The sequence below is a fragment of the Papio anubis genome, chromosome 12 (genome assembly GCF_008728515.1).
Source record: "Papio anubis isolate 15944 chromosome 12, Panubis1.0, whole genome shotgun sequence".
Taxonomy (NCBI): domain Eukaryota; kingdom Metazoa; phylum Chordata; class Mammalia; order Primates; family Cercopithecidae; genus Papio; species Papio anubis.
In genome coordinates this window covers 106,906,846-106,978,934 of record NC_044987.1, presented here as the reverse complement: position 1 = coordinate 106,978,934, position 72,089 = coordinate 106,906,846, and the positions used below count along the sequence as shown (strand labels likewise).

Here is a 72,089-nt window from a genome sequence, read left to right as displayed (position 1 = left end):
GTAGCAGGTTTAGAACAGATTGTAAATGTTTCTTATGAGACTTACGGTCTATGTTGATGTTAACACTGGAGGAGTATAGTGAGGCTCATCTGGCCCTCACTTCCAGTCATGGTCTGATTCAGTCTTTGAGGCTAATTTTAGAGTGCCCTGGCATAGGAGGGAGTCCATTCAGACGGTTGTGGGGTGATGAAGGCAATTTGGATTTTATTTTTTGGATTACAATGTCAATAGCAATCAATTCAACAATAAAAATAAAAAGTCTGCAGTATTTACAAATAAATACTTAGGAATTAACCAAAGAAGTGAAAGAGCTGTACCATACAAACTATAAAACATGAATGAAAGAAATTGAGGAGGACGCAGGATAAAAGGAAAACTTCAACCAAATTACATTTAAAAGAATTTTGTTAAGCAAAGAATGATTAGCGAATCGGGCAGTCACCGGAGTCAGAGTAGGCTCAGCGATTCCAGTGCAGCTGCATGGTTAAAGATTTACAGACAGAAAAAGAAAATGACATACAGAAAACGAAAGTGAGGTATAGAAATAGCTGAACTGGTTACAGCTTGGTGTTTGCCGTATTTGAACATGGTTCAAACAGTTGGCTCCATTTGCTTGGCCAAAACTTGGTGATTGGCACAAGTGTAGGCTTCAGTCTGTTTACATCTTCACTTGTTCTAGTTTGTGGTATACAAAGAAACCTTTTGGCCAAAGTTAAAATATGTAAAATGAGGCAGCTTTAGGCTCAACTTGATTTAATAATTTCTCTCTTTGGTCATCTCTCAATTTTTAAAAGTGGACAAAAAATTTAGTAATTGATGTCAGTTTCACCATTACAAAGGTACTTATTTGGGCTTGAAAACCACTGGGAAATAGCAGAACAGTAGGTTTTGTAAGATGGGAACAGGGACTTCGGGTTATTTATTCATTTTTTTTGAAAGGGTTAGAGTAGAGGGTACCTCCTTATGCTAGAACATCCTTTATACAGGAGAGAAGACAAAACCTGGTGTGTTCTAGGATCTATGTGTATCCTTAAAGTCTTCATTTAATTATGTCACATTTGGCATGAGTGACTCCATTTTGGTTTAGTCTGGTTTGTTGGGGCCTAGTGCATGAGCTCAGTCCAAAACAATGACCTCCCATAATTTTGTCTAAAAATTTTTCACTTTTATTCAGGTTATCAGGTGATCGTGTGACAAACACTTAGGGCCTAAGCACCACTCTCAGTTACCATCATTTTGGGTTTCCAGTCTCATCATGTCATTCATAAGTTACAGTGCTCGTATGGTCACACCTTTCTTTCAGGTCTTGTCATTCCAATTGAAGACACACCATTTGACATTCTAGGGATGGCTCCATGCAAACATTTAAAACTTTTGAGATAATTCAGTGCACCAGGGAAACTACTATTATCAGAAGGATAATACCAAGAGTTTGGAGTATGCTCTTTACCCAGGGTCCCCCTAAACCAAGCCACCTAAAATCAAAAAGATAAAAGAATGAGCTAAAAAGTCTACTCACTTTACTAAGCAGTCTCTTTGTTAATCCCCTCTATAAGACCTGATGTGATATATTTCTCCATAGGCCACAGGTGCCAGCAGCTACACAGATACTTCTCTGTTTAGCCAGTAAGTAATACAGAGCAATTCTATTATTTAGCGTAACTTTTACAAGAGAATTTGAAGTCTGTTGTATAATCATCACCTATACAATAGAATCTGCTGTGGAGCCTATCATGAGGGATACTTTTCTAATCATTACCTCTTTTACTTAAAGCCATGGAAAAAGAGGACCTAACAAATGCCATTCTAGTAAAGAGCTTACTTTTAATGTTTTCTTTAACCTATGAGGTAGGTTAAAAGCAGTGAACCAATGTTCTGTTTCTGACTGATTATGAGGCAGCTTGTGTACCATTGAAATTTCTCATCTACCTTGGACCTTCATTTTTCATCTATCAAGGTATGAGGTTATCCATGTGTAAGGCTGGCTGCAAAATCCTTTACAAATAAAAGAATACCCCATGAATGTACACAACAGACCCCCATTTCACTTCTATTGCTCATAGAGACTTAAGCAAGGAAAAAAAAATTCAAAGATAAGAGTCTCATGATAGTAGAGAAATCTTGATCTGTGATCTTTGGAAAAAGCTGTTCACATCAAGGATGCTATCTTCTTCTGTGGAGAATCATCCCTGGTTACCTTTACCTTAAGGGTTCCAAAGGGGAATGTACAATTTCAATAGCGTAGAGAGAGCCTTCTGAGTTGTGAGATTTTGAACCGAAGGTTCAAGGTATTGAAGTTTTGCTACAGTGTGGATGACAAGGGCAGTCTTTCTCTGATGTTCTCAAAAGATCCAGTCTTTGGGTTCTAGATTATAAAGGGATTGATTGTCCTCAGTCAGCAAACTATAAAAAAGCTTTCTTTACCTGGTAAACATATACTGTAGCATAATAATCTGCTGTTATAACATCAGTCCTCTTGCGTGAGAAAACTCTTATACAACCAAAACCCATGCATTGAAAATGACAATTGCATGAAGTCCCTCTATAAATGTTTGAATGGTCCATCAGGTAGTGAAATGTACCTGAAGCTTTGACTGTTTTCTAGGAATATGAAATATTCTTATATTTGACAAACCAAATATGGATCATAAACTATTTCAGCAATTTAGAAGTCACCACACCAATATGTATTTAATTGGATCATTTTATCTTTTGCATGATGAGTCACAGAATGCAGAACTCTTAACAACAAAAGCTTTAGGGACTCAGGAAGGACAAAGCGTCTGTCCTGGTTCTCCACGAATCCATGCTTAACATTGAACTTATGTCCTCCTGAATATCAGTTGTTTCTCTAATTTATGTGCAGATCACTGACAACTGATGGGTTATCATAGGTAACTTGACTCAGACCATGGAGTTCATTCAAATTGTGTATCTAAACAATTTTAGTAATGGCTGATGTAGCATAAAAATCTGGCAAAGTGTTTTCTTGCTATTCAATTATTCTTTGTTCTACTCAGATTAGTAATTTTATGAACCAGTCAGTCCTTTCATTAAAGTTGAGGAAATTCTCACCCAGTCCAAATGATATGATTCTAAAGTTGTCAGAAAGCTGTGTTTACTCGAGAGTGAGTGCTTTTCAGGGTCCTTTCTATCCTTTCATGAACCTCCTAAAAGATACCATATTCTAGGATTTTGTGTGCTTGTGAGGTTTTCAGAAACTGTATCAGAATTAAGTAATTAATTGTGGAAATGACTTTAAATAGTCATAGCAACAGACAACTGACAAATTTGGTTACCTCTGTGTTCCACAGTAGCTTAACATAATAACCATAATTATGACTGATAGCATATACTAAGACATATTCAAATTTTAGAAATTTCATCCATCAATACACGTAAAATTCCATTGGTTTGATGTGGAAGGGTGGGACAACTTGAAGCAGGAGGTGGGGAGGGGTGGGACTTCCAGGTCATTGGTAGATTTAAATAGGTTCTGATTGGCAATTGGTTGAAAGAATTGTTTTCTGTAGAAATAAATGTCTGGATTAAGATAAGGGGTTGTGCAGACCAAGGTTTTATCATGGAGATGAAGCCTCCAAGTAGCAAGCTTAGGATAGATTGTAAATGTTTCTCATGAGACTTATGGTCTGTGTTGATGTTAACACCAGAGGATTATAATGAGACACATCAAACCCTACTTCCAGTCATGGCCTAATCTGGTCTTTCATGTTAAATTTTAGAGTGCTCTGCCCTAGGAGGGAGTCCATTCAGATAGTTGTGGGGAAGGGCAGGGAGCGGGGGCTTTGAATTTTATCTTTGGTTTACAATGCCAATAGCAATCAATCCAAAAAAGAAATTTAAAAATCTACAATATCCATAAATAAAGTAAAATACTTAGGAAATAACCAAAGACGTGAAAGATCTGTACCATAAAAACTACAAAATGTTGATGAAAGAAATTGAGTAGGACACATAAAATGGAAAGATATTCCATGTTCATGAACTGGAAAAATCAATATCATTAAAATGTCTGGGCTACCAAAAGCAATCTACAGATTCAATGCAATTACTATCAAAATACAAATGACATTCTTCACAAAAATAAAGAAGAATCTTAAAATTTATATGAAAGCACAAAAGACCCAGAATAGCCAAAGTTTACCATAAGCAAAGAGAAAAAAAAATGGAGGAATAACATTTTCTGACTTCAGATTATACTGTGGAACTACAATAACAAAAATACCATGTTACTGTATAAAAACAGACAAATCAGTGGAACTGAATACAAATCCATACATCTATAATAAACTCATTTTCAACAAAGGTGCCAAGAAAATACACTGGGGAAAGGAAAGCCTCTTCAATAAATGGTGCTGGGAAAACTTACTTTAGCACGCATTATAGAGTTATGTAGGAATATATAAAGCCATAGAATCCAGAGGGCATCATTTTTAACATAGCCAGTGAAAATCAAGTTATACAAAAACTAAAAACAGCAATGTTTGCACATCAATGAATATTTAATGCAGGTTAGTTTAAATGTAGTCATAGTCATAGGCTATGAATACATGCCACATTTTATACATGTGGCATGATACAATATATTGATATTTCTAAAATGGTGCATTGATAGACTGATGCTTTATTTGAAAATATTCTAGGCCGGGCGCAGTGGCTCAAGCCTGTAATCCCAGCACTTTGGGAGGCCGAGGCGGGCGGATCACGAGGTCAGGAGATCGAGACCATCCTGGCTAACATGGTGAAACCCCGTCTCTACTAAAAATACAAAAAACTAGCCGGGCGTGGTGGCGGGCGCCTGTAGTCCCAGCTACTCGGAGGCTGAGGCAGGAGAATGGCCTGAACCTGGGAGGCGGAGCTTGCAGGGAGCCGAGATCGCGCCACTGCACTCCAGCCTGGGTGACACAGCGCGAGACTCCGTCTCCAAAAAAAAAAAAAAAAAAAAAAAAAAAAAAAAAAATATTCTAGAAGTTACAAGCACTGTTAAAGAAACAAATTTTGTTTACTTTCTGACCATAGAGATGTGGACTGACACCCAATATTATTTACAACTTTACTCAATTTTAAAACTGTAACTTATGTATGAACCAGTTTCTCTCAAGCAGTCTTTTGATTGCCTCCTTTACATCTTTGTTCCTCAAACTGTAGATGATGGAATTTAGCATGGGAATCACAATGGTGTAAAATATTGACACTATCATGTCATGGTCTGAAGCGTAGCTGGAACTTGGTCTCACATACATGAAGAGGATTGTCCCATGATAAATTGTCACTCCAGTTAGGTGAGCTCCACATGTAGAGAAGACTTTTCTCCTCCTTCAGCAGAATGCATCTTCAGAATGGCCAGAAGAATGAAACCATAGGAGATCAGGACAATCAGGATAGTGACTATCTCAATAGAGCCCACAAAGTAGAAGAGTAGAAATTGGTTTACGTTAGTGTCAGAACAAGAAATAGCAAGGAGAGGAGGAGGCATATTACAAAAGACATGCCTAATTTCATTGGCTCTACAGAAGGACAGGCTAAATGTAGCCACTGTATGGATAGTAGCATGTAAAATGCCAGCAACGTAGGAAGCAGTGATGAGTGGCACGTAGACTCTGGGTGACATGCTCATTGAATACAGGAGAGGGTTGTAGATGGCTACATAGCGATCATAAGCCATTGCAGCCAAGAGAAAACATTCTGTGGTTCCAAAAGTACAAGCAAGAAACATCTGTGTTGCATATCCAAGAAATGAAATAGATTTATTTTTTGCCAGGAAATTGACCAACATTTTTGGAGTGATAACTGTGGAATAACAGGCATCTGAGAACGATAAAACACCAAGAAAATAGTACATTGGGTTGTGAAGCCAGAAATCACCAATGACCAGTACAACTAGCCCTAAATTGCCTATTAGAGTGATGTAGCAAATAGTATTGTGATAGTATAATTGTGGTAATTTTGGGTATTAACAGATCACATAATTTCTGAAACGTCTTTACTTAAAAAAATAGTTCAAAGTCATAAAGAGTAGACAGAAGAAAATCACAATCAAGATACTAAATTTAGAATATTTAAATTTAATCCTGATAGAATACTGGAGTACGTATTAATAATTTGAAAAACATATTGAATATAACAAAAAATAAAGGATCTGGTTCAAGACCCTTGTCACGTATTTTTCAATGATTTATAATATTAATTTGTGACCTAATTTTTACTAGTATTTAAAATGTATATATGACAAAAATTCAATTATGTTGTAATATTAAATATAGCAAATTGATATATTAAAGGAAGTTGCTTCATATATTTATTTTTGGAACAATTATTTAGCCTGCCTGTCTGCACATCATTGTGCTGTGTGGTCATTCAAATATATTGATATTTTAAAGAGGAAAAACCTTCGTAGAGAAGGCCTAACATCATACATGGCTCCAATCTGTGGAACTGGAATAAAGCAGATTGCGCTCCATCATTTGGGTGAGCTTCATCCAGTCGATTGATTGGCACAAAATGACCACCCTCTCACAAAGAAAAGGGTATTCTTCAAAAGACTGTCTCAGACATTATCAACCACATTGACTCTTTCTGGTTCTATGGAAGGCTGCTTATGGACTCAGACTGAAACAGTAGCCTTTCTGGGTCTCCTGCCTGCCAACTCAACCTACAAATGTTGGACTTGCTAACCTTTAAAACTAGTAGCTCTGTGAATTTCTGCAATTGGCTGTCTAATATGTTTAATTTTAAAGACACGAATGAGGCTGGATGTGGTGACTCATGCCCATAATCCCATCACTTTGGGAGGCCAGGGTGGGAGGATCACTTGAGTCCAGGAGTTCAAGACTAACCTATGCAATATATTGAGAACCCATCTCTACAGAAAGAAAAAAAAGATAGCGTGGCGGCAAATGCCTATGTTCCCACCTACTTAAGAGGGCTGAGATGGGAGGATCACTTGAGCCTGGAAGGTTTAGGCTGCAGTGAGCAATGACCTTGCCGTCAGCATCCTATAGGTGAGGGACAAAATGTAAACTATGTAGAGGTGTGCTATACTCTAAAAGAAGTATTTGGGTTTCATAATACATACAGGCTGAAATTCAGAGAATATGTTTGGAAATGGATATTAAGGATGTAAGATAATGATGAAAGGAATATAATACTGGATCAGACCAAATTTTTTGATACAAGTCCAGTAAGCAGAGATACTGCATTTAATGTTGCAGCTCAAAGAGTGAGAAAAGACTCTAACACATTTGTTGTTTGGCTAAAATATGGACCAAAAGGTGGCCCACAGTGAGTTAAATGTGCAGTCCCTGCTTTTATTTCTCTGTAGAAACATGGATTTAAAGGGTTAAAGATATTGAAAAGTTGAAATGAATTTGCCTGTTAAGATCTACTAACCCAAACTGGGAAAGTCCAAAAGATACATTCCTCACCAAAATAACCTTTGGTTCTTTGAGTAATCTCCATACTGATTTCCGTATACGTTGAACTAATTTACATTCTCACCAATGGTGTATAAGCAATCCCTTTCACCACATCCACGCCAACACCTATTGTTTTTTGACTTTTTAATAATGGCCGTTCTGGCTGGGGTAAGGTGATCTCTCATGGGGGGGTTTCAATTTGCATTTATCAGAAAATTAGCGATGTTAAGCAGTTCTTCATATGTTTGTTGGCCATTTGTATATCTTCTTTTGAGAAATGTCTATTCATGTCATTTGCCTACTTTTTGGATATTAGTCCTTTGTTGGATGCATAGTTTGCAAATATTTTCTCCCAATCTGTGGGTTGTCTGTTTACTCTGTTGATTATTTCTTTTGCTGTGCAGAATTGTTTTAGTTTAATTAGGTCCCATTTATTTATTTTTGTTTTTGTTGCATTTGATTTGGGGATCCCAATTATAAATTCTTTGCCTAGGTCAATGCCAGAAAGAGATTTTTCTAGGTGTTCTTCTAAAAGTTTTATGGTTTCAGGTCTTAGATTTAAATCTTTCATCCATCTTAAGTTAATTTTTGTATATGGTGAGAGATAGAAATCCAGTTTCATTCTTTTACATGTGGAATGAAAAGAATTTTCCCAGCACCATTTATTAAATAGGGTGTCTTGTGCCCAGTTTATGTTTTTGTATGCTTTCTCAAAGATCAGTTGGTTTTAGGTACTTGTCTTTATTTCTGGGATTTCTGTGTTCCATCTGTCTATGTATCTACTTTTGTACCAGTACATGCTTTTTTTGTTAACTGTAGCTTTGGTTGTAAGTGTTTGTCTTTATTTCTAGGTTCTCTGTGTTCCATCTGTCTATATCTATTCTTATACTAGTACATGCTTTTTTTGTTACTATAGCCTTGGTTGTAAGTATTTGCCTTTATTGCTGGGTTCTCTGTGTTCCAACTGCCTATGTATCCATTCTTATACTAGTACATGCTTTTACTGTTATTATAGCCTTGGTTGTAAGTATTTGCCTTTATTTCTGGGTTCTCTGTGTTCCATCTGTCTATGTGTCCATTCTTATACCAGTACACGCTTTTTTTGTTATTTTAGCCTTGTAGTATAATAAGTTCAGTGATGTGATGCCTTCAGATTAGTTCTTTCTGCTCAGGATTGCTTTGGCTAGCTGGGTTGTTTTTAGGTTCCATATGAATTTTGGGATTGTTTTTCCTAATTCTGTGAAAAATAAAGTTGACATTTTGACAGAAATTGCATTGAATCTGTATATTGCTTTGGGCAGTATTGATGGCAAGGGCAGTCCATTTGGAGAAGCCACTGCGAAGACAACGGCTGCAGCCAGGGAAGGCAGCCAGGACTTTGTGCTCCACAGAGCCAGAGTGGGCCAGGAACAGGCAGGAGCCCTACCCACTACCAAGTTGGCAGGACGGGAGCTGTGTAATCCCAGGCACAGCTGCAGCCACTAAGCTGTGGCTCCAGACCTGGGCATCCCTGTGCTTGAATGCCTAGGAGACCCCCTGCCCCCACAGGCTTTAAAGTGCCTGCTTTTGCTCCCTGCCTTGCCCCACTCCTTGCTCCCACTCCAGGGCATAGCAAAGTTGTGGTCGAGCCTGGGCACTATTGCAACCCATCTAGGTTTGTGCACACTCAGGGCAGCACTAGCACACCAGCCCCCTGCTGCCTTGGCATCCTCTGGACTTTGGGCACCAGTGAGCATGGGAGGGAGGCTGTGGGTTGTGCTGAGGGTGGCTTGCCATGGGCTTGCAGGCACCCCTTGGCACAAACAGCCTGGGTGCCTTAGATGGCGAGAGACAGACAAATTCCTGGGCGGAAAGAGGCAGGTCTCCATCCACCTTCAAGCCAGGGATGGCCTGAAGCCTAGGGGCCTGGGCTGCCAGTTCTGGGTGGAGCCTATGACCTGGAGTGAGAACTTACGTTGCTTTTACTGGGCCCTTCCATGGCCGCCCATGGGCCAATCAGCATGCACTTTCTTCTTTCTGAGCCCATGAAAACCCCAGACTCAGCCAGACTTGGACAGAAATCCAACTACCAGCTTCAGGAAGAAGCTACCAACTTCAGGTCTCCTTGATTCATTAGGATGACTTGCCTATGTAAAGGAGCTACCCACTATGGCTCTTCTCTCCACTGAGACCTGGACACTTGTCAGGATTATCTGCCTGCGGAAAGAAGCTACCCACTGCAGGTCTCCTTAGAGGTGTTCTGTTGCTCAATTAAGCTCTTCTCTGCCTCCTTGTTCACTCCCCAGTTGTCAATGTGCCTCATTCTTCCTGGATGTGGGACAAGAACTTGGGACCACCAAATGATGAGACTGAAAGAGCTGTAACACAAACAGGGCTGAAACATGCTCCCCTGCTACATTGTAGGCAATAATTTGGAGAGAGGAGCTGCAGCCCTTTGGGCAGTCCAGACCTAGTGACTCCCCAAGCCAGGGCTATAACGTCCTCTTTGGGGTTCCATGGTTTCTGACGTCTCCAAGCTTCCAGACACTACCACACTCCCCCTGTTCAGATGCAGGTACCCACAGTGGAAGCTGCTCGTGGTACATCTGATCCAACCACAGCCTCGCACAGAGCCGGGACCTGTGCTTGCACCTGGAGCTGCCTGCCCAGCTGCAGCAGCCAGTGTGCCTGGCTGTGTGTAGTGGCTGGATCTCATTCTTGCTTGCTCATACGCCCCTTGCCACTCTGTGTCTGGCTCTCCCTTGGCAGGTGTGGGTCCTCGGACAGGAGCTCAGGCTGAGGGCAGACTGCCAGGCAGAGTTGATAAAATGAGTCCAGTGGGTGTGAGCAATACTCAGGCATAAGGCCACAGAGATTTCAGGCTGACAAAGCAACACCCCAAGTATCCTGCGACAGTATGGTCAGTTTCACAATATTGACCCTTCCCATACATGAGCAGATTTAAATAAAACTCTAGATTTTTTAGGATTGAATTGCTTTTGGAATGAGTTAAGATTTCAGGGTGCTATTCGGATGGAGCAAATGTATTTTTTATGTGAGAAGGACATGCATTTTAGAGTCCTGGGGCAAAATGTTATATTTTAAATGTGTCTCTTCCAAAATTCAGGTGTTGCCAATATGGTAGTATTAAGAAGTGAGACCTTTAAGAGGTGATTAGGCTGTAAGGGCTCCTTCTTTGTTAATGAAATTAAGGCTTATTAAAAGTCTTTGTTCAGTATTTGGCAAGCTTGCTCCCTTTCCTGTCCACCTTCTACCATGTGAGGATGCAGCAAGAAGGGTCTCACCAAACAGTAAATGCTACCACCTTAATTTTGGACTTCTCGGTCTCCAGAAATGTGGGAAATTTTTTTTTTCCTTTAAAAATCACCCAGTCTCAGGTATTCTGTTTGAGAAGCAAAAAATGGACTAAGTGAGTAGAATGCATTGGATTTCCATCACATTGTTTAAATATTGTCCACTTTACAGCATGGTGCTCGAAGTATGGAATATCAAGGGAAAAAAGTAAACATCATCTAAGGACTTTTCATTCTAGGGGAGAGGGTGAGAGCAGTTTTAATTTTGTTAAGAATGGAAATATCATGTTAGGTAGAAGTTTGATCTTATTTTTGTTTTCATTTGGAGATCAGGTATGCTTTAAGGGAATGCATATGACTGCCAGGTTGACAAGGGGTACACGTGTATTGATTAATTTTAATGTGTCAACTTAAATGGGCTATGATGTGCTTACATTTGGTCAGACATTAATGTGTTTGTTACTCTAAGGATGTTTTGGGAGAGATTAACATAGAAATTGGTGGCATTTGAGGAATGCCTATTGACCTCCATAATGTTGGGTTGGCCTTATTCAATTAGATAAAGGTTTGCATAGAGCAAAAAGATTCGCCTCTCCAGAGCAAGAGCTAATCCTCCAGCAGACTGTCTTCAGGTCTTGCCTACATCACCAGCTCTTCCTGGTTCTACAGCACTTTGCTCATGGGTTCCAACTAGATTATCAGTAATCCTGGATCTGCAGCCTGATGACCCAACCTGCAGATTTTGGAACTGCCAGCTTCCCAGAATCACATGAGCCAGTTCCTTGTAATGAATCCTTCACCCTCCTCCTCCCCCATACATCCTGTTGGTTCTGTTTCTCTGGAGAACCCTGACTAACACACGTCCTTCCTTGCGTCTTCTGAGTATTTTGTACCTGTGATTTTATGTTTTCTTATTTTTAGGAAATTCTTGACCATTTTGTCTTCAAATGTTTATTCTGATCCATTCTCCCTTGATTCTTGTTCTGAAACACTAACTGTATGTATATTAGACTGTTTGATGTTGCCCTACAGTTTTTTGATAACTTTTAGTTCTATATTTTTTCTTTAACTTTTCTCTCTGGTTAATTTATGTTGCTCTATCTTCAAGTTCACTAATACTTTTCTCAAGTTACTGAATCTACTGATAAGCTTGTGAAAGAAATTCTTTGTCTCAGATATTGTGACTGTGAGCATGAGATTTTATTTATATTTTCCATCTCTGATATTTCTCACATATTCATGCATGATGTTTACCCTCTCCACTAAAGCATTTATTCCAGTAATTTTCACTGCTCTTTAGTCAAAGACAACCAGGAACATTGATATTGGAAGAAGTTAATTTAATTTTATTTTATTATTATTATTTTTTTGTACATGCTTGGTGGGGGCCTGCAGAGAAGACCTGGGGAGTGAATGCAAACTCTTTTATTCTAGGACTTCATGCTTTTCCCAATAACTCTCACTTGGCCTTTAAAATTCCTTAATTTTAAGCTGATTTCCTCTTTTATTTTTAAAATTATACTTTAAGTTCTGGGATACATGCACCGAACATGCAGGTTGATTACGTAGGTATACATGTGCCATGGTGGTTTGCTGCACCCATCAACCCATCATCTACATTAGGTATTTCTCCTAATGCTATCCATCTTCTGGCACCCCATCCCCTGACAGGCCCTGGCATGTGATATTCCCCTCCCTGTATCCATGTGTTCTCATTGTTCAACTCCCAGTTATGAGTGAGAACATGCAGTGTTTGTTTTCTGTTCCTATGTTAGTTTGCTGAGAATGATGTTTTCCAGCTTCATCCATGTTCCTGAAAAGGACATGAACTCATCCTTTTTTATGGCTGCATAGTATTCCGTGGTATATATGTGCTACATTTTCTTTATCCAGTCTATCATTGATGGGCATTTGGGTTGATTCCAAGTCTTTGCTATTGTGAATAGTGCTGCAATAAACATTAGTGTGCATGTGTCTTTATACTAGAAAGGTTTATAATCATTTGGGTATATAGTCAGTAATTTCTTCCTGTCTGTATGGTGAACAAACATCTCACACTCTCTGCCCGCGGTGAAAGAAAGATGCTCAGGCATCTCATCTACGTTTGAAGTAACTTGGTCTTCCTTGGTATTCAGATTTCTTGGATGTTTTGAACCTTGGTTCTCTGACAGACTCATGAAAGGGTATAATTTTGTAGATTACTTGGCTTTTTAAGTTGTTAGAGTGAGAAGAATTTACTTGCTGCTTTCCAAATTCTGTGTGGAAGCAGAGGTCCCGTATATCATTTAAAATCCCACCCAATACTGTGGTTTCAAATGTTTCTTTTCTGGATAACTCTCCACTCACCACTGCAATATTCTTCTGGAGTTTTAGTTTTATGCATTAAAAACGTAATGGAACCTCCGAATCAGTTTACATATAACCGATCTTATCCACTGAACTTCTACAATATTCATCTTTCCAGTGTGTCCCCTTCCTTTCTATCTCCTTTCTTCTCCTTTTTCTGTCTTTTTTTTCTCTCACTTTTACTTTTTATCTTTGTCTTGTTTTATCATATAGGCTCAAAACTTGCAAATTCAAAAGGTCTCAGTAAATAAAATGAATTGTCAAATCCAGATGCAATTTCACTTCCAATAACTTTTATTTTTAATGAACTTTAAAATTTATAATTGACAAAAATAATTGTACATATTTATGTACGGAGTACAGTGATGTTCCAATGCATGTATACATTGTAAAATGATCATATCAAGGTAGTTAGAATGTCACTTTAAAAATTTATCATTTATTTGTAGAATAACATTTAAAATATTATTTGCCAGCTATCTTAAAATACATACTATACTGTTACTGCCACAGTCACCCCACTGTGTAATAAAACATCAGACCTTACTTTTCCTGTTTAATTGTTATTTTATATAAATCAACTAACCTCATTTAATTAGTCTCCACTACCCTGTTCAGCCTCTGATAACCACTTTTCATTTACTTTTTACTTCTATAAAATCAAGGTTTTTTTTTTTTATTTTTATTCTACGTATGAGTGAGATTGTGCAGTATTTGTATTTCTGTGCTTGGCTTATTTCACTCATTCATCCATGTTGTCATTAATGGCAGGATTTCATTGTTTTATTTCTCAATAATCCATTTGTGTGTGTGTGTGTGACATTTTCTTTATGCGTTCATTTGTAGATGGGCATTTAGGTTCATTCCATATCTTGGCTACTGCAAATAATGCTGCCATAAACATTAGAGTACAGATACCGCTTTGACATACTGATTTCTTGAAACTTCTACATCTCAATGAATGGAATGAATGGCCAAATCCAGTGGAAACCACATTTTCAGTACTTTTAAAATACATTCCTTTTTCTTCTTATTTCTGCCACAGACTTAATGAAGAGCTTCAATGCTCTCAATCATGCTCTCTGGAAGATGACTAATAAAGTTGGTAAAGTGAAAAGATAAATCTGTTCTTTCATTCCATGTATAACAAGCTTAAAAACAGAAACTCTGTAACCAGACAGCTTAGATGTGAATCCTGACATCACCCTTTAGAGTTATGTGGTATTGAGCAAACTCCTTAAAATTTATGTGCTGCTGTTTCCTCAATTTTGTTAAAGGGAATTACTACAATCACTTCCTGAAGTTATGAGAATTACATAAGTTAATATCGTAAAAACATTTACATGATTGTCCAATACCTAATAAGCATATGTTAATTATTGGTATTAAGTATAATTCATTCATGTATTCACTATTTAACAAATATTTTGTCAGCAAACCATAAGTTCTAGGTACTCTTTTAGGACTCAGGGATACAATTTTGAGGACAAATAGGCCCAATTCCTGTTTTTATGCAATTTACAATGTCAGCATCATGGTAGATCTGGATAATGTATTATAAACTCACAACACCACATGCTAAATAGCAACTGTGATAAATGAGAGAGGCTCCATGGGGTCAGAGTGAGTCAAATAATTCTTTTTGGGGAAAAGGTAATTGAGCTGAGATATGTAACAATGTTTTATTGACATGAGAGTTAAATACACCATTTTTTCACCTTGACCTGAACAAATAGCAGGTCATTGGAAACTGCTTATTCACACCATTTGTTTTCTAATCGATTAGGATAAAAAGAGATAGTAAAACTTTTCATACTAGTTAACTTGACAAATTCTGAATGAGTTTGTTGAATGCATTATTAACCAGATATTTTTAGGCGTATGTCAGTGCATCATTTTACCTAATGCTCACCTATTCCTTTCTCAAAGAATGACTATTTTTGCTAATTTGAAAGAGAAACAAAACAACAAAAAAGGAGATAGCAACCTTGACTAAAACATTACCCAACAATTTTGACACCATAATTTGAAAACCCCTCCAAAAAAGTAAATGATTCTGGAATTCTGCAGAAATTTTAAATTTTGTGAGACAGCTATTTATTTAGACACATTTTTGAAGCAGATTTAATTTTCTTCCAGAACACTGTCCCCAAAAGATCATAAACAGAAAACTGTATTTTAAGATTCTGTATATTCAAATAGCTTATTATTTTAAAAGAAAATTTTGTCTACAGTGTAATCAGAGTTTTGTATCTAAAAGGTTTTATTTTTTTAAGAGGAAATTTAGTACAGATTTTGGCTGCAAGCATTTGCTCGTTCACATAGAGAGGGTTAGGTTCTCTTTGCATAATTGATTAATAAAGATTAGAAACTGATGTCTGAAATTTTCTGTGTGGTTACTATGTTATGATTGGATCATTCTGGTTAATTCACATAAAAATATCCTTGGAGGGACAAGTGTGTGCTTTATTGAAAAACAATTAATTTCCATTTTTAATGAATCTTCAGATGTTGTAACAAAACTTACTAAAGTGAAATTCATAAAGTAGAGCCAGATGTGAGTAGAGGTAAAGCAAAATAATTTCCATTCTGCGGGCTTGTTCACTAGGTGTAAATTTTGTGGAAGGATGACATTGCAGTCATTTCTTACAGATGAAGTAGATACAAGATAATGGCAGGACTACAAAGTGAGCAAGGACATGCTAGTTTGTCAGACCCTAGAGCAGTCATTTATACATACATTGTGGTTTCATTCCTGGGGTATAGTGTTTCCTGAGCCTTCAGAACACTCTCAATGAATATTAGCATTTACAACCAATATAGTTTCACAATGAATACAGTCAACTTCTGTGGTTGAAAAGGGGCAAGGAAAACATTTAATCATGGAAAAACTTTAGGATGTAGAAATAAACACAGCTAAAGGCATGTTTAGAAGCTTGACTAGATCTCAGTTTATGAAGGCACATTTAGGGAAAGTAAAGTAAAATTTGGGTATTTCTTCTTAGGGATTATAGATTGAGGACGTAACTCCACAATGAATACAAAAACTTTTAATAAGCCATGTAAGCATTTATCAATTCCCAGGATTCTGTAGGATTCACTTACTAGTTATAAGTGTGTAACTGATTTTTACTTACTGTGAAAGCTGTTGTTAGTAGTGTGTGATTGGTAACAACAATATATATCAAATAATATTTAATATAGATCTCTGAACGAACAAATTAATTAGCATGTATGTGATGCAATTTGTTTAAATTTGAAAATGCTGCATTGGCAGTCTGCTTAATGCTTAATGCTTTTTTGAAACTATTCTTTGGTATGCAAATACTTTACCTAAAATATAGAGATGTGAACTCTGACACTCAACATTTTTTTTAGGTTTACTCAATTTTAAAAATATTCTTCATGTGTAAACCAATTTCAACATTTTTTTCATTGCCTTTTTTACATCTTTGTTCCTCAAACTATAGATGATGGGATTCAGCATGGGAATCACAATTGTGTAAAATATTGACACTATGATGTCATGGTCTGAAGCATAGCTGGAACTTGGTCTCATATAACTGAAGAGAATTGTTCCATGATAAATTGTCACTCCAGTTAGGTGAGAGCCACATGTAGAGAACGCCTTTTGCCTTCCCTCAGCAGAATGCATCTTCAGAATGGCCAACAGAATGAAACCATAGGAGATCAGGACAATCAGGATAGTGACTATCTCAATAGAGCCCACAAAGTAGAAGAGTAGAAGCTGGTTTGTGTGAGTGTCAGAACAAGAAATAGCAAGAAGAGGAGGAATATCACAAAAGACATGCCTAATTTCATTGGATCTACAAAAGGACAGGCTAAATGTAGCCACTGTATGGATAGTAGCATGTAAAATGCCAGCAACGTAGGAAGCAGTGATGAGTGGCACGTAGACTCTGGGTGACATGCTCACTGAATACAGGAGAGGGTTGTAGATGGCTACATAGCGATCATAAGCCATTGCAGCCAAGAGAAAGCATTCTGTGGTTCCAAAAGTAACAAAAAGAAGCATCTGTGTTGCACATCCAATAAATGAAATGGATTTATTTTTTGCCAGGAAATTGACCAAAATTTTTGGAGTGACAACTGTAGAATAGCAGGCATCCAAGAATGATAAAACACTAATAAAATAATACATGGGGTTGTGGAGCCAGGAATCCTCAATGACCAATACAACCAGCCCTAAATTGCCTATCAAGGTAAAGAGATAGATTGCAAGAAATAGTAAAAATAGGAAGACTTGCAGCTCAAAATCATCTGTGAAGCCTGTCAATATAAACATGGTGACTTCAGTCTTGTTCTTCAATGGAATCTTGTATATATCCAAACCTGATGACAACTTGTTCATTTCAGTTTTTACTTACAGATTATAAAGATTATAGCCTGTGAAAATGGAGTCCATTCAATTGTATCCTTGTTTTATTTCTTAAGCATAATAATTTCCCTGATAGTAATGAAGTAGACTATGATGAAGTAATTGGAGCCAAAGAGATGAATTTCTTTGTATAAGTAAAAGGAAAAAATATGTAATTAATTTATTGGCTAAATTTATCATGTTTTTAAAAAACCGTGCTAATTAAAGTGATTTTATTTTCCAGTTAATTTTCTCTTGAATTTTTTACCACTTGCTCTCATATTATGTCCTAAAGCTCACAAAGATTACTGAATGTAGAAATATTTAAAACTAAATATGTCATAGTGGAAAGCACACACTTGAGTACAGTCTTAGATTTGTGATGAAGTACATGAGATGTCTTTTGTAAATGTTCACAATTTTTAAAATAGGAGAACCACACTCACAGCACAGTTCAATTTAAATTTTTTAAAATATCAAAATTACATAATTTAAAAGGCTTCCAGATGACTAGAAAATGGGGATAAGTCAGACATACATTTCAACTTGTTGCATGCAGTAGCCTTTTCAAATAAAATCATTTCATGTACTCTGTTCTGGCAATTATCTTGTTCCATTAAATAGAAGAGCAGACCATATTCTAGAGATAGATGTAACTTCTTTACAAACAGTGCAATGTGTTTTATTTTCAGGACTATTTCTTCCTGAAATATATATCACCTACTTGTCAGTTTTGGCCTCTGTACCTTATTTATCATAACTGTTTTTAAATTTCAACTTAATAACAATGTGAGATGCATCTTACTAATAATTCATATGTTTGTTATTTTTGCAAAGTCCTTGGATGTATTTTAAAACATATTTCTGTTAAAGATAAATCATTGCCATTCTTTTAACATATTATAGTTGCTTTTAGAGTTTCTAAAATTACTATGAAATAAAAATCACCAATAATATAAAAATGATGGAATATCTGGCTAAAAATATAACATTAGTATATTTGCGAGAAAGTAGTGTTTGATATCTGGATTTCTTTCCTAATGTTATTCTGTTTCACATTGAGGAGTATGAAGAAAGATAATTACATGACCAAAAATAAATAAAAGAAAATAAGGTAGCAAGGTTAAAGGGACTCCTGTATCTACACTGAAAACCTGTTATTGAAACAGTTTAGTACTACACATACTAAATTTAGGGGGTAAAATTAGAGGGGAGATTTAAGCAAGGTAATTTAGTTTTTCTTTTAGCATGTCATAGATTATGAAAGTTTTAAAAGGAGTGACAACTCTGTCATATGTAGGTCCAGTCTGAATTCAGTGACTTACAAATGATTTATATTCATGATGTGAAACATACCAAAATTTTGTCATATTAAGATGACCATGCATTAAGAAGAGAATGAACAAATAAGACTAAAACCACTTTTAGAAGAGAAAGGCCAGGTATTTTTATATATTGTTACAGAAATGTTCTGACAGATCCATGTGCAAGATTTTTTCTAATATATAAAATAAATACCCTCATAAATGAAGGACTACAGAACAAAACAAAAATTCTCATGTGATTCTTAGAAAATTCTACAGTAAAAGGTATAATTCAGTTAAATTCCACTTTCTGTGTTGTAAATCCAGAATACTTACATATTACTCGTGAGAACACACATATACACAAATATATTAAGTAATTTTGTGTTAATAGCTTACTAAGTTATCAATAGTTTATGTATTAATGTATTTTTGAGTCATAAAAAATACAGTTCTGTTATACAAATTCCTATCCTCTCTTTCTCCTATATTTTCTCCTCTCTCTTTCTCTCTCTTTCTTTCATTATTAGAAGAATCAATGGGATATTTACAAACGTTCACTGACAAGACTCAGGAACAAACAGGAATTAGGCAGACAAGAAACATGATTCAAAAAAAAATATGCCAGTGAATTTTGAAAAATGTACTAATAATCTACCAAAGGAATCCATTACAAAATACATATTTACCACCACATACAGGAGAAAGGTCAGCTACATTACAGTTCCAGACTTTATTTTCCTAAGATATCTGAAATAAGGCAATTGTAGAATACTAGGAACTATACTTCGACTCTAAAACCCTATATTAAAATGTCATGTTTAGCAGCATAAACTTGGAAAAATTACTTCTCCTTCCAAACTAAAGGATAACTAAGATTGGACAAAACTTGCACGTATACCTCATTCAACTACATAAACATGAGGTGATTGCACAGTTCTTTTTTTATGAGATGCATTAAGATCAATTTTAATAAATTTTTATATTACATGTGAATAATACATACATATAAACTATGACTTAAATTTTTATTTGTATAATAATATAAACAGGAATTTACAAAATCAATATTTTAATAGAACCGTGGTGCAACCCTGATGTAACCGCCATAGTTTTAGAAATGTTATGTCCTAGAAACTATGTAAAATAGCATTTTTGTGTTATTAAATTATTTAAAGATATTAAGCTTAAATAGAGTATGAAAATTTAAAATAACTAAATCTGCTTCTTAGTCAATTACCTAACTTTTATAATAAACTTAAACTTTTCTGGTATTCCTGTATCAGAAAATAAAATAAATTGAACCCAAAGTGAAATATACCCAAAAGCTAGTTGAAAGTTAATTTTCTCTCTAGCTAATAATTTTTCTAAATGTGAAACATTGTCCCTTAATCCTGCTGCCATTTTGACTATTCATCAGAAAAAATTAAAACAAATTTCTAATTTATGACTCTATTCACCAAAATATGTAGGAAGTCCTTTATGTTTTCTGTGATATATATCCTAGGAGGCATATGATTTAATTTGTGGTGTAAATTTTGAGATTAATAGAATCCTCTCTTTTATATTTAAATATTAAAGCATATATTTTCAAACATAATATAGCTTCTATAATGTGTTATATGTAATAAAGGGGTTTTCCTCCTACCTGTGGAAATAAACTGTTCACTCAATTAGGTACGTGATTAATGTTATGCATGTGGATTCTTATACCAGCTTCTCAAGCTCTTCAAGTCCTCAGGGAGGCCCATCGAAGAAACACACTAATTCTTTTCTGGGACAGAAAGGTATCAGGAATACTTTTAAAATAGTAAACAGGTGAATGTTTGTGGAGTAATGAACTACATGATGAAAATGATTACCTGAAGGAACTTTGGCTTCTGGCTGGAAAAAAAAAAAGTGATCCATCAGTGGAAAAGAAACCTAATGATACAAGATATAGTCTCAACTCTGATGCTAAATAGCTATATGCCAGTAAGATAATAAATTCTCTGATTTCCAGTTTGCTTTTTCTGGGAAGATAACATGCACATTCTCTGGAAATCCTGGAGACGTGATAAAATAACATCCAAGCGTAACTTATGACAGGATTTACAATCTTCAATAAAGTTTGCTTTCTTAACTTTAAAGTGCTATACTTCTAAGTTGTATGAGAAGCAGATTTAGACTCCTTGAGTGTTCTATTCCTTGAGAAGAGAAGAAATACGAATACATGAATAGGAAATATTGACAGGAGAGAGGGAATGGTGTACAGATAATAATGTTCTATATAACAGAACCTTAGAATATTAGAGCTCTGGCAGAGATAAAGGTCAAACTTTTTGAGTTGAATTTAGTCTTGTCTTGGGGAATTCTACATACTAATGTATAAGCTACTACCTAGCTATGTACATAAGCAAGTCTTGGGGAAATTATGGAAAAATACATAGATGTCTAGCTGGGCTCCATACCCAGGGGTTGTAAATTGGTAGGTAGGAAATATTGGTTTATGGAATCTGAATGTGAAATATAAAGAAAAGAAAGTTGATACTGGAAGGCAGACTGTGAACTATCTATTAATTAAGATCATGAGCTCATTATAGATTCAGTGCAATTCCAGTTAAAATTAAGAACTTTTTGAAGTTGATTCTACAATTTATATGTAAAAGTGAAAAGAAAAACTTAAGGGAGTCAAAACAGTTTTGAAAAAGAATAAATTTGGAATGTTTACATAATCTGTGAATACGACTGATTTTAGGACTTACCACAAAGCTAAAATAGCAAAGATAGTGAGATATTGGGTAAAAAAAATACACTTTAATTAATAAAATGGAATAAAATGTTCAGAACCAGATTCACACATATATGGTCAATTGATTTCTGACATAATAAAAGGTCATCTTCGTTGTCTGCTCATCTTTAAAAGTGGGTCACTGAAAAGAATTCTCAGTGTCATTTTACATCACTTCATTCAGATATTATTTCTGATATCCCCACATCATAAAGTTACAGTCTAGACCCTCTCTAAAATATGTCCAAAGCTTGCCACAACATAATATTTCATCCCTGTCTTTGTCTTTGTTTCTCTTCATGGTGTTTATAGTCCCTGATATAAGTTTTCTGTTTCTCCCTAAAATAGGCCCAAAATTAATTATAAATATATAAATACGTGAACAATTATGAAAATTATTTCCCTATTCTAGTTTCAATATGCTTACCTACAAAGTAAAAAAAACATTAATTAGATCTACAGTTTCTAACCCGGTTGCCCTTCAAGAATATCTTGAGAATTAAATAAATGTAATAACTTTGTTATGCCTTCTTGTTCTACCAATGTAAATTTATTTAGATTCTAGGTATGTGTATGTGTTTTGTGTATATTTATGTGTGTGTATGTGTGTATATATGTATGTAAAGATACATATATACACATGTATATATGCATACATATGTACATACAAATGTATATACATACATATACATATATATCCACATATATACACATGTATATGCACACATATTTATATATATACACACCTCATATGTATAGGACTGTGTATAAACATAAATACATATATAAATATATAATATAGTAGTACCCCTTGATCCATGGGGGATATATTCCAAGACCTCCAGTGGATACCTGAAACTTCAGATAGTACTAAGGCTTATACAAGCATAGCTCATTTCATTGAAATTTGCTTTATTGATTTTTGCAGATTTTGTGGGATTTTATTCTTTTTTGGAAATGGAAGGTTTATTGGCACCATTTTTCCAGCAATGTGTACCCACTTTGTATCTCCATGTCACATTTGATAATTCTTGTGATATTTAAAACTTTATTATAATTATATATTTTGGTAATCTGTGATTAGTAACCTTTGATTACTATTTTAGTTGTTTTGGGGCACCATGAACTGTGCCCATATAGGAAGGCAAGCTTAATCAATCAATCTCTCAGACTTTGGGTCTCCCAATTTCCTGAGACACACAATATTGAAATTAACCCAATTAATAATGCTACAATAACTACCAAGTGTTCAAGTGAAAGTAAGAGTCACATGTGTTTAACTTTAAATCAAGCTAGAAATAATATGAAAAAAGGCTTTTCATCACTGGTCATTAGAGAAATGCAAATCAAAACCACAATAAGATAGCCATCTCACGCCGATTAGAGTGGCAATCTTTAAATAGTCAGGAAACAACATGTTGGAGAGGATATGGAGAAATAGGAATGCTTTTACACTGTTGGTGGAAGTGTAAATTAGCTCAACCATTGTGGAAAACAGTGTGGTGATTGCTCAAGGATCTAGAACTAGAAATATCATTTGGCCCAGCAATCCCATTACTGGGTATACACCCTAAGGATTAAAAATCATTCTGCTATAAAGACACATGCCCACATGTGTTTATTGCAGCACTATTTACAATAGCAAAAACTTGGGACTAACTGAAATGGCCATCAATGATAGACTGGATAAAGAAAATGTGGTACATGTATACCATGGATTACTATGCAGCTATAAAATGAATGAATTCATGTCCTTTGCAGGGACATGGATGAAACTGGAAACCATGATTCTCAGCAAACTAACATAAGAAAACCAAACAACACATGTTCTCACTCATAAATGGGAGTTGAACAATAAGGACACATGGACACGTAGTGGTGGGGGGTGGCATTACACACCAGGACCTGTCAGGGCTGGAGGTCTGGGGAGGGATAGCATTAGGAGAAATGCCTAATGTAGACGATGGGTTGATGGGTGCAGCAAACCACCATGGCACATGTATACCTATGTAACAAACCTACACATTCTGCACACATACCCCAGAAGTTAAAGCATAATAATAATAATAAGGTTGTGATAGTCAAAAGTGGTTAATTCTGAATAGAATGGAGGAAATGGAAATGGGAGAATAAGTTAACTGCAAATTTAGATTGTATTTAATGATCAATTATTTTTAAATAATAAAGCATTTAATATAAAAGTATTGTTTAATTTGAGTGATGGAAATACAGTGTCTAGAATGTAATTGCAGATGTACCTTTTGCATCTACAATGCTTACAGACTAGAAAATTCCACACAGTGAGTTAAAAAAGAAATATTATCAGTATATACTTATGATGTTTCTATATGCTTTGAGGGAAGATCACAGGATCATATAAAAAACATATTTTCCAACCAAATAATTTTAATTAATCACTAGAAATAAGACCAAATATATGATAAGTAGAATAAGAATTTTAACTAATAGCCCTTCTGGTCACATTAAGAAGTTAATTAAAAATTGATATTCACTTTTTATAACCACTAACATGTTGAATTTATATTTTATATCACTTGGTTTTTATGACTTATATGTCAGAAGTTGCTCTTGATGCAGAATATGGGGGTTACATTTAGTTCTGTTCCCAATATTCACATTAAAATTGACCATTGGAGCCAGAATCCAGTGTTTTCTATCTGTTAATTTTTTCAACGCAGGGCCAGCAGTGTCAATTCTCATTTTATAAGGAGTAATTGGATTCTTTTTTATTTAATAGTATTATCTGAGTCCCTAGGCAATCTCCACATTTTCACTCTTTGGGTAAAATTTTGAGTGGAATCTTGGCTAATGAATCTGTTTGTCTGTCTTTCCCCAGGGAATCAGATTTTTATTTGGAAAATCTTGTTGTCATGCTTGGGGACTGGGATCTAGAAACAAACACATTCAGCGTGAAGGTCTTCAGAGACTTCAGACACTTGAAAAACTCCAGCATGCTTCGAGCAGGAACCTCGGGTCTGGGCCTGGCCAGATCTCTCTACCTGGGTAGGTTACACCAAATATTTTACTTCTTAGTAAGCTTCATGTAAAAATCAAGTATCTTTGAGGATTTACCAATTTAAATCAGGCTCAGGACTGAAATGATATCTAATTTGTCTTCTTTTCCAAGTAAATCAAGTATCTGCCCACTGATTTCTTATTGGAAGTGACAGTGATACAACATAAACAATAACATCTCTATTGATAGACTAGACAGCTTGAACATTTATACTAAATAGTGAGTAGTCATTGCAGTTAGTATATTCCACTTTAATATGAATAGTAATTTTTTTCTGCCTTAGAACTGAGATGTTTAGAGAGAATGCTACATGAAAAGGGAAGTATCTTATGTGTCTCCGATGCATATGATTCGATGTTTCAAAAAAGGGCTTTCAAGACTACTTGACACTGATGAAAATGAGCTTTTCTTCTTGCATTCCCTGGGGTGAAAAATCCTAGGATGAAAAGATTCCCTGGTACTAATAGTCAATCTCCCTGATAGATGCCAAAAACTCATATTGAGATTCAGTGCTTGTCTCAAACCAGACCTGTGTCTCAACAAGCTTAACACAAACTCCACAATTAGACATCAATGAAATATAGTCTTGAAATCTTCTCAGAAGCTATTTAAGAGTTAATTTGCAACATAACATGTCATCCAAAGGGTGACACTTTTTACAGTGAAATTGACGCTGAAATTATTAACATTAGGTATATTTTTATTTATTTTATATTGAGATTCATGATATTGGTAGACCTATAAATATTTCTTTTCAAAAACTAATTTAAAAAACTTTTGTGAAAAATTATAATAGCTCTTAACAGGAAAATTCTAACTCAAAATATTCTAAAAGAAAGAAGACCCAACAGGAGAAAACTGGGCCCCATTCTAAGGAAACTTTACATCAATGGCATATACTTGCTGAAATAATAATAAACTCCACCTCTGCCCTCAGTCATGCTTCAGAAGAGGAGAAATTAATAATGGGTAAAGATATTAAATGTTTGCAAATTCTCTTCCTTCCCTGAGCTAATTGCACAAATTCAGAGTAGGCAGTAAATAATTGCTGTTGTTCATGATGTTCTTTTTTGTTGTTAAATTAAGGGTGTCTATGGAATATAAATGTCAGAATGAACAATGCACTGAGTTGCTTTGTTTGTGGCAAGCAAACAGGAAATATTTTGATCAAAGTAATTGTTAGCACAATGTTTTAAATCATAAGCTTGCCTGCTTATAAGACATGCAGTTCTTTTTAAGTACAGTGGCAAGAAACAAAAGATAGAGGACAGATGCTGCACACAATCAGGTCAGTTTCTCAGACTTGTATTTGATGTATTTAGTAATGTATCATAACAAAGAAACATTGAAGATTTAAGAGACAATCTGATTGCAAGGCAGCATGTTTTGTTTGTTAAAAAAGTAGCTAGATATTGTAGGTCCCAGTTTTTAAAAAAATATGCAGTAGCATAATTAATTTGCTATTTCTGTATTAACTGTAAAAGCACTCAGTAAGGTGGAATGAATTACTGGATTAAGAACCCTCACTGAAAATCATTCAAAGCATGCTAATAACAAAAACTGAAGGTAACATCCATATTTTACATTCACTTGGTACCAGCCTCTATAAAAACAAATCTATTTGTGTACATTATCTCATTTAATTTGAATAATACAGGAATACAATGCTTGGTAAAAATCACCTAGGTATTAATTGGTAGACTAAAACCAATCACATAAACAAAATCACAAAAACAAAATCATAAAAACATGAAGTCTAGACCAATGTCTACATAGTATTTTTGAGTAATTTTGAGTATTAATTGGTAGACTAGCACAATCAAGCAATCACAGAAACAAAATCATAAAACCATACAGTTTAGAACAATGTCTTACGTAGTGTTTTTGAGAAATTTCACTTCATTGAGACTCAATTTTCTTATTAGACATTAAAATAATTACCATCTACCTATATTCTACGGTGTTCCTGCAGAATAACTATTTCAAAATTCCTAGCATAATTCTCAATACATGTTACTTTCTAAATAAATATTAACAGCCTTCCCCACTCGTTTTTCTTTACAAGTGTAATAAATCAAAGTAATCTAACTTTGACAAATAAAAGTTGTAAGTAATAGGAATTAAATAAAACAACTTTAACAATTTAAAATGAAAAAGCACAAGCTAGAAAGGGAAAGGAGAGTAGGACTTCTGAAACAATACTAGAGAAGAGTCTGAGTAAAAGAAGTCACAATGATAGGACAGGACTGGCTTATTTAACAGAAGTAATGAAATATGATTTAAGTAAAGAGGATTCTGACTTTCAGAATTACACTCAGAAGGAAAAATATTGAAGTGTAGGCCTCCTTCTGCACAGCTGAAGCAACAATATGTGGTAGAAACTGATAAAACAAAATCCAGAATACTGAAAGTGTTTCCCATTGAAATGTTGAAATTCCCAAGGATTATTAATGACAAGGTATGGGCTGGAGAAGTCACCAGTGGAAGCTAAGGAAAAGATAACTAACTGGTGGTCACTCTGTCTCATCAACTTCTTAAAGGCTGCTCTCTCTTATCACTGGAAACACAGACAGAAACACACAAATAAAAATTGTAAGTAATAAATTACATGTGTATGTATGTGTGTATATATCATATGCTAATCTATGCATATAGTACATGTGAATATACATTAATATCAAATGCACATATATTCATCCAATATCATATGCTAATATAGTTGATAAATGCATAATAATAAAACATATAATAAAACAAATAAATATGTATTCACTCAATATAAACTATATCCAATAGTGAATACATAAATTGCTCATCCAAACAGTTTTCAGACTTGACTTTTTTTTTTTTTTTTTTTGAGACGGAGTCTCGCTCTGTCGCCCAGGCTGGAGTGTAGTGGGGCGATCCCGGCTCACTGCAAGCTCCACCTCCTGGGTTCACGCCATTCTCCTGCCTCAGCCTCCCCAGTAGCTGGGACTACAGGCGCCCGCCACTGCGCCCAGCTAATTTTTTGTATTTTTTAGTAGAGACGGGGTTTCACCGTGTTAGCCAGGATGTGCTCGATCTGCTGATCCACCCTCCTTGGTCTCCCAAAGTGCTGAGATTACAGGCGTGAGCCACTGTGCCCGGCCAGTTTTAAGACTCTTAATTGTCTGGTGAGTTTTTATTTCTGAAGTTTATGAAAACATGGGGAGAAAAACAATTAGGTTCTGAAACTTTTAAGGGTTTGTAAAACAAAATAAACTCATTTCAAAGGAAATATTTAACAACCTAGCATCTAATAGAAACATCAATTTTATCATCCATTAATTTCCTTCAACTTTCTCAGGTAAAAGATGAAGGCAACAATACAAATGGCTTCAGGAAATCTCACATGGGTGACGGAATTCATTCTTGTGGGAGTCTCAGATGATCCTGAGCTCCAGATTCCTCTCTTCCTGGTCTTCCTGGTGCTCTATGTGCTGACGGTGGCAGGGAACCTGGGCATCATCACCGTCACCAGTGTCGACTCTCGACTTCAAACCCCCATGTACTTTTTCCTCCGACACTTGGCTGTCATTAATCTTTGCAATTCTACTGTCATTGCCCCTAAAATGCTGGTTAACTTCCTGGTTACCAAGAAAACCATATCTTACTATGGATGTGCAGCCCAACTGGGTGGATTCTTGGTTTTCATTGTGGCTGAGATTTTCATGCTGGCTGCAATGGGTTATGACCGCTACGTGGCTATTTGCAACCCTCTGCTCTACGCAGTAGTGGTGTCTCCAAAGGTATGTCGTCTGCTGGTGTCCCTCACATACCTTCAGAGTCTTATCACAGCCCTTACTGTCTCTTCCTGTGTGTTCTCTGTGTCATACTGTTCTTCCAATATCATCAACCATTTTTACTGTGACGATGTCCCTTTGCTAGCATTGTCCTGTTCTGATACCTACATTCCAGAAACAGCAGTGTTTATCTTTTCAGGGACCAATTTGTTTTTCTCCATGATCGTTGTTCTGATATCCTACTTCAACATTGTTATTACCATTTTGAGGATACGTTCCTCAGAAGGACGACAAAAAGCCTTTTCCACGTGTGCTTCTCACATGATAGCTGTGGTTGTGTTCTATGGGACTCTCCTTTTCATGTATTTGCAACCAAGGAGTAATCACTCATTAGATACTGACAAAATGGCCTCGGTCTTCTACACCCTGGTCATACCAATGCTGAACCCCCTAATTTACAGCCTAAGGAACAAAAACGTGAAAGATGCACTAAAGAGATTCCTAGATAACCCATGCCGATCACTCAAACTAATGTAAATTTAAAACTAAAACTATCCTCCTTTAGTGCTTTTCATTTTTTTCCTGAAAACTGCTATTTTTTTTTAAAAAAAAAAAGTGGCAAGAAATTGTTAGAAATTCCATTCATTTTAGTGGAAAATGTTTAATTGTTCTTATGTCAACCTCACATACCCAAACAAGAAAACAATGTCTATAAATAATAAAAAATAATTTGCAAATAATCAGTTTGTAGACATAGATAAAATGTAAGCCACTAAAGGGTTTTTAAAATAATTTTCAAACAAGGAAGAGAAAGCGTGGTAGTGCGTGTGGAGGTATGTGGCATCATTTCTTGGAAGGTGGTCAAAACACAGATCATCCTCCTTGCAAGAGACATATTTTGTTCAGCTACTAAAAATTATATTTTTAGTTTTGTAGCATTTATCCATCAAGTTCAACTTTTGTGGAACTATTTTTATCTTGTATTTAAAAATAAATTTTTATCACAGAAAAACTACACGTGGAAATGAGACTTAAGGGAAAACAGGCTAACAAATTTTTTAAAGGGGATTTTCTTTTTTCATTATTCTCAGTTGGTGTGTGCACCCAAAGCAAAATGTTGATGTTCACTCAAGTAAGACACACAATTTTTTTCCATCTCATCATAAAACATTTGTGTAAAGTTAATTGCCTTTGTTATGAAACTACAATACCAAGCAGCACTACTTTTAGCATTTTCATTCAGTGTAATTTGAAATAAAATTTTATTAGACAAAAATTTTTAAAAGAATATTATCTTTACAATGTCGCCAGTTCTTCAGAGTCCTCCTGTTTTTTTAAAGAAAGTTAATAGTTACTATGAACTATATCCCTTTGCATGTAGAAGGCTACTAATGCATGATGGAGCGAGGGAGAGTGGCACTTATATGTGAAATAAAGGTAGTCTGGGAAATAAGTACAGTCATAATATTTTCAGGAAGGTTAGAAGCATACCCTATCCAGAGACTGTGTGACTGAGATCAGTATTTCAACTTCTAACTTTAGCCTTAAAGTAGCAGAATCACTGAAGGAATACACACTATATAAGGAGTATTTCTGGTCTCAAGGGCAACATTGATAATAGTTCGATGGCATTTGCCTTTATGTTACTTATTTGTTTATTTGTGTATCTTTCTCTACTTTATGATGTGTGTACTTGGCTTCATCAACTGATATCATTGTAACCAGAGAACTAAAATTCCCATTAGAAACAATTCTTTTGGGTCTGGCTAGATGAACAGCATTGGAGTAACAGCGCTAAACTCACTCTTACATTTATACCAATGTTATGCATATTACTAAATTAGTTAAGGTAAATAAGTACTCCAGTGTTTTCTACCTTTTAATTTGGCTTACACGTGTATTTTGTAAAAATAATGTGGTTTTTTTTTTTTTTTTATTCATTTTCTATTGCTACTGTAAGAAATCACTACAAACATAGTAGCTTGTAACAACCCAAATTTGTTATCCCACATTTCTGGGGGTCAGAAGGTCAAAGTGGATCTCACGAGGTTAAAACCAAGATGTTTGGCAGTCTGTGTTCCTACTGGAACCTCTAGGGACAATCTGTTTTCTTGCTTTTTCCAGGTTCTAGAGGTTGCGTACAGCACTTAGCTTATGTTCCCTTTCCAGCTAGCAATCTCATCACTGACCTCTGCTTCCACTGCTGTGTCTCCTCTGCCTTTCACCTTCTTCTTCCCTCCCTCCCCTGTGATTGTCGTGGACTCACACAGATAATCCATGAAAACCTCCTCATCTCATGATTCTTAATCACATCAGCAAATTCCCTTTTCAATGGAATGCGACATGTTCAGATAGGTTCCTGTACCTGTCTTATTCATTAGTGCTCAATGGTATAGTCTTACAAAAGTTGACATGCTATATATCCTTTCTACATTATTTACTATAAAATTTATGTAAACAAACTATACACATGGCCTTCCTTGAATAAAAGATAAAAATCAGTTGGTTTTAAGTTTACGAAAGTGTATACACATATACACACTCACATAACACTTGTGGCACTTTCACTCATATGTGATGAATTAACCAACCAAGCAGACAAGTTTTTAAGGAAACAAGGTAGAAAAAGTAAATTGTCAGCTCTGGTCTATGTGTTAATCATCCCATGGGGCATGTCAGCCTAAATAAGAGAGGCTCCCTAAAAGAGAATAATATTCAGGATTACAGCATTGCAATGAGAAAGCAAGTGTCATATTAATTATGTGGGTTAAGAGAAAAAAGGAAGAGAAAAAGGAAGACAAACGGTTTTATAGAGAAACGAATTCAGGAGGATTACATAATTTTTGAGATAATTATCTTTGGCTTCAAAAATCAGTAATAAGAGTGATACTAGTCTGAGGTTGCACAGGCAGTTGCTGGACAGATGTCCTTGCAGAAGTGTACATATTTTTAAGGTTGTGATGGCCTTTGAGCAATGTTGTGATTTTTGCCACCATTTATGATATTTTTGTTATCAGGCATACAAGCATGAGAACCCTCTCTTCATAGCCTTTTATGGCTTTGTCAGTTCATGTGTATGTGTGTTTTTGTTTTTAAACATAACTCCATTTTGATTCTGACAACTTTCACATTTCCCCCTTTTAATCAAAATATTTTTCCAAAAGCACCACTAGTAATTCATATTGTCATTAAGTTTTAATGTTTCTTGGTGCCAAAATAGACTTGTTCTGAGTTCCTAATCCCATCTCACATTAGAGAGAGTGCTTACTGACTATGAGTAAATGACAAAACCCCATTAGCCATACTGAGCAACATGAGAGGTTTGAAGGAAGAGAATCACAGGCTAAGTCTACCTGGAATTCATTATTAAGTTCAGTTCTGTCTGTTGCATAATCTTTTTGCCATCATCTCAAAAGTGCTGAGTCAGCATTGTTTTGTTAGAAATTGTATTTCTGGAAAAATTTAACGAGTGACACACACAAAGTTTAGAAGTGGAAAATACAGAGTAAAATTAACAGTAGTATGAAAGTCCCAATTTGTGTAATAGTTTTGACCCTAGGCTTAAAGACAACCAATTGAATAAATCAAATGCCTTTTATGCTGCCAAGTGAAAAAGGTAGGCCTGAGAATAGGGAGCCTCATTATAGAGTTTTATTCTGACATCATGGGAAAAGCTGCCTATGGCATTAAGACATCAACTTTTTGCCCTGGTTTGTAGTTTGACTGTCTCTGATTATGATATCAGGCGGTTTGGTAAACATTTTCTGTGGTCCATATATGAGGCAGGAGGCTTGTTCCTTAAAATTTATCTAGTTTCAGCTTATAGGGCTTTTGGAACAAAAAAAGTTTCTGTTTTTAGTAATTCCATAGAAAGTTGTATTGGGAGAATCTAGAAGAATTGAAAATTTAGTGTAGTCTACAGGTAAATAACACGAACTTAAAAGCAATGCAAACTGCTATAACCGAATAATGGATATATTATACCTTTGCTTTAGAAACATGACCTTTGCTCTGCCTTGATCACATAAAAATCTCAGATATAAAAACCTCTTAAGCTAGAAAGCCAAACCAAGGCAGACTTTGGATTTTGTTTACATGCTTACAATCTTAAGGTTCCTAGGCCTGTCAGGAAGTGATAATTTTTACTTAATTCCTTGTAAGGCTGGAAACTGTTGAAATCTGGCATTTTATGCAAATTTTCAAATATGACATATTTTCAGTCAAATCCATGGTAATATGACCAATATTTCTGATTGTGTCCTCCTGTAAAGATAAATCAGATTTTTACTGAAATTATGTTATTACATAGATTGTCATAAAAATTAAGAATACTTACGAATAGTTTTTGAATTGTCAAGGAATTAAATTGGGAGAGAAATCAAAGGGTTTTAATTTTTTTCACAAAATTATCCTTTACCAAATTTGTGTAAATCATCTATAGCTTAAGAGATAATTTTTTCTTAAATCTTGAAAACAAACTACGTAAAGAATCAATAATGTTTTAAATGTTTTAAATAAAATAATAAAAACACTTTTCATCAGTTATTTTTATTGCTTGATCTTGATTAGCAGTTTTATGAACCTATGAGTTTTATGAACCATGAGTTTTATTAATCCATAAGTTTTATGAACCTATAAGTTTTTAAAATCAGAGTTCTAGACATTTTTATTTATGTCATTGCCTTTAAAGTTGTCATAAATCTGCTCAAGAATACTTGTTAGAGTCCTTTCCGTGAAAGGCAATTTTGGATTATAGCTAATTGTAAATACTTTTAGAGAAGAATTTAAAGCAATAATTGTGAATGACAAAGAGCTAGAATAGTCATGGATAAAAATCTGATGAAAGTTTTTAATTGACAAGGAAATTTATTTATTATTATTACCTATTACATTTTAAAATATCAGAATTATGACTGGCTGAATCACATCAAGGCTATCAGACTTTTGTAAATGTGATACAACTGAAAATCATAAAATGCGCACATCAATAATACATCCATACAAATATAACTTTAAAGAAGATTAAGCTTATCAACCAAAATTATGACTGACAATATATTAGATTTTTGTAAGTTTATGTAGATTTTGAAACAAGTATATACATAACATACCCCTGAATGTAACTGAAAGAAGATTTAGCATCACTTAGTATTTGACAGTGTTTTCCCCTTATACTTTACTAAATAAGACTAATCATTTAACAAGACGTATGTTCTTGACATATGGGCCGAACTGAGAAATTTCAAACTTAATTATAGATCAGAAAATCTTCATTTTAGAGCCCAGAGCCCCATTTGCATGTGTGGAGAAGCAGTGGCACCAGCTCAGTGGTGCGAGACATCCTCACCCCCTCGGGAGACTTAGGGACGCACTGCCTCTGACACCTGCTCAGCTCCCTGCCCAGGCGAGGACGCCATCTTGTGGGGTTGAGTGTCTTGAACTGAGAGCAGCAACTATGACTGATTTGCTGCTGGTGATAACAAAAGCCTCAGCAGGTGGGGAAGATGAAAAGTAGCAGGATCGAGCTGGGAGATGGGACACCACACAATATTAAACAGTTGAAGAGACTGAATCAGGTGATCTTTTCAGTCAGCTACAATGGTAAGTTCTACAAGGATGTGATGGAGGTGGTGAATGATCAAAACTTGCCTATTTCAGTGATGTTCCTGTAGGTGCAGTGTACTCTAGGGTAGCTCATTCACAGAATCAGAAAAGACTTTACATCATGATACTAGGATATCTGGCTCCTTACCAAAGGCTAGGAATAGGAACTACAATGTTAAATCATGTCTTAAACGTGAAAAATATGGCACTTTTGACATCTATCTGCATGTCCAGATCAGCCATGAGTCGGCAATTGACTTCTATAGGAAGTTTGGCTTTGAGATTATGGAGCCCAAGAAGAACTACTGTAAAACCATAAAGCCTGCATATACTCATGTGCTGCAGAAAAATCTCAAATTGTCTTCTGGTCAGAATGCGGATGTGCAAAAGACAGACAACTGAACAAATTACCTTCTCAAAAGGAGAAAGAAGGAAAGCTGAAGGCAATAATGCACAACCTGAAAATCATGTGCAGTGAGATACAGCAAAAGTTGAACTTCGGAGATATGAATCTAAAATACTTTAAGAGAAAAAATCTACCTCTAGAAGTAACATTATCATTTTAAATAAAAAAGACAGCATTTCCAACCTGAAAACAGGGAAATTAATTGGATCTCAGGAAGAAATTTGTCAGAAATAGATACTGTTTGCAGTTTAGAAGATGACTGTTACAGAAACAGATTTCAAAATTAAAAATCAAAACTTTTTGAATTTTATTAAAAGCAAATCAACATTTCAATAAAACCATACTGTTTCTGTAAGGGACAAAGATTTAGTTTCATATTAGTTTATTTTAATACTAAATAACTTGTAAATAATACATTTAGTTATAGACAACTTGATTACAAACAAAATTTATAAATTCCTCTTTAAAATTGTTTTCATGATTTATTCAGACCATTGTTGGCATGTTTGGAATTTTAATCTTTTTTTTTTTTTTTTTTTGAGACAGAGTCTCGCTCTGTCGCCCAGGCTGGAGTGCAGTGGCCGGATCTCAGCTCCCTGCAAGCTCCGCCTCCCGGGTTCACGCCATTCTCCTGCCTCAGCCTCCCGAAGAATTTTAATCTTGTCCTATGCTTGCCCCTTTTAAAACAAGCATTTTACTTTAGTACAAAAATTATCACACAAGATTTTTTTTCTACAAAATTTTTTAACCTTCTTTGCCAAAAATACATTTTCATACCCATAACTTTTGTCACATCTCTCTCATCTATTTACTAATTTTTTATCTTGTTTTAATTTTCTTCCTAAATCTATTTGTTGAAATAATCTTTAAACAACCTCTGAATTTTACAATATTATTTTTAAAAGAACATATTTTAGGTTTGTAAATAGTTTTTTATGAAAAAAATCTTGTTTTTGATACATTTTCTATACAGAATTATTTTGATTTATTTATTTATTTATTTATTTATTTTTGCGAAGGAGTGTCGCTCTGTCGCCCAGACTGGAGTGCAGTGATGCGATCTCGGCTCGCAGCAACCTCTGCCTACCAGGTTCAAGCGATTCGCCTGCCTCAGCCTCCTGAGTAGCTGGGTATCACAGGCATGTGCCACCACGCCCAGCTAATTTTTGTATTTTTAGTAAAGACGGGGTTTTGGCATGTGGGCCAGGCTGGTCTAACTTCTGACCTTAGGAGTTGGCCTCCCAAAGTGTTGGGATTACAGGCGTGAGTCACTGTTTCTGGCCCAGAATTATATAGATATTAATTAGAATTTTAACTCTTAGTAACCTAGTATCTACCAGGCAGTGTTAAACCATCTGTCATTTATCAGTATTTTATAGAATGGAAGCCATTTTATATATTTCAAAACATGTTTTCCTATAGCATAATTTTTGTATGTACTGATAGACTCTAGTATATTTACTATTTCTATATAATTTAAGAAACCATGAACAAATGTATTTTTGTTCAACAATCAGTTGATAAATTTGGAAATGACCCAGTTATTTAGTGAATGTTTATTATTTATTTAACATAAGATAACTTTACAATTTTAAATTACACGAAAAGTTTATAAACATTTATCTCATTTACATAAATTTTATTTAATTTTACCAGTTTACCTTTATTATCTATGATAATTGACATATTAAAACTAGAATATTTTCAAATTATTTTCCTATCAATTATTATTATAGCCTGTGACTCTCAGGTGTTCACTTAAGAACTTAAATTTAATTACATGAGTATTTTATCAATAATTCAAAAAATACAGTGGTTTTCATTAAACTGACAATATAAAATTACCCTTAATGTATCAAAGAATTACAGAAAGATTATTCTGTTTTAGGCTGGGTTTATAGTTTTACAACCTGTGTGTCAAATCTTGACACTTTAAACCATCTAGCCCAGACAAATATAAAAGTGACCAGTAAATTCAGGCAGAAATATATGTTGACAATCCTGCAGATTTTTCTTTCTTACTTTACCAATAATTTTAAAACCAGTGAATTTATTAAAGCTATACCTACGTCACATGAACTAAAAGTCATTTGGGTTAATTACTATATTGTATAATTTTATATGAGTGCTCACTTATTTAAGCCAATTTAAATAAAATTTCATAATGAATGGCCAACTGCACTAGGTTTTACCATGTAGATACAACATACAACAATATATTTACATATCAATAAGTTTACCTAAACACACGTATATACACACAGTGATTTTATAGTCTTTATTTTAGTCATGAGACAGTAAACTATAGAAACTCACTGGTTTATTAAAAAACAGTTGTATTCAAATTATATTTTTTATAAAATTGGTACATCCTCACATGACTAAATTTTATTTGCCTGATAGGCAATCTAATGAAGGCTGTGGACCAAAATTTTGTATAAAGCAGCACTTTCCATAGCAATTGGACTTTTTTACACTATTTTTTCCTTTTTTCCCTTTTTAGCTTTAAGTAAATTTAGGATTAAATATTTGACACTTACATTTTTGCTAGGACTGGCTGAGTTGTACAAGAAAAACAAATTTAAGAGTAGCCTTGAATCTGTCTTTTGTTTTTTGACTAGACAAATATGAGCGGGAAACCATTTTAGTAAGTCTGGATTTTTTTCCTTTTTTTTTTTTTCTTTTTCCTTTTGGCCCTTGCATAGCAGACAATGTGAACTTTTGTCTTATTTAACAAAGACATCTTATATTATTTCCCTGATCTTAAGAGTTTGACTTGTTTGATCTGTTAGCCAAACTTTTATAAACTTTAATTTTGTTTTTTTTTAGACTATTAATCTTTTAACTAACTATTCTACTATCCTAATTGTTAGTCAAACATAATTACATTTATATTTCCAAATTACCATGAAGCTGTTGTAGCTTGTAAAGCCATTGATTTGAAAATTCTTTAAAATCTATTTTTTTAAAAAAATGCCTTGGCTGGAATGCCATAAGAATTGAGTTTTGGCTTCACACCAGTACAAAAGTCAGTAGATTTAAAATAGGCAGAAAAGAAAAACAGAGAAATAGAAAACCTTGACAAATTTACATGTCAATTCTATAGTTTCAGGGCTCTTTTTTTTTTTTTTTTTTTAAGAGAGTTTGACTGATGACCATTTGAGCTTTTAATTTTTCTTAATGTAATTTTCCCATCAATTAAACAATGTATATAAGAATGGACCATATTATATTGCTAGCTGTTATCCCAGAAAACCTGGCATGTCTTAATATTTGAAAGTAACGTTTTTATACATTAATCTCTTGAGAGAAAAGAGAAGCTTATAAATCCTGTTAGAAAATGTCAGGAGTTTTCAGGACATAGGCATGGGCAAGGACTTCATGACTAAAACACCAAAAATAATGGCAACAAAAGCCCAAATACACAAATGGGATCTAATTAAACTAAAGAGCTCCTGCACAGCGAAAGAAACTACCATCAGAGTGAAAAGGCAACCTACAGAACGGGAGAAAATTTTTGCAATCTACCCATCTGACTAAGGGATAATATCCATAATCTACAAAGAACTTAAACAAATTTACAACAAAAAATCAACCCCATCAAAAAGTGGGCAAAGGATATGAACAGGCACTTCTCAAAAGAAGAAATTTATGCAGCCAACAGACACTTGAAAAAATGCTCATCATCATTCGCCATCAGAGAAATGCAAATCAAAACCACAATGAGATACCACCTCACACCAGTTAGAATGGTGTTCATTAAAAAATCAGGAAACAACAGGTGCTGGAGAGGATGTGGAGAAATAGAAACACTTTTATACTGTTGATGGGACTGTAAACTAGTTCAACCATTATGGAAGACAGTGTGGCAATTTGCCTCAAGGATCTAGAACTGGAAATACCATTTGACCCAGCCATCCCATTACTGTGGATATACCCAAAGGATTATAAATCATGCTGCTATAAAGACTCATGCACCCGCATGTTTATTGTGGCACTCTTCACAATAGCAAAGACTTGGAACCAACCGAAATATCCATTGATGATAGACTGGATTAAGAAAGTGTGGCACATATACATCATGGAATACTATGCAGCCATAAAAAAGGATAAGTTCGTGTCCTTTGCGGGGACATGGATGCAGCTGGAAACCATCATTCTCAGCAAACTATCACAAGGACAGAACACTAAACACCCCATGTTCTCACGCATAGGTTGGAATTGAACGATGAGATCACTTGGACACAGGGTAGGGAACATCACACACTGGGGCCTGTCGTGGGTTCGGGGGAGGGGGGAGGAGGGATAGCCTTAGGAGATATACCTAATGTAAATGATGAGTTAATGGGTGCAGCACACCAACATGGCACATGTCTACCTATGTAACAAACCTGCACGTTGTACACATGTACCCTAGAACTTAAAAGTATAATAACAATAATTAAAAAAAAGAAAATGTCAGGAGTTTAGATCAGTGTTTTACTTGGTGGTGACGCTTTAGTGACTTTCAATGAACCATCTCATGTCCAGCATTTAGAGTGTATATTTTACTCCCAGAAAACTCAGAAGCAAAACAAATGAGTCAAATCATTTGCACATGTAAAATAATAAAATCAAAAGAAACCAAGATAAGGGTGTTGTCAAAATTTTTAGCCCATATGTGCAGATTAAACAAAATGTTAAATTAGACATGTAGGAAAAAACCAAAATAAATTCACCTGAAAAGACATGCCTCAGAGACCGAATGTAAATTCCGTAGAAACCAGAGTACTCAACCCAGAAAGACACTTGTATTTATACAAAAAAAAAAAAAAAACTTACCAGAAAAGATAAAAAGTATTTTATTATCCCAAGAGGCATCCTTGATTTAGGGCTGCCTTATACAAACATGTACTATCAACTTATTCGCACATATGCTATCAACTGACATGATAGAGGCATCAGTGTTTTCTAAAAAAGAAAGAACGATGTTTTCGATAAATGGCATTAATTTATATATCTATTTTGAATAAAAAAACTAAGCATCTACCTCATTCCCTATTTAAAATCAATTTCAAATAGTTTAAAGATCTAAATATAAAATACAAATCATAAAGCTTTTAGAAGGAAGCATCAGGGGCATCTTTGTGATATTGGAGTATATACAAAATTTTGAACAGAATAAACAAAGCAATAAAAATATAAAAGTAAAGATTAATCAACTTTGAGAAGCCCTTTTCATCAAAATTAACAGTGTCAAAAGGGCCACCCTTGTAATAAAAGAGCACATTTTATTACACATGCTTCATCAAATATACATGTGTATCTGACAGAGGCCTCATCTGCAAAATGTGAAAGTAGTTCTTACAAATAAATACATAATTGATATGAAAATCAATGTAAAAGTGGAGAAAAGACATGAATGAACACTTTTCAGAAGAAAATATGTAAATGACCATTGCACATATGAAAAGGTTCTCAGTGTATTCATCATTAGGATAATGAAATTTGAAACAATGATACCCACACCATACAGAATGGCTAAGTCTCGACAAGGATACTGAGCAATCGTAACGATTATGTCTTTCTCATTGGAGTGCATGTTGCTATAATTACTCCGTAAACTCATTTGGAAATACTTACTAATGCTGAACATGTGTTTATTATGATACAGCAATCCCAGTCTAAGAAGTATACGCAAATGGAAATACAGATTTATGTTAATTGAAACATACAATAGAATGTTCATATCATCACTATTCATAAAACCTCTAGAATAATGAATAATGTGTGGTATACATATAATGTTTAATTGTGCACAGAAATGAGAATGAACCATGTAGAATTACTGTGACAATATATTGAATGAAAGAACCCAGGAATGGAAACATAACATACATAGGATTTTACTCATATAATGTAACAAAAATATCTGTACGTTATGTTGTTAGAAGTCAGAATAGTAGCTGTACATTTTTTGCATGTATTGGGAGAAGTTCATGGAGGAAAAGAGAATGAAGGATTCTTATGGGGTCCTGACAATGTTTTATTTTGTTGTTATTGTTTCTGTTTAATCTGGATTCTGGTTACGTAGGTTGAGTTTATAACAGTTGAGTTAAAAATTAGGTTTGTAAAAATTTATTTATGTTTTGGACATTTACTTATTTGCTTATATGCATATTCTACTTCAATAATAAACCTAAAATACCACAAAATACAGAAAAAAAACAACTACACATTTATTACTTTCTCATGTAAATTTTTGAAATAATGCAATAGGCAGTGTTTAAGCACTTTATTGTATCCTTAGCTACAAAGCCATAAAAATTCACTCTATTGGAAAAGAGATATTAAGAGTTACAAGAAAAAAAAGTTATGTTTTGATTCCAGATCTCTGTGTTGCGGTAGAGAAAATATAACCAAGAAAAGTGGTGGAAAGGTAACTAACATAACTCTACTTGTTTGGAAATATAAATGTATTCTATAATTAGCAGATGTCCCATTGGCTTTGTTTGAAGCTTCCAAATGCTTTAGGCATAATTAACAAGTTGTGTTCCATCTCCTCAGGGAGGGTCTCAAAGGAGGAAAGAAACTCATAAATTTTTCTTATTGGGTTACTTTAGGGACACATGGAAAGCACAGAAAGATCCCTTTTTAGAGGTTAGTAGACTACACCTGTTTCTGTGACTACACCTCAGAGTTCCAGTTACACTTCATGGTCTTATATTCCTTTATCTGTAATTTCTAAAAACTGATGTAGGTGATTTAGCCACAGCCTTAACAATCTGCTTTTAAGTGAAGTTTCTGAGTTAGTGCAATGTTGCAGCCATCTTCAGTATAATCTTTGGTGAAAGCTAGATAATGACTTTTCTGTAGTTAGCTGATTATTTCTTTGAATAGTAAAAACAAAAAGCAAGAACTCAAGTTCTGAAAAAGAAGTTAGTGTTGTTAGCAAGCTCCCACTTTGGTTCCTAAGATTTTTATGATGATTTTCAACCAAGACGTCAAATATGATCTTGTGATTTGTAGTTAATTGGATGTGTTTCAGAACTTTAACCTCAAGTAACAGATTTCCATGGTGATTTCCAGTTACCTCTTATTTAAAGAAATTATGTCAGTATTTTATGATTCTTGCATTTTCTCTTTCAGAGGCATAATGCATAGTTCACGTGTTTCCCAAATTTACCAGTATTATTGAAGGAATCAATGTCATTTGCAAAACATCACTTTTAGTTGTAGATAAGACCAAAGCAAAATACTAAAGCATCTATTTTACTACATAGTGCCTCCATCACACTGTAATACCTGATTTGCAAGAGAACAGATCATCCCCTCTACCTATAAGGGTTAGAAGAGTCTTTGAAATGCCGTAGAATTGTCCCTTGCATGATCAAATGCACATCTACTGGAGATAAGAACTAAGATGAAAACCTGCACAAATACAGGTATAATCAAAGAACAGTCCTTTAAAAATTACAAAGCAGGAATATATATTTTGCTTAAAATTAAGGTGTCTTTTCCACTCCTTATTTATTTATTGGCTATTTCTGAAACTATTTTTTCCACGCAAAATTCACTTTGATGTTTAAATAAATGTAGACAAATGCATTAATCTGTCATTGCATAACACATTTACTGTTGACTATTTTAGTGTTGAAAGTTGTATTTGTGGGGTGGGGAGGGTGGCAGGTCTGGGGAATGAGCTAGCTTCTCTTATCTCTCTACCCGGCCTAGTTTCGTAGTGAAGGTCCAAGGCTAAGATATGTCCAGTGTGATTTTTTTGTATGTTTAGAGAGTCTAACAAAATAAAATTTTCTTGAAAAACAAATGTTTAAATGTCCAGAACTAGGTCATTTTCATAGTCACATAAAATCATGAAAATATAAATAAAATCAAGTAAAGTGAGTTTAGGGCTTTATATGGAACTGTAAAGATAAGTTAAAGAAATAGCTCATGTATTTTCTCATACATAGGGAAACTAGTATTTACTACCATAGGCTTAGAAAAGAACACGTTTGCAACCTCTCACTTATGCAGCCAAACATGGGTCATACTACTACTTTTCATATCCATTAGTATATATATAAAATGTATTGTCTCCAGAAAATTAATTGAGTTTTCCTGAATAAGCCAAGTATGTTAGTCTGTAGTAGGTAGGAAATGATATAAAAAAGCCATTGTTTTATAAGTCATCATTAATGTGAGATAATTGTAGGTTGCTTATTACTATTGTAAAGTTCCCATAGAAATAGATGTTTTTATTTGCAGGGTGAGTGCAATCCAAAGAATGCTGATGCTGCTGTAATTTCACAATGGTCAAGCAATTTTATTTTATTAAATGAAAAACGTGAATTCGCTGTTCAAAAATGCGTGACTCAAGGAAGTAGTGAACAGTAGTATGTAGTCACAATAAACATTACTCAATTATTTTTTATAAATTGAAATCCAATTTACACACAACAGCATGTATCAAAATTTAGTTATAATTAAATAACATGTATGTTATCAAGATGAGTAACATAAAGGTAAATGAAAGCAAAACAGTCCTAATGTGAAATAATTTTTTATTGGAATAAAATAAATTTGACATAAATTTGCATAATATAAAATTCAACATTTAAAAGTTTATAAGCTAGTGCCACTTAATGCATTCAAAATATCGTACAACCATTACCACTATCTAGTTACAAAATATTTTCACTACTCTGAAAGGAAACTCTTGTACCCATTAAGCGATTGCTATACCTTCTCCCCTTCCTTCTGGCCCTGGTTTTTCTCTATGTGGATGAGTTTTAATATTCTGCAAATTTTATATACATTTAATTAAACAATAGTCCTGACAGTTTTTATTTATCATAATGGTCTCAAGGCTCATCTATATTTAGAATGTATCAATACTTCATTCTTTTTATCACTGATTAATATTCCATTGAATGCATATAACACAATTGTTTATCAGTAGATGGGCAGTTGGATTATTTCTACCTTTGGCTATTGTGAATAATGCTGCTGTGAACTTACATATGTTTCATAATGATAATTCTATGTGTAACTTAATGAGTGACTGTCAAACTCTTTTCATAATAGGCGTAATCATTTTACATTCCCAGAGGCAATGTATGAAAGTACAAATCTCTCTACATTCTTGCCAGTATTTTTAATTTTCCTTTTTATTTGTTTTTATTACAGCCATCCCAGTGGTTACCAAGGGGTATCTCCTTATAGTTTTGATTGTATTTCCCTAATGACAAATGGTATTGAACATCTTTTCATGTGCTTGGTGGCCATTTGTATGTCTTCAGTGAGAAATGTCTGTTCAATTTCTTTGCCCACTTTTATATATTTTATTATAAATTGACATATTAAATTGTATATATACATTGGGTACAAAGTTAGCTTATTATTATTTATGTAGCCATTGCTGAATAATTAAATCATGCTAATTAACATATCCATCACTTCAAATGCTTTTTATTTTATGTGGTGAGAATATTTGAAATGTAGTGTTTTAGCAATTTTGAAATATGCAATGCAGTATTATCAACAGTCACCATGCTATTCACTAGATCTCAGTAAAACTTACTTCTCTCTAATTGAAACTGTACACTTTCACCAATATCTCCCCATTTTTTCCTTCCCCAGATTGGTAACTACCATTCTGCTCTCTGCTTCTGAGTTCCATTGTTTTAGATTCCATTAAATACATCATAGAGTATTTGTCTTTCTTTGTCTAGTATTTTCTTATTTGCTTAGCATAACGTCCTCAAGATTCATTCATGTTGTTGGAAATGACAGAATTTCCTTCTTTTTGAAGGCTGAATAGGATCCCGTTGTGTATACATACCACATTCTCTTTATCCTTTCATCTGTTGATGTAAACAGGTTGTTTCCATATCTTGGCTATTGTGAATTGTGCTGCAATAAACATGAGATTTCAAATCCTTTGGATATATACCCAGATTTAAAATCCATTGGATATATATCCAGAAGTGGGATTGCCGGGTCATAGGGTAATTCTATCTCTTCTATCTTTAATTTTGAGGAACCTCCATACAGTTATTTTTTGTTATAATGGCTGTACAAATTTGCATTTACACCAACAGTGTGAAAGGGTTTTTTCTCCACATCTTTGCCAACACTTATTATCTTTTGTCATTTTTATGATAGTCTGACAGGTGTGGAGTGATATCACCTTGTGTTTTTAATTTGCATTTCCATAATAATTAATGATCTAGAACATTCTTTTTTCACATACCTCCAGGCCATTTGTCAGTCTTTTTTTTTTTTTTTTGAGAAATGTCTGTTCAGATCCTTTGCTTATGTATTTATATGTATTTTGCTATTGAGTTTGAATTTCTTATCTATTTTAGATATTAACCCATTATCAGATGCATGGATGCAAATATTCTCTCTTAATCTGTAGCTTGTCTCTTGACTCTGGTAATTGTTTCCTTTCACATACAGAAGTTTTTTATTTTGATGCAATCCCACCTGTATATTTTTGCTTTTATTGCCTGAGCTTCCAGGGTCTTATCCAAGCAATCACTGCACAGAGCAACATCATCAAGATTTCCCCTATGTTTTCTTCCAGGATTCTTATAGTTTCAGGTCTTACAGTTAAGTTTTAATCCATTTTGAGCTGGATTTTGCATATAGTGTGAAACAGGGGTCCAATTTTATTCTTCTGCATATGAATGTTAAGTTTTCCTAACACATTGTTGAAGAGACTGTTCTTTTTCCATTGCGTGTTCAACTCTAGAATCTCTGTTCCATTAGTTGATTTGGTCTATTTTTTGTTACTACTATGCTACTTTCATTACCAAAGCTTTGTAATACAGTTCAGAATTTAGCAGTGTGATGCTCTCAGCTTTATTCTTTTGCTCAACATTGCCTGAGCTATCCAGGATTTTTAATATGTAGTTCCATATACATTTTGGGATTTTTTGGTTATTTCTATAAAAAGTGACACTATAATTTTGATAGAAATCATATTAATTCTGTAGAACACTTTGGGTAGTATTAACACTTTAACAATATTGATTCTTCCAGTTCATGAATACAGAATATTTTTCCTTTGTCCATTTTTAAATTGGCTTATCTTTTGTTGTTGAATCTTAAGAGTCCATTATATATTCTATATACTATACTCTTACTAGACATATGACTATAATTTTTTAAAGTTATGGGGTTGTATTTTTATTCTTTGATAATGTCCTTTGATATACACAAGTTTGTTTTTAAAATTTTGATAAAGTCCAATTTATCAATGCTTTCTACTTTTGTTGCTTGTGTTTTTGTTGTCATATCTAAGAAAACTGTCAGGAACTCAGCTGAGTTTGGAGAAGGAAAATTGTACTGCGTGGTGTTGGTGCAGCTAATTAAGGCAATAAGCCATAAATAAAAGAGTTAATCAGTTACTGCAATGGCATAAGCAAGAGTTTAAGACCTGAGAAAGCACCAACTCCTCCTGTTTCTTTTCTTTCATGGAATTGGCACGTTGGTCTAGCATCCAGTGGATCAGTAAAGACACGGAGATTATCTCACTTCTGAGGGAGTCCCACAAAAATAGGCACTGGCAGTTTTATGGACATTGAGGTGTGCGTGTACAGGGAGGGGAAATAAAAAGAGTGACGGTGATGTCTAGAAAATACTGAATAGTGGAGCAAATTACCCTCAAAGTTTCCCCTTTCTCTTCTTGTAGAGGGTCTTGGCATAGGCACCTGGAGAAAACCTCTGCTCTAAGACAAAGAGTTGTAGGAATAAAGGTGCCAGGTTAGAAATTGAAATAAAGTCATGGGTGGCTTAATGATAGAAATATATTCTGAGAAATGTGTCGTTATATGATTTTGTTGTTTTGCAAAAAATCATACACTGTACTCACACAAACCCAGGTTGTATAGCCTAAAATACACCCAGGCTATGTGGTACAGCCTCTTGCTCCTAGCCTACAAATCTGTACACCGTGTAACTGTACTGAATTCTGTAGTCAACTATAACACAATGGTAAGTATTTCTGTATCTCAACATACCTAAACATAGAAAAGGTACAGTAAGCATATGGTATAAAAGATTAAAAATGGTATAACTGTACAGGACACTTACTAAAAAATGGAGCCTGCAGGAGTGGAAGCAGCTCTGGGTGAGTCAGTGAGTGAAAGGTAAGTGAATGTGAAGGCCTAATACATTACTGTATAATAGTGCAAACTTTATAAACACTATATACTCAGACCACACTAAATTTATACAAATTATTTTTACTACAATAATTAAGTACCTTAGCTTACTGTACACTTTTAACTTTATAATCTTTTAAATGTTTTAAACTTCTTGACTCTTTTGTCATAACACTTAGCTTTAAACACACATTTTATAGCTATACAAAAATATTTTTTAATATCCTGAGTCTATATGCTTTTTTCCATTTTTAATTTTTTTTTTTTTTACTTTTTATGCAAAAATGAAGGCACACACATTAGCCTAGACTCACACAAGGTAAGGATCATCAATATCACTGTCTTCAACCCTGTCTTTTCCCACTAGGACATCTAGAGGGGCAATAACATATATGGAGCTGTCATATTCTGTGACAACAATGTTTTCTTTTGAAATCCCTTCTGGAATCTTACTGTTAACTGTAGTCACCCTACTGTGCATTGAATGCCCTGGAAACATACAACCTCACAAGGCTGTGCTATTTGATTGTGTTCTCATATCAACTTTTGAATTTTTGTTATTTTTCTAGTGATTATCCTGGGATTAAAATTTAACTCCTAAATTTATAATAACCTAATTTGAATTAATGCCTACTACATCAATAGTACCTAAAAATTTTTAGACAGCTCTACTATCAAATTATCTATTTTACAGATTGCATCCTTATAAATTGTGCACAAATTAATAAAAAATTGTAAGTATTATTTTATGAATTTGTATTTAAGTCATATAAAAGAGCAAAATAATGAGGAGTTAGGAACCCCCAAAACAATAACTTTAGCTTTTATACCACCTGTTTATTTACCTACTTAGTTACTTTTACTGTTTGGTTTTTGTTTTTAATTTCTTTGTATGGCTTCTAGTTGGTGTCTGGTTTGTCCTTTTATTTCATCCTAAAGCACTTTTTATATTGTTGATTGCAGGGCATGTTTGCTAGAGACAAACTCCTTCAACTTTTGTGTGTGAGTTTATTTCACCTTCAATTTTGAAGAATAGTTTTGCCAGATATACAATTCTTAGTGGATTTATTTTTCTCATGACTTTAATATACATTCCACTACCTTCAGGCTTTCATAGTTTCTTATGAACAGTTACCTATTAATATTATTAAGAATACCTTTTATGTGCTAAACCACCTATTTCTTGCTACCATTAAGATTCAAAGTGCTTTCAACACTTTGATTGTAATATGTTGCACTGTCAGTCCCTTTGAATCTATCCTCTGTTGGGTTTATTAAGTTTCTTTGGATGTGTATATTCACATCTTTCATCAAATTTGTGAATTTTTTGTCATTATTTCCCCAAGTGTTCTTTCTTTCTCTTTCTCTTTCTTCTTTCCTTCTAGAACTCTCATTATTCTTATGCTGATAAGTCAGTTAAAGTCCTTGTCTAGTAACTCCAGTTTCTGGGCTTCCTCACAATAGTTTCTATCAATTTATTTTTTATCCTTTTCTGAATAAAACATATTTTCTTGTGTCTTGGCATGACTTTTTTTTTTTCATTTAAAGTTTAGCTTTTTGAGTATTTTAATGAGGTTTCTTCAGAAATCATGTATTATTTCCTCTACAGGGTTTGCCTTATTGTCGTGGACCGTAGTTTTGATTTTTTTTTCTAAATTGTTTTTAGATATTATTCTTTCCTAAATTTACTTTTCTAATTTTTTTCTTAAAGAAAATTCTTTGTTATGTATGTTTATTAAAGTCTATTCTGTCATTTTGTCTGCCAGTGATTTTTCAGAGGTATCACTACATTTCCAGAGTGAAAATTTTAAAAAAAAGAAAATAATCTTTTCATATTTTTTAACACTGACTCTGTTTTGGGATAGTCCTTAAACTATTAGCCAGGCAGTTTAAAAACTTCCTTTAGCCTTCACTTCCTGCTTGTGTGGAGCCTAAAGTTCAGCCAGAGTTGAAATCTTAGGGTCTTATCACATCTTTTCCGAGCAATTTTGTAGACCTAGACGTGTATAGCTCTCAAAATTCTCTGAAGCCTTTCAAAGCTTTTATTCATCCATTTATCTCCTGGCTTAGCCTCTTCTTTTTTGGGCTTATTGGTCTATATGCTGTTTGACTTGTCTGTTATTTCCTTTCCCTATGCAACTGCAGTTAGGATATTTGCTTTTAAACAGTTTCAACAAAGTCCTATCAGGAGACTACTCCAGCTCCAATTTCTGAGTGGATCCTTCATGGAACCACTGGATGGGTCAAAACACAACTACAATTCCTGCAGAACAAGGCTTATTTTGTTCCCTTGGTCACCAGGCAGCCACACCATGATGTGGGTCACCATCTTCATGGCTGCCACAGTGCTGGGCAATGGGCCTAGTAGGCAGATAAATTGAAACATGACAACAATCTCAACTAAAATCTAGATTCTAGTATTCTTAAAAATGTAGATTCCGATAGTTTTGTTATCTTAATTTTGTTGCTTTACTAGAGATACACAGTTTTAGAGTTTCCTACTGTACCAAAAAGTGATGTCTATCTATGACAGGTATTATATAAATAATAGTATCTATGTCATACAACATTGTCAACTCAAATGTATTTATCACAGGGAGCAATAGAGCAATATATATATATATTTGAGGAAATAAAGAATAAAAATAAAAATAAGTGTACTTTTTACATAATAATTACAGTAAATAGATTCTACAAATTTTCTAAGTGGTCTTCATTTAACTTAATCCAAATAGTGAATATCTGTTGTCTGGGCCGTGCAGGTAAAACAAATCAAATATCTGGTCTCTTCCTCTCTTTCTCTCTCTTATTCTTTCAGTTTTTCTCTTTTTCTCTCTCTTACCCTTTCTTTCCTTCTCTCTCTCTCTCTCTCTCTCTTTCTGGGTCTATGCATCTACATAGGATTTCTTCAGGAGGTTTTCATAATGTTAATCATATTAATAATGTTAATGTCTCTCTTAATGACATTAATTTTTCTATAATATAAAGACTTTATTTCTTTGAATCTTGACCTTATTTCCACTGTCATTGCCATGTTTCTCTATTGCTTCTGTTACCCATAAGCAGGAAGTAATATCTAAAGTATTGTTTATATTCAGGATAAAAACCTTTGTTACAAATACTTAAGATTCTCTGCAACCCATAGTTTGTCTTACCAAGTTGGTTCATTATTACTGATGCTAAGTTAAATCTTGGGTTATGATTCTGATGGTTAGAATGTTTTAAAATTATGGCGTTCATTTTGCAGCTAACAAGTATGTGAGACAAATTGTTGGCACAGTAACAGTATGAATACTGTTCTGAACAAATTTCCCCCCATTGAAAGTAAACTTATTTGGTGGTGTTTACACGAGTTTTTTCAGTTACTTTTTGATCTTAGCTTATATCTCATTATTTTAATGCACTGGGTTAAAATATTCCTCAGGGACAATTAAATAATTGTGTACTGTGTGTGGTAATATTATCTATTTACAGAAAAGAAAGTTTCATTTGCTCGACCTTCAAGATTTATGGAAAAATACCAAAATTGGAGATATGAAATTATGTTTACATATGTAAAAGAATTATGTACATATGTTTATACACATATATACATATATACACACATATATACTTCTGTATATATATACACACACACACGTGTATATATACATACACATATTTTTGTCATGTTTCTTAGAAGTTAATAATTACTTTTATATTTATTCCCAGTATAGGTTCCCTGAGTAACTTGAATGGACAAACACAATCTGACAGTAGTGAACGAATTCATTCTAATGGGAATCACGGACATCCCTGAACTGCAAGCTCCATTATTTGGGTTCCTCCTCATTGTATACATGTTGTCAGTGGTGGGTAACTTAGGCTTGATCATCCTCACAAAGATAGATTCTAGGCTTCAAACACCCATGTACTTTTTCCTAAGGCATCTGGCTTTCACTGATCTTGGTTATTCAACAGCAGTGGGACCCAAAATGCTAGCAAACTTTGTTGTAGATCAACATATAATCTCCTATAATTGGTGTGCTACCCAACTCACTGTCTTCGGTATATTTATCACTAGTGAAATTTTCATTCTGTCAGCAATGGCCTATGACCGCTATGTGGCCATCTGTAACCCGCTGCTCTATATGATCATCATGTCACAAAGAGCATGTCAAGTTCTAGTGGCAATACCTTATCTCTACAGTGTCTTTTTGACTTTGCTGGCCGTCATAAAAATGTTTACCTCATCATTTTGTGGCTATAACATCATCAAGTATTTCTACTGTGATATTCGGCCATTGATATATTTGCTCTGCTCATACACAGAAGACATTAAGTTGATCATTTTAATCTTTTCAGCTTTTAATTTAATTTCATCTCTTCTGATAGTCCTTGTGTCTTACATTCTGATCCTTGTTGCTGTCCTCAAGATGAATTCCGCAGAAGGCAGGTACAAGTCCTTCTCCACCTGTGGATCTCACCTGACAGTGATAACTGTATTTTATGGCACCCTCTTCTTTATGTATGTTCACCCCAAATCCAGTCGTTCACTTGATGTTGATAAAATGGCCTCTTTATTTTATACTTTGATAATACCTATGTTGAATCCAGTGATCTACAGTTTGAGGAACAAAGAGGTAAAAAATGCTCTATGTAGAACCTGGAAAATATGTGCAAATTATCTATTTAAAATTCATTGTAGGTTATGATAACAATAAATGATGCGATAACAAATATATACACGAACCCATATTGCTTTACATTTGTACTGTTACCTCCATGTGATGAGCAAGAATCAGAGTGTGATAAGCACAGAAATAGATAATTTCATTAATTACCTTTAAATAAAAATCTATCACTAACAGATGACTAATTCGTACTCATACTTTAACTATTAATCAATACTCAGTTTTAAGTTCAGCTTAGGTGCCTTTCCTATGTGTTCTCACATAGAAACTTTCTTCATATCTATTCCATTAACTTTTTAAAATTAAAGCTAGGGGCTGCATATTTTATCAGTATTTTATCTGAAATGCCTTGTACACTGAAAGGCACGTGTATAAATAGATTCATGTGATCAGTAAACAGATATTGTCAAGTTAAGCAACATTTCTCTCTGCATGAAGCTTATAGAAAACGGGTGGAATGACAAGTGAGTTATTTTGTATGGTTGACAGTATTGAGTAAAATGAATATATTAGGTTGGTGCAAAAGTAATTGTGGTTTTTACCATTACTTTAAATAAAGCAAGTAGCCAGGACAACAATTAATTTTTTAATTGAGATTTTCAAGGGATTCCTCTGAGAAGACACTATTTAAGCAAACACTTGAAGAATTGAGTAAGCAGACTGTGTGAATATTTATGGGAAGGCTATTCAAGGGTGAGAGAACTATTACTATAACAGTTTTTAAATAATAATATGACTTTTGTTTTGAAAAGCAACAGTGAAGGGTGGTTGGACCATAAAATAAAATTAAAAAATAAAATATATATTGAAGATTCGTAACATAGAACTCAGCCAAGTAAAACTATACAGGCCTTTATAAATCTTGCATTTTATCTTGATAAATAAGCCACTGTAGGATTTTTAGCTAACAAGTGTTCTGATCTATCTTTGGGTAATGGATAGCTATGACTGTTGCACAAGTTAGAGATTGCAGAATACTAAGAATGGAAAATGGAGGGTGAATTATGTGGAGGATTAATTATGATACACTCAGAAGTGAACAGAGGCATCAGCCGGGATGGGAATGTTCAGGGGATAAGAAGTGTTCCAAACCTTGAATGGAAAAAAAAAAATTCTTCATATCAATGTGGATGTAAGAGGCTTAAAGATTCATGATTAAGAAAAAGAATGGAAAAAATATTTACAGAGCTCACCTAAATATTTCCTGAATATTATCTTCCGCTACCAAACAATACGGAGTAATTGAGAAGAGATTTTAACTTCCCATTTAGACAAGAAAAAGAAAATAAAAGACAAAATATATGAAACGGTAGCTTTCACAACACAGGTGCCAGGCAACTAAGGAGAGTTCCCCCTGAGAAACAGAAAACAAAGCAGTTGATTCCTGTGATACCTTCTCTTTTCTCTCTTATGAGAGTGAACAGACTGGGCTGCATGAAGGGCAAACCCAAGTGAAGCCCAGAATTCCTGAGTTTAAGAGATGGTTGACAGTCTGCTGAGATAAAGGTAGCCAGGGGAGATTGCAGGACGGAGTACCAAAGATTATATATCTGCACAATGGACATTGTATCTCTGCAGAGAATCATCCTTAATTATTCAAGAGATGACTGATCAGAACATACAAAAGGAAACCACACGTAACTGAAGAAACAATCATCCTAAAAATAAAGAGAGCAGTGTCCAGCACTCAAATAGAGGCAGGGATTATACCAATTTGTTACACATAGACTAGAAAAACTCATAATTCCTGAGGTTATGTGTACAGTATTCAAGATCCTACTCCAGTATAAGAAAATAATCAGTCTTAGACCAAGTACTGATCTGGACTCACTTGATTAATAATAAAAGTGATATCTAAAAGGATTAAATTGTTTTCAACTGATTGTATCCCACAACAAAGCTTAATAGTATTCACAAAATACAAAATTATCCAGCTAACACCAAGGCACGATTGGTAATATGTGGGGTACATTTAATAATTGTTAGGCATACAAAGAATCAGGAAATCCTGATTCATAATGAATAGAACAATCAATCAATTGAAACTAACCAGGAACTGACACGGATGTTAGAATTATCAAACAAGGGCATTAAAAGTTTTGGGAGTGCATGCTGTATTTTCAAAAAGGTAAGCAGGAGCACAGAGGACACTAAAAAAATTGAATTCCCACAGAGAGATGTACAGTGTAAAAGATGAAAAGTACATGGGATTGTATTCATAGCAGATTAAACATTGTAGGAAAAAAAAAGTGAACTTGTAGACATACCAATAGAAAATATCCCAAATGAAACACAGAGAATCAAAATATTTTTTTAAAAAACAGAGAACAATAAGCTGAACAACTTCAAGAAGCCAAATATACATGTAATTAAACTCCGCAAAGAAGAGGGACATTAAAATTATTTAAATAAATTGTAGGTGAAAGTTTTCCAATAGTTAAAAATTAAAAACCCTAAGATTCAAGAAGATTAAACAATCCCAGGTACAAACAATATGTAGAAAAGTGGCCGGGCGCGGTGGCTCAAGCCTGTAATCCCAGCACTTTGGGAGGCCGAGGCGGGTGGATCACGAGGTCAGGAGATCGAGACCATCCTGGCTAACACGGTGAAACCCCGTCTCTACTAAAAATACAAAAAACTAGCCGGGCGTGGTGGCGGGCGCCTGTAGTCTCAGCTACTTGGGAGGCTGAGGCAGGAGAATGGCGTGAACCCGGGAGGCGGAGCTTGCAGTGAGCCGAGATCACGCCACTGCACTCCAGCCTGGGAGCACAGCGAGACTCCGTCTCAAAAAAAAAAAAAAGTAACTGAAGGCACATTGTAATCCAATGTGCTATATATATTTGCATATTCCATATATATATATATATATCACATTGGATTACAATGTGGAATACTATGTGGCTGATACAATATATATGGAATACTATATGAAATATTCAATATATATGTGGAATACTACTGAGCTGTAAAAAGAAGAAAATCATGTCCTTTGCAGTAATGTGGATGCAGCTGAAGGCCATTATTCTAAGCATGTTAACACAGGAACAGGAAATCAAATAACACATGTTGTCACTTATAAGTGGGAACTAAAGATTGTGTACAAATAGAAAGATGGGTGGGAATGATAGACACTGCCCAGTATACTGGGGTATACTAGAGGGGAAGAGAGAGCAAGGTGCAAGGGTTGAAAAGCTGCATATTGGGTACTGTGTTCACTACCTGGGTGATGGGATCACTCGTATAACGAACTTCAGTGATACTCAAATTACCCATGTAACAAACCAGCATATGTAGCCCTGAACCCCAAACAAAAGTGGAGAGAAAACAAAACAAAATAAAAACAAAACACAATTTCACATAGCAAGTGATAAAAACCTTAAGCAGTCAAAACACAAACACTTTGTATACTGAGGAATAAGAAAAATAATAACATTTTATTTCATGTAACATCATTGTTCATTTAGCTTCTCCGCAAAAACATTGTAAGTTAAGATACAGCAGAGCAACAGCATCAAAACACTGAAACAGAATAACTATCACCTAGGATTCTTTACCCAGGGAATATATATTTTGAAAGAGAATGTGAAATAAAGTTATTTCAGACCTATCAACACTGAAAGAACCCTTCATGATTAAACCTGCACTGGAAGAAATGATAAATGAAACCCATCAATCAGAAGGGAAAAATACCAGATGGAAACATGATTCTAGACAAAAGAATGAACAGCACCAGAAATAACTATAGTGATTTCAATAATTTAAATCTATGTGAAAGATAATTATTTCTTTAAGAGTAATAAAAATATATAACAAAATTGTTATAAAGGACATGGCAGGAGTGGTTAAATACTGTAAAGTTCTTATTTTATATGCGAAGGGGTATAATTACACTTGAAAGTAAACTGTTACAAGTAAAATATCTATACCTTAAAACAAACACTGAAGTAAAAACCAGCACCACCTCCACAACAAAAAGAGTTGTAACTTTTCAAATGCAGGGATAAATATAACATATTACATTGATACAGCATAGATTAAATTCTTAATAGAATGTTTGTGCATATCAATTGATATAGCAAAGCTCTATGTATGTCAATATATGAATATTACATTAAATTTACATAATGGTATCACAGTTTTTCTTTAGTACATTTCTATTATGTTCGACAATTTTGGTGAAATTTTAATATTCTTAAAGAGTCAAAGATAACATGCAGCTAATAAAGGTTAAGATCTAGGCCCCCCTCTGCTCCCTGGGTGGGACTTTAGTAACGAACTCACAATGAAATACATCTTTGCCAAAGTTGCAAAAGCAACTGATAACTCTTTGATAGCACGACAGGGTGACTAAAGTCAATAATTACTTGTACATTTTAAAACTTTTATCATTCTTTTAGGAAAACAAATAAAAATAAAACACAGAAATTATTATTATAAAGTATTATAAAAGCAAGATATTTTAACCAAAATTTACAATATTGTTCTTTTGTTCCATACGCTGTGCTCAAATGCACAGGAAAGAGAATTGCTGATCATACTGCTTTCAGCATTTATTTTGATCCCTACCTGCTGGTACTGCTAGTGTCAAACATTCTGATTTTGTCAGCCATATGTTGAATGCATCCTGCACTGGGCAGGAAAAAAGCTTTCTCCATGTGTGGTTCTCATCTTACAATGGTAGTTATGTTCTATGGATCTCTACATTTTGATATGGATAAATGGCCTCCTTGTTCTACAGTTTAATGATCCTCAGATTTAACCTCTTGATCTACAGCTTTAGCTTAGAACGTTGCTCCAATAAATTATGAGAAAATATTTATCACTTGACAGTGTTTCTGATAGATATAATTACATTCTTTATGACTGTACAAAAAAGACCCATTTTAATACTTCAAAAATAGATTGTTCTCATTATAATCAGCCAATTAACTCATATAATAGAATTCAGTGAAAATACCACTTCCTTCCAAAATGTCTTTCTTCTGATTTACTATTTTCTTTAGTGATCTCTTACCCTATATTCTACCAGCGGAGCACACATTAAGCTATATTTTAGTAAAGTATATATTTGTTTTGTAGAGGTTTTGTCTTTTTTTTAAAAATAGGATGTACATTCTCAATCTTGTTTTCATTTTATTTAAACAAAGTGAGTCAGACTCGTGCAGATGGCATATATTTGGATCACACGATTTTTTTGGTTTGTTTAATTTATTCTGTCAATTTCTTTCTTTTAATTGGAGAATGTAATCCATGTCCATTTAAAGTTATCACAGATAATGGAGAACATCTTTTTGGCATATTGCTATTTGTTTCCTATAGGTCCTATCCTTATTGTTGGTCATCCTTTCCTCCATAAGTTTTCTTGAGATTTTGGCTGAACTCTAGACGTGTGCATGGCATAAAGCTGTTAAAAGAAAGACCAGGAAATTGTAAGCTGAAACATTTCATAGAAACTACACAGGGCAGGAAGACATTAGAATTCTAAAAAGTCATAGTGGAAAGTCCTTTTACAACACATAGATACCCAGTACAAATCTCAGAGATAAAGCTATTTTAAACCCCTTTGCTAGCTTGAAAACAAGTCTCAAATAGAGTCAACTGATAACTGTTTGATAGCACGACAGGGTGACTAAAGTCAATACTTACTTGTACATTTTAAAACTTTTATCTTTCTTTTAGGAAAACAAAAATAAAACACAGCAATCATTATAAAATTTACAATAGTCAACATCCAATCACAAATTCTAGTCCTATGAGAAAGCAGCAATGTGCAACCTTCAAAGTATTATTGTAGATGTTGGATATACTGAATGATTTAGCACAAATACCAACATTGTGCGAAATAAATGAAACTGCAAATGTCAGATGGGATTTCAAGAGATGAAAATACAATATAAGATATGAACAAATATTTACTAGGTAAAAAACATATTATACACTGAAAAAGAAAAGATGTGACTTGTCAACAATAGAGACAGTCAGAATGAAGCCAGACAGAAACATAATACTAAAAATAACACCCATGGAAACAGTCTCAGTCATCCACAGAACAATAGAACAATAACAAGATACCTACCACATGTTTAATTATAAAGTCTAAGTGGAAAGAAAAAACTATATTATAGGATAAGAAATATGGAAAAAGTTGTTAGCCAGAATTTCTTTCTATTTTTTAAATAATGATGAAGATATAACATGATAAAATAACTCCAAGCAAAATAAACAGAAAGAAAATGATGGTAAATTGCTTCACCATCAATTATAAAAAATTATTTAAAAATATGATTATAAAAAATTAAAATGTTTCAAAATTGCTAGTGATTAAAGATATAAACAGATGAAGAAATGATTTACCACTGATATATTGGCAGAAAAAATAAAAGTCATGACACTTTCTTATGTCAACCAATAACTATATGTCTGGTAGTATTATACTATAATCACCAGAAGTATCCTTTGTCAATGGATGTTGTATTTTCAAATTTTGCATGTTTTTTTCCAGAATTTTTTTTTTCATTTGCTAACAAATTGCATGTGTGGGTGTCTGTGTGGTGTACTTAATATGAGCATAATATTGTGTAACTGAAATGCTGACAAAATCATATTTATAATTTCCTGTGTCTAGTCATATTGCATAATTCAATTATTCAGTTAGACTGAAACATAAAATATTACGACTTTTTCTAATGGAAAATTCTGAGAATTAACAAATATCCAAGGCACTCTCTCTCAGGTAATTATGTACAATTTTTTATCCTTGAATCAGATTGAAACTTCAACCAAATGAGTCTCAAGGGGGTTAGAAAAGAACCTTAAGTCTATTCTGTAGCCACCTGTGAGGGCTAAAGAAGTAGAAAGCAAAGCAGATTCTCTGTTGAAGTAAGTAGAAGCATTGATCATTGACAATTTTTAAGGGCAAAGCTTAAACTAAGTTACCACCAAAGATGTTGAAGGCCCCTATACGCTGCAAAACTATTTCCTCCTTGCAATATAGTGCTATTAACTTAATGCTTCACGCTTTTCATCTATTTTTAACACGGATCTTTGTCTATCATTATCTACCTAGTGCCCCTCTTGTCCTATTCTCATTTCCTATCTATGTATGTTACAGCGTTTATGAGAACATATTCTAAAGCCAGGATAACTTTATCTGAATGAAGAACAAATGTGGCATAGGTCACACTTTTTTTTTTTCCAGATATGCACTTTCAAGAAATTAATTCTTGCCTGGAATCCTGGAAAGCCCTTCCTGTGATTGATTAAATAGCTGATTCTTTCTCAACCTTTAGGTTTCAACTCAAATGCCACCTTCTCAGAAGAGCCTTCCTTGTGAAAGTATTAATATTAATATTCCAAGTAAAAGTACTCTCCCAGGTTATCCTAGTATATTATCTTGTTTGTTTTACATATTATGCTTATTTAAATCTGCAATTATTGTGTTTATATGTCTTCTAAACAGATTTTTCTCTTCCCTATCATTACAATAACGTATTTATGATTTGAGGGTCAGGTAATTTATCTGAAGCTCGAACATAGCCTGGAACAAAGTACAATTTTAATAAATATGTGGAAAATAAGAGGATGATTCACGGAACTCAAAGGAAAAATTTACGCTTGGTATCATCAAACAAACTGGTACCAGATATCCGACAACGTTAGGAGTCATTTTGGTCTTATTTCTCTGTTTTTTTAAAAAATAGTCACTTCATTATTTTTTCTCACTGCAGAATAATCATTTGTTTTTCTTTCTACTCTATCTCTTTTAGAAGGAGAGAAAATGTCAATAGCTCTGAGCTTTTAAAATTCAGACCTTTGTGATAATATATTGTTAACTTTCTGGAACTTAATAGCGAACTTTAAAATAAAGAACTATATAATAAGACTTATTTGGACCAGGTGCCCACCACTGAAACTATCAACTGTGACTCCAACAGGACATGAATTCACTTAGTAAGGGGCAAATAATCATGATTAAAATATACAACTCGAGGAAAATATTCATCCATACTAAAATAGCATGCTGAATCTATGGCAAATACATGCAACATAATTATCATAAAAACTCGCAAAATGAAGGTGTTTTTTTCTGTTACAATAATATAAATATCAAAAACATAAAAAAAGATCAGCTAAAATTAAGAGCAGGTTTATTGTGTCAATTTAAGAAATATAACATTTTATAAACAAAAAAACTGATTTAGAAGAAAAATCATGAAAAAAACATGGAGAATTGTACAAATTTTAGCACAAGGAATAGTCATGAGAGGGAAGAAATAGAAAGTAGTACCCAGGAAAGTATAATGTCAAGGAATTACAAAAATGATAAAAATTTTACTGATATTATTTATGGAAACCTAAGAAGAGAAACAGCAACCTGAAAAATAAATCCGAAGACATTACCCATGTATTTTTGTCTGAGTCAATAAAATGGAAAGAGCAAAAGCAGTAAACAGACATGCATGTTGTAATTTGTAAGCTCAATATACATCTAATACATGTTATAAAGGGATATAATTCTTAAAATGAAGAGTATAGTACCTATTCTTGAGACAAAGTAGAATTATCTGATTAGGAAATTGCAAGTAGTCACTGGATTATTTGGTGATATACAATTTCTTAAGCCTTTCTCATGATCAATGCAAAAATCATCAGATACATCTCGACTTCACATGTTTGTAAGCTAAGAACATATTCTTAATTCAATTAACTGCAAGGCAGTAAACCCTCAAAATGTTGCAGGATGCTGAAACAACTATTTACTTTGCCATACTACATTTACCATACTTGCTTTACTGTCTCCCAAATGATTGCAAAGCTGATTTATTAGACTCAGAACACTGAGTTTAAAAACTGAATTAGATTAATACATGACAAGAAGATCTCACCCAGGAATTGTCCTTGCCATCTAATGGAAGTCCTAGAAAATGATTCCTTAAAGTCTCTAACCACTTATTTTCTTCCTCAAACAGATGAATTTCCAAACTCTGACATGGCTCCTGAAAATTTCACCAGCGTCACTGAGTTTGTTCTCATGGGTGTCTCTGGCTGTCCAGAGCTCCAGATTCCCCTCTTCCTGGTCTTCCTGGTGCTCTATGTGCTGACCTTGGCAGGGAACCTGGGCATCATCACCCTCACCAGTGTTGACTCTCGACTTCAAACCCCCATGTACTTTTTCCTGCGACATCTGGCTATCACCAATCTTGGTAACTCTACCGTCATTGCCCCTAAAATGCTGATTAACTTTTTAGTAAAGAAGAAAACTATCTCATTCTATGAATGTGCCACCCAGCTGGGAGGGTTCTTGTTCTTTATTGTATCGGAGGTAATGATGCTGGCTGTGATGGCCTATGACCGCTATGTGGCCATTTGTAACCCTCTGCTCTACATGGTGGTGGTGTCTCGGCGGCTCTGCCTCCTGCTGGTCTCCCTCACATACCTCTATGGCTTTTCTACAGCTATTGTGGTTTCACCTTGTGTATTCTCTGTGTCTTATTGCTCTTCTAATATAATCAATCATTTTTACTGTGATATTGCACCTCTGTTAGCATTATCTTGCTCTGATACTTACTTACCAGAAGCAATAGTCTTCATATCTGCAGCAACAAATTTGGTTTTTTCCATGATTACAGTTCTAGTATCTTATTTCAATATTGTTTTGTCCATTCTAAGGATGCATTCATCAGAAGGAAGGAAAAAAGCCTTTTCCACCTGTGCTTCACATATGATGGCAGTCACAGTTTTCTATGGGACAATGCTGTTCATGTATTTGCAGCCCCAAACCAACCACTCACTGGATACTGATAAGATGGCTTCTGTGTTTTACACATTGGTGATTCCTATGCTGAATCCCTTGATCTACAGCCTAAGGAATAATGATGTAAAAGTCGCCTTAAAGAAATTCATGGAAAATCCATGCTAATCTTTTAAATCGATGTAATCTTAGAACTATATACATAAATGAAGAGATAGTTCATGTACCCTGCCATTACGTGAGAGAAATAAAACTTTAGGTGCCTGACTTACAAGTTTACAAGCAATCCTAAGAATTACCAAGAGGTAGGATTTAAAGATTTTTGAATTTAAAAAGTAAAATACATGGAAACATTTTGAGTTGCGAGAGAAATACAAAGCAAAAATATTATTCATTAACTTTGCCCAGAAATAATCAGGTAATCAGTCTGAATAAAATATATTCAGGAGTAAGGAGCAGTATCAGTTTTAAAAGGTGAAGTTTGAACAGAGCAACAGAATGTGAACGAGGGAATTAAAGTGAATATTTTTCATTCTGTGGACTCCTTTTTTTTTTTTTTCCGGGTATGGTTGGGTAGCGTGGATCCCTGCATCTTGAAAAACTGTGAATACAGATGACTAAAATCCTTTTTACAACAAAGTTAGCAAACTTGAACTGACAATAATATTTAAAATAAAGCTCTTTAACTCTTTTTAAATATTATTTGAAGAAACAATATAGACATACTACCAATTAATACATATTTTCAATCCTCACCATGATATAATTGAAAATATTTTATTCCAATTAATATATTTTCTACAATTTTTAAATAAAATGCACAGACTGCTATCATTGAATATGCTTTTATAATACTGAGTTTGCTTTGTAAACATCATATTTTATAAAAATTTCCTTTTCTCCTTCCTCTAAATATCATTCTTCCTTAATATGGAAAACAAATGTTCTATTTGGGTATATTAATAAACTTTAAAAAAAACTTGTCTTTGGGAGGCCGAGACGGGCGGATCACGAGGTCAGGAGACCGAGACCATCCTGGCTAACATGGTGCAACCCCGTCTCTACTAAAAAATACAAAAAACTAGCCGGGCCAGGTGGCGGGCGCTTGTAGTCCCAGCTACTCGGGAGGCTGAGGCAGGAGAATGGCGTAAACCTGGGAGGCGGAGCTTGCAGTGAGCTGAGATCCGGCCACTGCGCTCCAGCCTGGGCGACAGAGTGAGACTCCGTCTCAAAAAAAAGAAAAATAAATAAATAAATAAAATAATAAAAAACTTGTTCATGGGAGTTTCTTATATCATTAGAAATATGTTTTTAATTTTTGTTCTTTTTTCTGATAGTTTTTGATCAGTAAGTGTACACTTGAACCTGTTGTACAACTTATAATATATAGGAGTAATCAGACTATATCCCAGACTTGTCAAATAAAAATCATAAAGCAAAGGTCAGAAAATTCATATTATAAGTGCCAATGGGGATTCTGGCATTGAAACTTAGGAATATATCCTTACAAATAAAGAACTAGACTGGAAGATACATATGGAAGATTATGTTGACATTCTATGTGTGTGTTCAATTTACTTGTAAGTTGGTTCCAGTGTTGAAGAGTTCCTTCAGGACTAAAGAACCAAAGAAACTAAATATTCAGTCATGAATAATTATGAATAATTATGATATTATATGAATAATTATGAATAAGATATAAATCATTGTGATATTAAAAAGGAAATACAATACAACTCTACAGAACAAAATTAGACTCAAGTAACTGGAAAAGTAATGATTGGGTATTTTTAAATTTGCCTTGGTGTTGAGATATTCAGTCTGCTTTTTATACCAATCTTTCTTCCACTTGGTGAAAGAATGAAAACACAGGAAAAAGCTATCTTGTTTGCATAAGATGAGATGTCTGAGGTAATATAATCACTTTTCCACAGTCCCAAATTCATTCCCATTTTTATTGTGTATTACATTTCCATCATAATTTTGTTTTTATAAAAATTATCTTTGGATTCCACTGAATATCATTTTCTAGTTAGGCCTTCTGTTGAACAATGGAATAATGTAACCACATGTTTAATAACAAAATTTGTTCCACCAAAGTCAGTTTTCATAAACCATTAAGAAGGTCCTTAAATGACGATTTTTAGATTTAGGAAGAAAGGCTAGAAGACCATAAAATTGTTTGTAGCCAAATATGACAAATGAAATATGATGAATTTTACCAGATCTATTATATATTGATGTCAGGTTTTTATTTAAATTTTCAAGTCTAAATATTATAATGCAATGAAAATTTATCAATTGAAAAATAATTGGTTTACCTAGTGTGATAATAAATGAATGGAGTACTATTTATGTGTATGCATGTAATAATCTGGGAATTTCTAATGTGAAGAAGAATTATCCTTCTTAGAAATTAATTTGCCAGAAATGCTTGGGCATCTATATGAGTCTGGTATTGTGAAGAGTGTTCCAGAAAATAGGTAACTTTATTTTGACCCTAAAGTAGGGAAAAATATTAAAACACTCGGTGCATAATGATAAAGTCACTTCAGGTATTTTTTTTTTCATTTTTAATAAATTTTGTGTTGTGCAAGCTAATGGTGCTATGAGTACAACTTCATTTGGAAGGAGATTTCTGGGTATCTTAATCTTCAGAGGTTTCTTCGTAAAAATATTCAATCCTATCTGTTTTACATGTCCTCTCTTCTGTGGATCTCCACACTTGGGTGTTTTCTATTACTTTCATTTATTACCCAGCTTTTTTTTTTTTTTTTTAAAGTGTCCCATATTTTTAAAATGCAATGTTTATAGTAACTAAATGATTCACTATAAATTTACCATATATATATGAGTGTTTATTCACCACTGTTGATATTGCAAATTAAAAAGGAGGCTTATAAAAATATTATTTATTAAAGGAAATGAGAATGTCGAGCTAGGAAAGAGTGAACTCTTACACTGGTAAGTCAAAGAGATGTTGTTTCCTTCCAAATGATGTGATGTGAGAAGATGTGACCAAAGATGATATCAAGGATGAAAAGATAAAATGCCAATAAGAATGGAGTGAGATGGAAAACAAAAAGTAGGAGGTGGAAAAGAGAGGTGGAGCAAATGAAGACACTTTGGTATAATGTGTCCTGTGCTATAGCCTCTATGTATTCATTGCATAAATATCTATTAAGGACCATGTTCAGTCAGAAAGAAATAATGCACGACTATCATATTACAGTGACAAGAACTATGACAGAAGCAGCTTGTGTAGAATTTCTATATTGTGACTTTGGGCCATAGAGAGTAGGAAAGAATCGGAAACCAACATAATCAAACTTAGAAAACTCCCTTAAAGCCTAATATCTTCTGATGATCACTAGAGACTAGCACTGTTCTTTGTGACCTACTTATGACTATAGAGACCAACCACAAAGCTCTTAAACATACAGGAATAAAATTAGCAATAAACTTAACCAAAGAAGTAAAATATCTCTACAATGTAAACTAGAAAACATTATGAAAGAAATTGAAAAGGATACAAGAAAATCTAAAGATATTCCATGTTCATGGATTGAAATAATCAATTATCATAAAGATGTTCATATAGTCCTACACAATCTACAGATTAAAAGCAATTCCTATCAAAATACCCACGCCATTCTTCACAGAAAGAGAACAAAAATCCAAAAGTTTATACACCAAAGTGTGTATCTTGCTTCCCACCTTTTTGCTTCATATCCTGCCTACCCCAAAGGATTTGGAAATATTTTTATATTTATCCACATAGATGTCTTAATTTTCCTAAAGAACTGTCCCCACTTTCCAGAAGTGCCAGATAAATATTTATTGAAATCCATGTTATGATGAATTTTCTGCCTGCCAAAAATAGTCATTACCTTATGTGCAGTAGGAGTGGGACACTTTAATTTAGAGATGGGAGGAGGGAGAGCATCAGGAAAAAATAACTAATGGATACTAGGCTTAATTACCTGGGTGTTAAAATAATCAGTATGACAAACCCTCAGGACACAAGTTTACCTATGTAGCAAACCTGCACATATAGCCCTGAACTTAAATGTTAAAAAATAATAATAGCCATTCTCACTGGGGTGAGATGGCATCTCAGTGTCGTTTTGATTTGCATACCTCCAATGATCAGTGATATTGAGCTTTTATTCATATGCTTATTGGCCACATGTATGTCTTCTTTTGAAAAATGTCTGTTTAAGTCCTTTGTCCACTTTTTAAAGGAGTTTTTTTTTTTTTTTCTTGTAAATTTGTTTAAGCTCTTTTTAGATGCTGGATATTAGACCTTTGTCAGTGGCATTGAATGCAAAATTTTTCTCCCATTCTGTAGGTTGTCTGTTTACTCTGCTGAGAATTCCTTTTGCTGTGCAGAAGCTCTTTAGTTTAATTAGATACCTTGTCAGTTTTTGCTTTTGTTTTGGTTGCTTTTGGTGTCTTCATCATGAAATTTTTGCCCATTCCTATGTCCAGAATAATATTGCCTATTCTGTCTTCTAGGGTTTTTATAGTTTGGGGTTTACAGTGAAGTCTTTAATCCATCTCGAGTTAAATTTTGCATAGAGTGCAAGAAAGGGGTCTGGTTTCCATCCTCTGCATATGGCTCGCCAGTTATCCCAGCACCATTTATTGAATACTGAGTTCTCTTCCCATTGTTTGTTTTTGTCAGCTTTGTCAAAGATCAGATAATTGCAAGTTTGTTGCCTTATTTCGGGGTTCTCTATTCTGTTCCATTGGTTTATGTGCCTGTTTTTGTACCAGTACCATGCTGTTTTGGTTACTGTATCCCTGCAGTGTAGTGGGAAGTTGGGGAATGTAATGCCTCCAGCTTTGTTCCTTTTTTTTTTTTTGTTATCATTACCTTGGCTATTTGGGATCTTTTTTTGGTTTCATATGAATTTTATAATAGTTTTTTCTAGTCCTGTGAAGAAAGTCACTGGTAGTTTGACAGGAATACCATTGAATCTGCAAATTGATTTGGGCAGTGTGGCCATATCAAGGATATTGATTTTTTCTATTCATGAGCATGAACTATTTTTCTATTTGTTTGTGTCATCTTTGATTTCTTTGAGCAGGGTTTTGTAATTCTCATTATAAAACTCTTTCACCTTCCTAGTTAGTTCTGTTGCTAGATATTTTACTCTTTCTGTGGCAATTGTGAACGGGATTGTGTTCCTAATTTGGCTTTCAGCTTGGCTGTTTGGTAGATAGGAATGCTAGTGATTTTTGCACAATATTTTTGTGTCCTGAAACTTCTGAAGTTGTTTGTCAGCTGTAGTAGCTTTTGGGCCAAGACTATAGGGTTTTCTAGGTATATAATTTTTTCTTGGTTAGTGTGGCTACAGGTTTCTCAATTTTTTTTTTCATGATTTCTTTGTTGTTGTTGCTGTTTTTAAGGCTTTCTTTTTTATTTAAAAATATTTTATCTTAAGTTCAGGGGTACATGTGCAGGTTTGTTACATAGGTAAACTTGTGTCATGGGGATTTGTTGTACATGAGATTTTCTGTACAACATAGATTTCTCAATGTGCTTACATTTGTTCTTTTCTGTTTGTTCATTATCATTATAATTTATATCTTTTGTCCCTTTGCAGATATTTTACTATGCATATTCTAACCTGATTCTCCTCTTCACAGACACTAGCTCAGCTCTGAATTTTTGAAACTTTCAACAAAGTTGCAGATGGGGGAAATGTTGGGGCTCAGAGCACCATATTTTAAAGTATGGTATGTTGGCATGCTCAGTGCTTTGAATCAAATAAGACTTAAAGGGCTTCAGAACTTTCTCCTACCTTCCTTTCTTTTGCTTTCCCTTTTCTCCCAAGGCAAGCCTTAGAAACTAGAGTTTCTCTTCCTCAAGATGTGTCATAGAAAATAGAATTTCCTTCTCCAAAGCAAGCAAGCAAGCAAGCAAGCGCAAGCAAGCAAGCCCTAAAAATATTACTGCGATCTTCCCCTGATTTTCTGTGTAGAAGCTCATTGTAAAGAAATTCTCTGATTTATGTTGTCTGAAAGTAGGTCATAGACCCACATTCCAGAAGGGTCCTGTCCTATACCTAAGGAAAAAGAATGTTACACCAAAGTTTTATAATGAGAATTACAGAACACCAAAAGTCCAAATAGAATCTGAACACCAGGTTTGCTAGGTTACTCTCCTCCCACAATCTTTTGCCATCGGATTATATCCTTTTATCCTAATCCCACTTCTACATAGTTGGCCATTCTTCATTGAACCTATGCATAAAACTAGACAGTTTCCCTGGACCCTTGGATCCTCATTTCAGCAGGCTCCCATGTCACATAAAAATTTCATTAAATAAATTTGTATGCTCTCTCCTGTTTATCTTTGTCAATTTTATTTTCAGACCTAGCTAGGAACTCTAGGAGAGTTGAGGAAAGTTTCCTCCCTTACAATAGTAATAACACTTATATGCAGCTTTATTAGGCATTGAACACTCATATAAATGTTACCGTTATTAACTCATGTAATCCTCATAGCAACTCCAAGTGGTTGCAGTATTACCTTCTATTACACATGAAGAAACAATGCACACAAACCTTAATTTGCTCGATGCCGCATGGTTCTTAAGAGTGATGTGAGATTCAAACCTAACTTACCTAACTATGGAGTTCCTTTTTGCTTGTTATATATGGATTGAAAGAATTGACTGATCTTTTTTAACTTACCAACTTATTTTTTTTGCCTCTAACAATACTTTAGGAAACATTAACAGTTTTCCTACAGCCAATGACAGAAATAAGAGAAAAAGAATGCACTTAAAAATATTGGTGAAGTGGTTTCTACTCAACTTGCTAATTTATTCCATTCATTGGGATATAAAGAGTTTACGGGTTTTGGCAGTCAGTGATCAAAAAGATAAAGACAAAAAAAAGAAAGAAAAGAAAGAAAGGAGAAAAAAAGAGCAAAGAATTTAAAAATTTAAGAGAAGAGTGGATGTGATGAATTATATCTGGATAGATTATGAGATCCCATTCAAGATGCAGAATGAGATATTGCAGTGGTAAGTCTGGATTTACACAGAAGAGCAATATTTGAAGTCATACCAATGCAATGGGTAGTATTCAAAGGGTATATAGAGCTTCTCTTTCCACATAGAGTGTAGAAAACTACAAAGAACCTTCCTCCCAACCTATTTAAAACACTTCAGTTAATCTATGAAATCATAGTTTTTGTGAGTCTATCTTAGAACTAAGGCTGCGCTGCAAATGGGACACATGAATTGTTTCACTTTTGGCAAAGGGTGAGAGAAAGATGAGGCCACCATATAGGCATGTAGGAATAAATCAGCTAAGTTAAAAAACAAAACAACAAACAAAACAAAAACAAAAACAAAAAAACTTAAATCCAAGTGTGTACTGTTGAGAAAATCAGAAAGTTTACTACCAAATGCTTATGAGATTTACTAATAACGTCAATTTTTCAAATACAGGCGCTCCAGATGGTTGTTGACTAAAGAGCATTTACAACTACGAGAATAAACGTTATAGTGGAGAGAGTAAGGAGCATGAATAAATATGACAGAAATTTCATCAGATAGTGACTACAGGAAGTGTCCAGTGAAGTAAGACCACCCACCCAACTCTCCAAACACACACTCACAGTATTCGAGACAAAGCATTCATTCAACCGGTTCTTCAGTAGAGTCTTTAAGGATGAGGAAACAATTTGTGAACTTGAAGATGAACCAATTGTAATTAATTAAAGAGAAAGAAAAAAAGTTGCAACAAAAGTATACAAGAGCTCTATGGCAATGTCAAGCAGTGGCGGGCGCCTATAGTCCCAGCTACTCGGGAGGCTGAGGCAGGAACCAGGGAGACGTGAACCAGCGAGGCGGAGCTTGCAGTGAGCCGAGATCGCACCACTGCACTCCAACTTGGGCCACACAGCGAGACTCCGTCTTAAAACAAAACAAAACAAAACAAAACAGAAGAATAATGGAGAAGAACAAAAGCTTGAGAAGTATTTGAAGATACAATGGTGAATAAATTTGTAAAAGTAAGAAATCCATTAAACCATTGGTCGAAGACGGTCAGAGGATCCCAGGAAGGAGACATACAAAAAATGAAACTAAATGAAGCCTATTTTCAGGAAAATAAATAGACACCTACACACATGCTCAGTGCACACTCATGCTGAAATAATTGATAATCAGCGGACTTGTGCTCCAACTATTTTCCAAGCAAAGGGTGTGTAATAAGAAAATATGGCTTCACACAAAGAAATAACACTAAAATGTATAACTGAAAATAAAAAACAACAAATATCAGATGTTTTAATTCCTTTAAAAAATAAATATCTAGCAAAACTATGCTGATGCTTTCTGGGTTTAAACAATACATACATAAATAAAATTTATTACAAACATACATAAAATTTATGACAAAAAAATAGCAAAATGAATGGAAGAGATCTGACTTGACACTACCCTAAGGGTCTTATGTGAAAAGATATGTTGTAGATTATTTTATTTCAACTATAATATATAAACCATGCATTTCGTAATGCAGGGTCACCACCAAGAAGAGAGAGGATAAATATTACCAATATCCGGAATGAAATAAGGCATTTTATTGTAGTCCCCACAAATATGAAAAGAAAAGAAGAATATTACAAACAACATTTTGCTATAAACTTAAAAGTACTTAAATGAAAACTATTAAATGAAAAGTACAATTCTCTAAAGAGGCTTACATCAGACGAAATGGTTAACCAGGGTAGTCCTATGCCTACTTAATTAATTGAATACATTCATAAAAACCATCCCTATGAACAGTGAGCTTCAAATTACCTTGCTAGTGTCAAAAAATCTCACCTTTTCCTCTCACTGGAATGTGGACAAAGTACTAGATTAACTCTCTTCAATAACATAGAAGAGGACAACATCAAGGAGAAAATAGAGCAAGAACATAAAAGAGCCTGTGTCCTAGGACTGCCTTGTGAAAAACAGCTCCCACAAAGTCCAGTCAGGTCAAGAGTAACAGGATAAAACAGAGAAAACTCTGCAGGTTATATTCAGGAATACTTTTGTTGTAGTTGGGTCTCTATGTTTCTGAATCTTTTTTATTTTTTATTTTTTAGATCAGAAAATCCTGTATTCTGATTAAATACAAATTTTCTCACTAGCATCATCCCATCTGATAAACTGTTCTTTCTTTATTGAGTTATTTTTCTGTAAATCGGACTGTACCTATATATTTGAGATTGAGCTAGTACTGCCAAAATCACACTGTCCTCTATCAGCAGCACTAGAGAATGTATATCAGCAGCGTATACCTTTTAATAACCTCTGTTACTTTGTTAATGCCTTTAAAAATATATCAAATTCTATTTTTTCAATGTGATTATAGTAGTAAACCATTGTATTTTTAAAAAACCGGAGAAGTTATTGAATCTCTCTGTGTTCCAGTTTCATGATCTATAAAATTCAGTCTTCAAATACATTTATTAAGATACTTTTCAAAATACAGTGAGTCATCCTCATGAGCATGAGGACTTACTGTATCTCTGTCACCTTTAATTTTTTTTTCAGTAAAGAGCTACAAAGAAGGAAAAATCAGCTGTATGAAAGGCTGATGACAGTAAGATTTCTGAGGACTTCCTGAAGTGGTGGCTGTTGATGACCTTGACAGAAGCATTATCCATAGGATCAAATGTCTGAATAAAATGGGTTTTATAGAAGGAAAAAATGGGGTGCTATTATTCATTATCTTCTGTTTCCATTTGGAATAATTTTATTTCACTTAAAAATTATTTCAGTATTTCCCATTTTGTGGTTTGACAGAATCTCACATTTTTCAAAATCTTTGTCAATAACATCTCCATTTTCCTGTATATTTTTGACAATTTTTTCCTAAGAAGAGAAATTTAAATATTTACATTTTTCTTTCATATTTTATTTTATTAATTTTTTATTATACTTTAAGTTCTAGGGTACATGTACACAACGTGCAGATTTGTTACATATGTATACATGTGCCATGTTGGTATGCTGCACCCATTAACTGGTCATTTTCGTTAGGTATATATCCTAATGCTGTCCCTCTCTCCTCCCCTACCCCATGACAGGCCCCAGTGTGTGATGTTCCCCTTCCTGTGTCCAAGTGTTCTCATTGTTCAATTCCCACCTAAGAGTGAGAACATGTGGTGTTTGGTTTTCTGTTCTTGGCGATAGTTTGCTGAGAATGATGGTTTCCAGCTGCATCCATGTCCCTGCAAAGAACATGAACTCATCTTTTTTATGGCTGCATAGTATTCCATGGAGTATATGTGCCACATTTTCTTAATCCAGTCTATCATTGATGGACATTTGGGTTGGTTCCAAGTCTTTGCTATTATGAATAGTGCCACAATAAACATACATGTGCATGTGTCTTTATAGCAGCATGATTTATAATCCTTTGGGTATATGCCCAGTAATGGGATGACTGGGTCAAATGGTATTTCTAGTTCTAGATCCTTGAGGAATCGCCACACTGTCTTCCACAATGGTTAAACTAGTTTACAGTCCCACCAATAGTGTAAAAATATTCCTATTTCTCCACATAATCTCCAGCACCTGTTGTTTCTTGACTTTTTAATGATCACCATTCTAACTGGTATGAGATGGTATCTCATTGTGGTTTTGATTTGCTTCTGATGGCCAGTGATGATGAGCATTTTTTCATGTGTCTGTTGGCTGCATAAATGTCTTCTTTTGAGAAGTGTCTGTTCATATCCTTTGCCCACTTTTTGATGGGGTTGTTTGTTTTTTTCTTGTAAATTTGTTTGAGTTCTTTGTAGGCTCTGGATATTAGCCCTTTGTCAGATAAGTAGATTGCAAAAATTTTCTCCCATTCTGTAGGTTGCCTGTTCACTCTGATAGTAGTTTCTTTTGCTGTGCAGAAGCTCTTTAGTGTAATTAGGTCCCATTTGTGAATTTTGGTTTTTGTTGCCATTGCTTTTGGTGTTTTAGACATGAAGTCCTTGCCCATGCCTATGTCCTGAATGGTATTGCCTAGGTTTTCTTCTAGGGTTTTTATGGTTTTAGGTCTAACATTTAAGTCTCTAATCCATCTTGAATTAATTTTCGTATAAAGAGTAAGGAAGGGATCCAGTTTCAGCTTTCTACAAAGGGTTAACAAGTTTTCCCAGCACCA

General features: G+C 34.3%; 5 protein-coding genes and 1 pseudogene across 5 annotated transcripts; 4 read left to right on the top strand and 2 right to left on the bottom strand.

Annotated features, from left to right (window-relative positions):
• Positions 1-5,057: 5,057 nt before the first annotated feature.
• On the bottom strand, positions 5,058-6,814 carry LOC116269830 (olfactory receptor 5T1-like). The gene is given in 3 exon segments (XM_031653986.1): positions 5,058-5,335; positions 5,338-5,929; positions 6,380-6,814. Coding segments are annotated over 3 exon segments (903 nt in total). The 5' UTR covers positions 6,440-6,814; the 3' UTR covers positions 5,058-5,084.
• Positions 6,815-13,952: 7,138 nt separating this feature from the next.
• On the bottom strand, positions 13,953-22,057 carry LOC101004971 (olfactory receptor 5T3). The gene has a single exon (XM_021925763.2). It carries the CDS (start codon positions 17,445-17,447, stop codon positions 16,479-16,481), a length of 969 nt encoding a protein of 322 aa, XP_021781455.2. The 5' UTR covers positions 17,448-22,057; the 3' UTR covers positions 13,953-16,478.
• A 5,575-nt stretch (positions 22,058-27,632) lies between these two features.
• LOC101003917 (olfactory receptor 8J2) lies at positions 27,633-29,100 on the top strand. The gene has a single exon (XM_003909885.3). The coding sequence runs from the start codon at positions 27,900-27,902 to the stop codon at positions 28,863-28,865; it is 966 nt and encodes a 321-aa protein (XP_003909934.2). The 5' UTR covers positions 27,633-27,899; the 3' UTR covers positions 28,866-29,100.
• Positions 29,101-33,297: 4,197 nt separating this feature from the next.
• Positions 33,298-34,587, top strand: LOC101004267 (annotated as a pseudogene).
• A 9,629-nt stretch (positions 34,588-44,216) lies between these two features.
• On the top strand, positions 44,217-53,717 carry LOC101005323 (olfactory receptor 8K3-like). The gene has a single exon (XM_021925765.2). The coding sequence runs from the start codon at positions 50,225-50,227 to the stop codon at positions 51,182-51,184; it is 960 nt and encodes a 319-aa protein (XP_021781457.2). The 5' UTR covers positions 44,217-50,224; the 3' UTR covers positions 51,185-53,717.
• Positions 53,718-59,454: 5,737 nt separating this feature from the next.
• On the top strand, positions 59,455-61,964 carry LOC101004616 (olfactory receptor 8J3). The gene has a single exon (XM_003909886.4). It carries the CDS (start codon positions 60,072-60,074, stop codon positions 61,080-61,082), a length of 1,011 nt encoding a protein of 336 aa, XP_003909935.3. The 5' UTR covers positions 59,455-60,071; the 3' UTR covers positions 61,083-61,964.
• The last annotated feature ends 10,125 nt before the right edge of the window (positions 61,965-72,089 follow it).

Coding starts and splice junctions, on each gene's coding strand:
- LOC101004971 (XM_021925763.2), bottom strand. CDS start 17,447: ATGAACAAGTTGTCATCAGGTTTGGATATATACAAGATTCCATTGAAG.
- LOC101004616 (XM_003909886.4), top strand. CDS start 60,072: ATGGAAGTCCTAGAAAATGATTCCTTAAAGTCTCTAACCACTTATTTT.
- LOC101003917 (XM_003909885.3), top strand. CDS start 27,900: ATGAAGGCAACAATACAAATGGCTTCAGGAAATCTCACATGGGTGACG.
- LOC101005323 (XM_021925765.2), top strand. CDS start 50,225: ATGGACAAACACAATCTGACAGTAGTGAACGAATTCATTCTAATGGGA.